Here is a 70,418-nt window from a genome sequence, read left to right as displayed (position 1 = left end):
AGCATTACTACTTTCTAACAGGATGACCTCGAGTGTAATTTAACCTCACAAATAATTTAACATCATGCTTCTAAGTAAAATGAGTATAGTCAAAGACTTCACTCCATTGGCAAGTAAGTAAAGGCACTAACACTTATAAAGCATGTGGTACAGTTGGCACTGGGTAAACACACAATAAAAATGAACTATTGATTAAGAGATATAAGTCCTTTTTTAAAAGACCATGGCATAAGGCTTTATTAGTTGTTTATAAGACGCATATTAATTTCAGAGATGTTTAAAAACACATGCATTTTTTTTTAAAGAGAGATTTAAGGGGCGCCTGGATGGCTCAGTGGGTTAAAGTCTCTGCCTTCGGCTCAGGTCATGATCCCAGGGTCCTGGGATTGAGCCCCGCATCATGGTCTCTGCTCAGCAGGGAGCCTGCTTTCTCCTCTCTCTTTGCCTGCCTCTCTGCCCACTTGTGATCTCTGTCTGTCAAATGAATAAATAAAATCTTTCAAAAAAAAGAGATTTAAGTTCTTTAATATACCATTTGATTAAGTTCTCTGACATTCCAGTTTTTTGTCATATGTACATGGAAATACTCGTATCTTCTTTGCTGTTTTTTTAAAATATTTTATTTTCAGATAATCTCTACATTCAATGTGGGTCTTGAACTTACAACCCCAAGATCAAGAATCACATGCTCTACTGACTGAGCCAGCCAGGTGTCCCTGTTTTCCTTTTTTTTTAAAAAATTATTAAATGAGCAAAAGCCTTTAAAACCCCTAGTAAAGTGCTTAGCATGTGGTAAATGGGAGGAAGGAACCAGAGAGATTGCTTTTTAAGAAACACCAAACCAAAGTCATAATTTTTTCCTTCAAAAAATTAGATGCTGGGTAGATGCCCAGGAAATGTTTGTTGACTGAGAAATGAGCAGATGCCAACATCACTGCAATGCACAGCATAATAAATAAATTTCATTTTTCTTTTTTTTAATTTCATTTTTCTAAAACATGCTTTTTAGGCACTTAAAACACTTGCCTGTCCCTACTCAGGCTTTCTAGTTTCTTGGTTGGAGATAGGTAAATCATTTTCTTTTTGCATAGTGTCCCTAGGGATTAGTCAAGGGAACGAAGGTGGCCCTATAGGGCTATGGTCATAGGAACAGTCAGCGACTTCTGGATCTCCCATTCTTTTTTTTTTTTTTTTTTTTTAAGATTTTATTTATTTATTTGACAGAGAGAGATGACAAGCAGGCAGAGAGAGAGAGAGGAGGAAGCAGGCTCCCCGCTGAGCAGAGAGCCGGATGCGGGACTCGATCCCAGGACCCTGAGATCATGACCTGAGCTGAAGGCAGCAGCTTAACCCACTGAGCCATCCAGGCACCCCTGGATCTTCCATTCTTAGGACACATGCTTAGGGCACAGCTGGGCTCTGAAAACCACACACACAATTCTTTTTACTTAGGAGTGTATGGTTTTTCTTTCTTTCTTTCACTCTTTCTTTTTTTCCTAGATTCATGGCTTCATTTTAGAAAGTCTGTAAACAAAGTATAGTCAAAGACTGTAAAGTATTCAAAAGTCTGTAAAGTATTAAAAAAACCCAAAGCGGACTTCCTGCTTGGCAGGGTGTCTGCTTGTCCCTCTCCCTCTTCTCCCCCACCGCTTGAGCTCTGTCTCTCTCTTAAATAAATAAATAAAATCTTTTTTAAAAATTAAAAATACAAGGAAAAATCATTGTTAATAGTTTGTTTACCATTTGGGGTTTTTTCTATACATAAAAAATTAAAAAATAAATTCATCTTTACTATATTACACTTGCTTCTTTTTTTTTAAGATTTATTTATATGACAGAGAGAGAGAGAGAAAGCGCGCATAGGAACACAAGCAGGGGCAGTGGCAGGTAAAGGGAGAGAGAGAAGCAGGCTTCCTGCTGAGCAGGGAGCCTGATGCGGGACTCCATCCCAGGACCCCAGGACCATGACCTGAGCCCAAGGTCAATGCTTAACCAACTGAGCCACCCAGATGCCCCTACAGTTGCTTCTTAAGAAATTATATTAAAAACAAAGACACTTTATCATAAATATTTCCCTACATTTTCAATAGTTTTACCAAACAAAATTTTATTGTCTGTATAAAATACCATCATACAGCTATACTGTAATGCATTTTTTGCCTCACTGCTGTATAGTTCAACCAATTTCCTACCAATAAAATAAAACTGTGGGATACACTTATATGTAATTTCTTATATTTATTCCTAATTTTTTCTTTAACATAAATTCAGTATTCTGGAACTTACTTGTACTGGCTCCTGAGACCCAACTGTGGACATCTCTTTCCAGCAACACATGTATGTTGGTAGCTTGAAAATGGCCATTGTGGGAACATTTATATCACAAAATCAGTAAAGACTACAAATCAAGGGTTGTTCTCCTTGCCCCTGTTGGTTGCTAAATATTTTCCAGTATACCCCTATGTAAGTTCCTCAAAGTAGTATTTCAAAAGCAAAGAGTATGTGCATTTTACACACATTTTAAACATTTTGTTATTGCCTTGTTGTCTTTCAGAAAGGTCAGGCACTTCTACCAGCAACTTATGAGAATGAGGCAACATTGGCATTTTAGTAAGCTTCCAGTGGAGGAAGCAGGATGAACTTTGCAGATTTTATTTTTTTATTTTTTTAAATATTTTAATTTATTTATTTGACAGAGAGATAGAGAGCACAAGTAGGCAGAGCGGCAGGCAGAGGGAGAGGGAGAAGCAGGCTCTCCGCTGAGCAGGGAGCCCGATGTGGGGCTTGATCCCAGGACCCTGCAGTCACGACCCGAACCGAAGGCAGCTGCTCAATAGAATGAGCCACCCAGGCGCCCTGAACTTTGCAGATTTTAAAAGAAACTCAATGCAATAGACAACAGAAAGGCAATGTAAAAAGTTGGTTAAGCCGAAAGTTACTTCTTTGAGAGTATCAGTAAAATTGATAAATCTCTAGTCAATTGATCAGGAAAAAAAGAGAAAAGATATTAATTACCAACATCTGGAATGAGACATTCTAGGGACATTACTGTACATATCACAGAAATTAAAATACTAAGGAAATATTAGGAACAACTTTATGCCAGTAAATTAGAAGCCAACAACCTAGATGAAATGGATAAATTCCTTGAAAGACACAAATGACCAAAATTCATTCAAGAAGAAATAGATAACCAAAATCGCTGTGTAGCTCAGTAATGCAAAATTAAACCTCTGAAATCAATCCATATAATCATTATAGTAATCGATTAAAACAACAAAAACAACAAAAAATATATGATCATCTCAATAGGTACAGAAAAACATTTGACAAAATCTGAAATTCATTCATGATAAAAAAAAAAAACTCTCAGCAAACTAGAAAGAGAAGGGACTTCTTTAGCTTGATAAAGGACATCCAGGAAAAACCCACTGATAAATCATACATAAGGTGAAAGAGTGAGAGATCCCCCCCCCCAAGATTGAGAACAAGACAAAATGTTTTTAAATTTAATATTGTACCAAAGATTGTAGTCAATGCAATAAGCAAGAAAAAGAAATGTATACAAATTAGAAAGGAATAGATAAAGCTATCTTTATTTGCAGAGGACCAGTTGTCTATGTGGAAAAGTCTAAGGAATCTACAAAAGCAGCTATTAGAACTAATAAATAATCAATGAAATCCTTTTTTTTATTTTTTAAAAATTGTACTTATTTATTTGATAGACAGAGATTATAAGTAAGCAGAGAGGCAGGCAGAGAGACAGGAGGAGGAAGTAGCCTCCCTGCTGAGCAGAGAGCCTGATGCAGGGCTCCATCCCAGGACCCTGAGACCATGACCTGAGCCAAAGGCAGAAACTTTAACCCACTGAGCCACCCAGGCGCCCCAAACAATGAAAATCTTTAAAAAGTCTATTGCATTCTTATATACTAACAACACATGATTGGAAATTAAAATTAAAGAAACAATGCCATTGACAACATTATTCAAAACATCAAATTCTTAAGGATAAAGTCAATAAAAGATATGCAAGACCCGAACACTGACGTCTACAAAATTAAATAAAACCTCAACAGTCGGTGGAGTGTGTGACTCTTGATCTCGGGGATATAAGTTCAAGTTCCCATTGAGTGTAGAGTATTTAAAGTTAAAATCTTAAAATAGATAAAAATAAAACCTCAAGAGAGGAAGATATACCATGTTCATGAAATGGAAGACTCAGTATTGTTAAGATATCAATTCTCGGGGCGCCTGGATGGCTCAGTGGGTTAAAGCCTCTGCCTTCGGCTCAGGTCGTGATCCCAGAGAGTCCTGGGATGGAGCCCCACATCGGGCTCTCTGCTCAGCAGGGAGCCTGCTTCCCTCCCTCTCTCTCTGCCTACTTAAGATCTCTGTCTGTCAAGTAAATATATAAAATATATTTTAAAAAGATATTAATTCTCCTCAAATTAAGTTACAGACCTAATGCAATTCCAATAAAAACCTTATAGCTCTTTAAAATTCCCAGATTATCCATCATTTAGGTTTAAAATTATGGAGGTAGGAAAGCAGTAAAGGTTAGGAGCATAGAATTCCAGCTTAGACAGACCTGAATTTAATCTCAACTCTGTCCCCTCTAAGCTCTGGGTCCTTGAGTAAATTATTTAATTTCCCATTGCTTAAGTTTTCTCATCTTTTTAGTGGAGATGATACTTTTGCCTCATGGTGGTCACTCTGATGATTTGGCACAGTGCTTGGTGCCAACGGGTCAGTAGTTGTTAGTATAATTTCCATTACAATTATGGGTTTCCCTTAAAAGAAAATATTTGTGACCATTAGGTAGGAAAAACAAAACAAAACAAAACCTCCTTGGATAGGAAAATATCAAAGTTAGAGTTTGAGAAATAAATTGTATTTTATCAAAATTTAAAAACTTCTGCTCTTTGGGGCACCTGGGTGGCTCAGTGGGTTAAAGCCTCTGCCTTCAGCTCAGGTCATGGTCTCAGGGTCCTGGGATCAAGCTCCACATCGGGCTCTCTGCTCAGCAGGGAGCCTGCTTCCTCCTCTCTCTGCTTGTGATCTCTGCTTCCTCCTCTCTCTCCACCTGCCTCTCTGCCTACTTATGATTTTTCTCTCTGTGTCAAATAAATAAAAGTCTTTAAAAACTGCTGCTCTTCAAAAGAATGTCACATCTCAGATTGAAATATTCACAGTACATATATCTGACAAAGGTGTACCAGAATACATAACAAATCTTTTACAATCTATAAGATAAGGTAATTTTTTTAAAGATTGTATTTATTTATTTATTTACTTATTTGACAGACTGAAATCACAAGTAGGACTCCCAGGACTCTGCGATCATGACCTGAGCCGAAGGCAGAGGCTTAACCCACTGAGCCACCCAGGTGCCCCTAAGATAACTTAATTTTTAAAACAGGGCAAAAGGTTTCAACAGAGTAAAGAATATATAGGAATAACTAGGAAGCACATGAAAAGATACTCAGCATCATCAGTCATGAGAGAAATGCAAATTAAAATCACAAAAGGAAACCTCTTCCCCCTTACTAGAATGACTAAAGCTAAAAAGGCCAATAATACCAAAGATTGGCAAGGGTATGAAGCAACTGGAACTTCTTTGTCTTTTGTTTTGTTTTGTTTTTTAGATTTTATTTATTTATTTGACTGAGAGCAAGTACAAGCAGGCAGAGAGGCAGGCAGAAGAAGGAGTGTTTCTCCCTGTTGAGCAAAGAGCCCGAAGCAAGACTTGATGCTAGCACCTTGAGCTTCGGACCTGAGCCGAAGGCAGAGGCTTAACTGACTGACCCATCCAAGCGCCCCGCAACTGGAACTTTCATACATTGCTGGTCAGAGTGCAAAAAAATTTTTTTAAAGATTTTATTTATTTTTTTATTTGACAGAGACACAGCGAGAGAGGGAACACAAGCAGGGGTAGTGCGAGAGGGAGAAGCAGGTTTCTCACCTGGCAGGGAGCCCAAGCGCCCCTGTAAAATGTATTTTAGAAAACAGTAATTTTTTTATACAGTTAAACGTACATCTAACCTGTAAGGTAGCAATGCCACTTCTATATGTTTACCCAAGACAAATAAAAACATATGCCCAGACAAAGATCCTACATGAATATTTCTATTAGCCAAAAGCTGGGGGAAAAAGAAATGACTATCAGCAGATGAATGGATTCAACAAATTGTGATATATTCACTCAGTGAAATACAACTTGGCAGCAAAAAGGCACAAACCACTGATATAGGCCACCATACAGATGAATCTTCACAGACATCACATTGAACAAAAGAAATCAGACACAGGGGGCACCTGGGTGGCTCAGTGGGTTAAAGCCTCTGCCTTCGGTTCAGGTCATGATCCCAGGGTCCTGGGATCGAGCCCCGTATCAGGCTCTCTGCTCAGCAGGGAGCCTGCTTCCTCCTCTCTCTCTGCCTGCCTCTCTGCCTACATGTGATCTCTGTCTGTTAAATAAATAAAATCTTAAAAAAAAAAAAAAGAAATCACACAGAAGAGCACATACTGTTACGATTCCATTTATACCAGGTCTAGAACAGGCAACAATAATTTGTGGTGACAAAAATCAGAATTGTGGCTGTCTAACACTGGGGGATATTGAGAAAGGAACACAAGGGAACTCTGGGTTATAATCCATTCTCTCTCGAGAGTGTTATGGGTTTCACCAGTGTGTGCGTTTGTTAGAAGTCATTCAACTGTACAAAGTGCATGCATTTTTACTGTACATAAATCCAACCCCAATATGGTTGATATAAATACACACGTGGCATTCCCTCTTGGTCAGCCAGCCCGAGCTGGAGCTTAGGAAGGGAAACCATCCTCCCTGAATCAGCTCACAAAAGGGCTCCTGGCAGTCAGTGACCTGCCACCTACAGGAAGCTCGGAGAGGTATGCCCATCGCCTAAATCTGGCTCCTTCATGTTGACTCCGGGGCCTTTCTTATGGAATGCTGACCCTGCTTGTCTTGGGGACCACAGGGAACTCTGGCATGCCACAGACCTGAGGGGGCCCCTCTGCTGAGACACACAGGGGCTGGCTTCACAGTCAGAGATGTGGGGTTCCAAACTGAACAGTAGGCTTCCTTCAGAAGTGGGTGACCTTAGCTAAGTGACTTAACCTCTCTGATGCACGGTACTGCAGAAAAGCAAGGAGGATTTCTCTTTGTATCTTCAGTGCCTGGAACATGTATGTCTTCTGAATGAACTAATGCCCAGTGCTGGGACAGAAAGTCTGTCCTGCACTTATAAAGTAAAAGCGCGAGTTATCTGCTCTCCTGGAGACAATAGTTCTTAACATTTTAGGGGATCACAAACCCCTTTCAAAAATCTAAAGAAAACCCTATACCCTCTCCTCCAGGAAAATATATGTATATATATATATACACGCTGTTTTACATTTGCATATAATTTCCATTTTCCTGGTAAGCCTATGGACCCCAAGTTAAGCTCCTCTGATTCTGAAAGGTCTCACGTAGCTCTGAAGGTTCTATCAAGCATCTTGCAATTTAGCTACCCTTTGATCTGCACCTAATCACTGCCAGAGCTTTTGTTCTTTTAGCCCTTTCAAAAAAAAAAAAAAAGATTTTATCTGAGAGAGAGAGAGCACAAAGAAGGGGAAGTGGCAGAGGGAGAGGGAGAAGCCTTTCCCCATGGAGCAGGGAGCCCAACGCAGGGCTCTATCCTGGGACCCTGGGATCATGACCAGAGCTGAAGGCAGATGCTTAACTGACTGAGCCACCCACGTGTCCTTGTTCTTATAACCCTTGAGGATGGTTTGCAGATGAAGAAAATGAAGGTCAGAGGCCAATCTACTTGCCCAAGATCACAGAGCAAGTCATGGCTGGTGCTGAGTTTTGATTTCAATCTCCTGCCTTCTGATTCCAACCCCTACTCATTCTTCCAGGCGAGAATTTAGCCCCTTCAGGCGCTCTATGAAGTCCATGCAAAGGGTCTGATAACTAAAGTTCTGTCATGACGGCAGGAATGACTTTGACCAAATCCAGCCCTGGTCAGACGGGTTTGAGATGGCTGAGTGACTCCAGGCCCACCGCAAGTACAGTCCTCACATCCAGTTCAAATACGTGTCATTGGCCCCTCAGTTTCTCAATCTGGCTCACGGCCTGGGCAGTGGGTGTGGAGCAAAAGAAGGGAAGAGGAACAGAGGAAATTATTTATAATAAGAAGTTTCAGACTGAGTCATAAACATGAAGTGTAACTCAGAGTGTGGCTCTGGGGGTAGGAGGGGGAAAGGCAGAGAAGGTCCTTAAGGGAGGGCTCCATCCTCTCCCTGTGGGCCAGAGATGCTCAGATAGATGGGCCTCTCTCCAGGCTTTGGATGTGACACCCTCTACTTCAAAGGGGCTTGGGGAGAGGGAGAGGGAGGGGACTGTGCTCTAGGAGGAGGGAGTGGGTTAAGTTCTTCATATGTGTCAGGCCCTGGGCCATATACTTCTGAAAGTATTACCCCTTTCACCTTCACCAAGGAGCAGACACGACTATTAACAGCCATTTTAAAGAAAGAAAATTAAGGCAGAGAGGTTAAAGGACTTGCCCAACTCTGTGCTGGGCCTGGAGGCTGCTTAGGATTCTCTCTCTCCCCTCCCCCTCCCCCCACCCTCCAACACCGCCCCCCTCTGCTTGAGTGTGCATGCACACGTGCGCGCTCTCTCTCAATGAAAAAAAAAAAAAAGTTTTAAATGTCTTGCCCAAAGTCACACAGACAAGTGGTCAAAATTGGATTCTAACCCAGGACTGCTTATATGTGAAGAAAACAGTTAAACAACAAAACCTGGGGAGCCTAACCTCAGAGTCTGCCCTTAACCACAGGTCTACACAGCTTCCTACATCCTGGTTACTGTTTGCTTGTAACTGAAAAGCTCTGTAGACACTTCACACACCCTCTCTTTTAATGTTCGCAATAGCCCTGTTTGACGGTTGAGGGAACATCAGAGCAGTATGATGACTCGCCCAAGGTCACACAGCAGGTCTGGGGGGAGCTGGGGTTGGAGTGTGATCACAGGTCTGACTCAACGTCCAGTAACTGTTCCCACTACTAACCCACTGTTGCCTTCACAGATGAATTGGGCAGGAGTCAAGACAGAAGGGGACGGATGGGGGCCCCTTGCGTGGGCCTGGGGGCAGGGCCTGGGGGCATGACCACAGGGCCTCCTGCTTGCTTCACAGGGTCTTCCTCTCTTGGCAACATGGGCTTAGCACCAAGCCTCCGCCTGCTGCGGCAGCTGCCTTCCTGGGGTGGGGGCGAGGGGAGAGCTCGTTCAGATATCTCCCTACTACTGTTGACTCACTTCTCTGCTGAGTCCCTTGGAGTTAGTGGGAATCCCCCCAAGAGAGAGAAGCCACTCAGAAGATCTCAGTCAAAGTGGAGGAACTTTCCAACCAGGCGGGGACCACCTTGTGATGTGGCGGAGTCTCCGTCATTGACGGTCTTTGAGCAGAACCAGATAACCTTCTACGGGAGATTCCTGTAGTGGGTAGAGACAGGGGTGAAGACTTTCAGAGCCCTTTTGACTGTGAGATTTTTGTGAGTCACTGCGGGATGAAGCCCCACCTGTGTGTCAGGGTGGTACACCGTGAGCTCTGGGGCCAAACAGACCTGGGCTTAAAACACGGCTCAGTCACCAACTCACTGGGGACTGTGGGCAGGTTTTCTCTCTGAGCCTCCGAAGATGGAAATTATAATATCCACCTCATGAGACTGTTTCGAGTACAGGTTTCCTCCACTGTCTGAAAGCATAGTGTTCCTATGAAGACTTCCAGAAGCCGAAATGACATAAAGTGAAGAAGCAATTAATATTAAAAAATGGGAAATTTTTTTAGCTTTCCTGAGACCCCAAAAATAACTCTCTTAGGCTTTTCTGATACCTTAGAACCCATCTTGCTAGCAGATGCACAGAACGAACTGAGATAAAGCACAGATGCTACCAGACACGGTTCAGAGATGTAGTAGCTGGCTTGGTTGGTAGAATATGTGACTCTTGATCTCAGGGTCCTGAGTTCAAGTCCTGATTGGGTATTGAGCTTACTTAAAAAAAAAAAAAAATGAGGGCACCTAGGTGGCTCAGTGGGTTAAGCCTCTGCCTTCGGCTCAGGTCACGATCTCAGGGTCCTGGGATCGAGCCCCGCATCGGGCTCTCTGCTCAGCAGGGAGCCTGCTTCCTCCCCACCCCCTCTCTGCCTGCCTCTCTGCCTACTTACTTGTGATCTCTGTCTGTCAAATAAATAAATAAAATCTTTTTTAAAAAGTCAAAAAAAAAAAAAAAAGAAAGAAAGAAAGAAAGAAGAGCCATGGAGGCTTGACGATGAGTGGGGCTCCTCAGGGAGGAGCTTGGCCGGGTTGCTTGAGGGGAGCTCTGCCTCTGTGAGAGCCGTGGAATGCTCTTTATTTTCACTTTTTGCCTTTTTCACATCAGTGAAAATCCTCTTTGGGTGTCTTTTGCTTAGCAGAAACAGATAGTTAAGTAGGTCCTTTTTTTTTTTTTTTTTTAAGATTTTATTTATTTATTTGAGAGAGAGAAAGCATGAGTGGGGGAAGGTCAGAGGGAGAAGCAGACTCCCCGCTGAGCAGGGAGCCCAATGTGAGACTCGATCCCAGGACTCCAGGATCATGACCTGAGCTGAAGGCAGTCGCCCAACCAACTGAGCCACCCAGGCACTCCATAAGTTGGTCTTTCATAAATGCGAAATGGCCTATTGTGAACTTGTGAAAATCATAACTGCATTAGGGATGATGTGTCCATATGCTTGGTGTCAAGAAGGAACTCAATAAATCATACCTGCTATTACAGCCATTAAACAAATGGCCCGATCACAGATTGGCAAGTCCTTTGGTGGCCTTTTCTTATAAGATTGGATGAGACAAATCCAAGTGTTAACCAAAGTACCAAATGTTGGGATATCTAACATATGTAGGAAACCAGCCTTCTTTCTGAGGTTGCCTATCTTAGAAATAATCATGGAGAACATGGTACGTAGTGGGTAAAATGTAAGAAATGCTCGGGGACCTTGATCTCTGTGCCAACAGTTAAGAAACTGAGCCTCTGACTCGGAGGGGACATGTAAAACCATTTAAACAGCCCCCAGCTGGGAACTAGAATCTCTTCGAAGATCCTGACAAGGCTCATTAGTTCTGTGTGTGTGCAGCCCAGGTGATGGGGAACTCACTACCTTCTGAGACTGTGCATAGGAAACTCCCCGCATTTCCCAGTGTATTCTCTGTTGTTTGCCAGCTGGGAAATGTAACTGTGGAAAACCACATCCTCTAATTGAGACCAGACCCCAGTATTATAGAAGTGTTTATGACCACACCAGACAGATCTCTGGGACATTTAAGTAGATTTGGGGCATTCTCGGAGGGAGAGAGATGGGACAGCACACTTGTTGAGGGAGTTTCAGAATCACACAGACTTCGTTTCGAGTTCTGCTCTGCCACTCACCCGTGTCCTTGGGCAAATCAACCTCCAAGCCTCGATTTTCTCATGTATGAAGTGGAATTAATCATCCCTCCTTCACATGAGGGTCAAGTGAAGTAAAACATGAATACACTTGGTGTCCAGCACTCCACATAGTTTTTATTTATTTATTTTAGAGAGGGATGGGGTAGGAGGGGCAGAGAGACGGAATCTGAGCTCAGAGCCCAATGTGGGGCTCAATACTATGACTCTTGAGATCACGACCCGAGTCAAAACCAAGGGTTGGATGCCCAACCAAGTGAGCCACACAGGCACCCGGAGAAAGAGAGACTCTTACGCAGGCTTCATACTCACACAACCCTGAGATCATGACCTGAGCCAAAATCAAGAGCTGGACCCTTGGGGTGCTGGGTGGCTCAGTCATTAGTCATCAGCCTTTGGCTCAGGTCATGATCCCAGGGTCCTGGGATTGAGGTCCATGTCAGGCTCCCTGTAGCCTGCTTCTCCCTCTCCTGCTCCCCCTGCTTGTGCTCCCTCTTCACCTGTCTCTCTCTCTGTCAAATAAATAAATAAAATCTTAAAAGAAAAAAAAGAGTTGGACCTTTAACTGACTGAGCCACCCAGATGCCCCTAGTATTCGTTTAATAGACAGGATCACGTATCTTATGGGAAGGGGTGTCCTATAAGGCGGAAGCTTGAGGATTGTCATTGAGCATTACAGGGAAGAGTGACTCTAGAATTTAGGGACATATGTATCAATAATTTGTCCCTCAAGCCAGGATATTTCTATTAGTGGGTTTTACCCAGGGAGTCAGCACTCAGAGAAGGAAGTTCCTAGCGGAGATGCTGGCAGCTGGGCACTTTTCCTGGAGTCCACTTAGCTCCAGGGGAGTTGTCTTGACTTCGTGAAAATTAGAACAAGCTTAATGGTAAAGCTGCTCTTTTGACTTCCTAAACATATTCATATTCACTTGCCCATTGATCTTCAGGTGATGCTGTGAGATGGACATGAATTATTATTATTTTTTAAAGATTTTATTTATTATTTGACAGAGAAAGACACAGTGAGAGAGGGAACACGGGCAGGGGGAGTGGGAGAGGGAGAAGCAGGCTTCCCGCTGAGCTGGAAGCCAGATATGGGGCTCGATCCGAGTACCCTGGGATCATGACCTGAGCTGAAGGCAGATGCTTAACAACTGAGCCACCCAGGGGCCCTGGACATGAATTATGATCCCGCTGAGCAAGTGAGGAAACTGAGGCGCAGAGAGGTGAACTAGTTCATGCTTTAGAGTTTAGTTGCTGAGAAAACACCTGTGGGCTCCCACCCCACCCATCAACAATTCCTGGTTCTTGAATCTTCCCTTTGGTGCCTGGGACAAGACACTAACTGTTCTGGGCCTCAGAGCACTAGCTTCTCTTCCTCCTCCCTAGATGCCTTTCCAGGGCCCTGCAGCTTTAAGGACGTAGTTTCTATGCTTCCTCTAGTACCACCCACCATCAAGTTCACTGTTCCTGCTTTCTCTTGTGCTGACCCCTTCAACATACGCTAGCTAAGGACCAAAATATTGTGTGCCAGGCCTGGTGCTAGGTGTTGGGGTACAACATGAATACATACCCTCAAGTTCACAGTCTGGTGTGGGGGAAGAGGGGCATCATTAGCTGTTTGGAAACAGTGTGATGTACAAAGAAATGGATCATGAGGATATCTGGGGATCCCAAAGGAGGACTGCTTTCAACTTTTTCTAAAAAATGAGTAGGAGCTAATCAGAGCACATAGCAGCAGAATCCAGGGGAGGTAGGAGAATGGCAAGTACAGGTTTCAGGAATAATACGAGGATACGTTACGAGAGCCGTTGCCCAGAAAGGATCTGCATCACACAGGACACTGTCAGCCTGAGCTCTGTCTGTGAACTACAAGGAGCCATTCCAGGGCAGATGCTGGGTCTGATCTGTAATTCTAAATGGAAGGTGCTGGGGACATAAAAGACTGGAGGGCATTAGTAGGCTGTGGCAAAGGACAAAAATATGACAGGGAGGATGGAGAGGAGGGGATAAATCCCCCTAATATTTAGGAGACAGAATTGATGGGGCCAGGATGCAGATGGATGTGGGAAGGAGTCAGGGATGGTGCTCAGGAGTCCAGCTGGGGTGAAGAGGTCCAGGGTAGACAACCCTGGGTGGTGGGCAGGATATGTTGGTTTCACTGCACAGGTGGGGAAACTGAGTCTCAAGGGAGTGGAACATACCCAGGTCAGGCGCTCAGTGCTGTGTTTCTCAGTGGGTGTTCAGGAGGGTTGCTTAGCCCTTGGGACTCCAACACTGCCTTCCTGCCTCTTGTGGGGAGGCTGCTAGTTCACAACCCACATGCTTAGGCCAATTCTAGCTCAGCTGCTAGTGCCGGAAACTCCTTCCATCCTAACAGGATCTGTTCACCTCTAAGGCTCTGGCTTTCTAACTTATAAAGCGGGGAGGCTGAGAATAACAGGAGCAGAGGCCCTGGTTCATAGAGTTCATTTCCAACCTTGCCAGACTGGCAGGCCCTGCTCACTGGCTGTCCTGCTAGCATATTCCAGGGCTCAAGGGCAGTCCCCTCTCTTCTCTACTCTCTGTCCCTACAGCAGCACTTCTCCAACTTCAGTGTGAACACAAACCGTATGCAGATTGTGTTCACATGTAGAATCTGACTGAGTTGGTCTAGGGAGGGGCCTGAGTTTCTGTACTTCTAACCAGTTCCCAGATGCTGCTGCTGCCGGTCTGTGGACCACACTTGGAAAAGCCCAGCCTCTTGGTTGTCGGTTCTATAAACTTCCTCCAAGCTAATGACTCCCAGATTGATACTTCTAATCCAGACCTCTTTCTGGAGCTCCAACTTCTAGTTACAACTCTTAGCTGACATCTCTAATTGGGTATTTAAAAGGTCTCTCCTGGGGTGCCTGGGTGGCTCAGTGGGTGAAGCTTCTGGCTTCAGCTTGGGTCATGGTCTCAGGGTCCTGGGATCGAGCCCTGCATCGGGCTCTCTGCTTGGCAGGGAGCCCGCTTCCCCTTCTCTCTGCCTGCCTCTCTGTCTACTTGTGATCTCTCTCTCTCTGTCAAATAAACAAAATCTTAAAAAAAAAAAAAAAAATTCTCTCCCACAGAATTCTCAAACCTGTTCCTCCACATTTCCCTCAGTGTTCTACTGTTCAAGTCAAAAATATGGAAGATACTGTAAGACTCTTCTTCCTCTCTTAGCCTCTTTATCCAAATTGCCAACAAATGCTGTTTTACCTATAAAGCATATACCTGCTCCCTTCGTCCCCATCTCTCCTCCCGTCTTAGTCTAGGCCATTTCATCTCATATCTGAGCCACTGGCACGTTAGTCAGAGCCATCTTTTAAAAATGTAAATCAAGGGGCGCCTGGGTGGCTCAGTGGTTTAAAGCCTCTGCCTTTGGCTCAGGTCATGATCCCGGGATCCTGGGATCGAGCCCCACATCGGGCTCTCTGCTCAGCAGGGAGCCTGCTTCCTCCTCTCTCTCTGCCTGCCTTTCTGCCTACTTGTGATATCCGTCTGTCAAATAAATAAATAAAATCTTTTAAAAAAATGTAAATCAAATCACGTCACTCTTCTGCTTAAATTCTACTAGGAGCTTACATTTTCCTCTGAATCAAATGCAAACCCCTTACCCTGGGCCACAAAGCCTGGCATGAGCAGCCCCACCTTCCTTTCCAGCCTCACCTCATGCAAACCCCTGGCCCTGTCACAGCCCCGTCGGCTTCCCTTTGGTCCCACCCTGAGCATGCCCAGGCTGCTTTCCTCCTGAGTCTGCCCTGCCTCCCAGTCTTAGAGAGCCCCTTATCATTTAGTCTCAGCTTCTGGGTCACCTCCCCACACTGGTCTTCCTGATTATGCCATCTTGTACCCCAATTTAATTCTGCATGTGTCTTCCCATAGCTGACCTCAGTTTGTTAATTGTCCATTGCCCCTATTAGGAGGAAAAGCCCGTGAAAACAATGACCTTGTTTTCTCCTTGTTTCCCCAGTATCTGGAGCAGGGCCATGGTGGGTGCTCAGAAAATACTTATTGGGGACAAATGTCATTCTCCTCTCTGAGCCTGTGTTTCCCCATCTATAAACACAGTTAATCATAGACTAGCATTTCTCTCACTGTGTTAAGATTAAATGAGATACACACGTAAGGCCCAGGCACAGTGCCTGGTACTTGGTCACTGGTGGCTAATAATATTATTACTCTTATTAATCTTATTAATACCGTAACGGAATCCCCTGGCAGAGATGTGTAAGAAGGGGCTGGTGGGACTCCCACGTGCTCCCCAAACGACCTGAGCTCCAAGCAGCTGAGCTCATTGGCTCTGGTCCATTTCTTGTTGCTGCCAAAGTCCTCGACACCCAGTAGCAGAGAGGGGAAGTTCAGGGATGAAAAGTGGAGGCAAGTGTGCTTCAACTCAACTGCAAGTTTATTAGAAAGGCCATGGACAGATGAACCCTGAGTAACCAGCTGAGGAAGAAATGAAAAAGAGCCCCTGCACCTTTCGGCCCGCCCCACAGGCCTCTCGTGAACTCTGTCCGGAGCAGACTCCAACACGAGTCAGCCCAAAAGTGCTTTCTGGGTCCTCCTCCTGGGGCTTCCCAATCTCCCTGCAGGGAACCACCTGGCGGGGCCGGTGTAGATGCTGGTGCCTGAGCTGCGGGTCACAGGGTCCTGGTCCTCTCTTCTAGCAGGAAGAGGTTTAGACCAACCCCGCCGCCCCCCAGCAGAACAGAACGGAAAAGGAGCTGACCGTGAGTAGAGCAAGTTCCACTAAACAGCCGAGGGCTCTAGAAGGTGGTGCTGGACTGCCTTGGAGGTATGTGCAGATGGCTTACGGATGGCCCTTCGTGGGGGGCCCCGGGGTAGATGCCAAAGCTCTAAGGATTCTCTGCCGCAGAGAGCCCTGGTGTGATGCAGTGCCCCTCCTGGGGCCGCACTGACTATTTCCATTCCCGGAAAGGCAAATGGATCTTGTAAAAAAATCCATGGCGTTTGATGCCATTTTTTCCTTAAAAAAAGATGAGTTTGTACAGTGAACTGATTTCAACCAGCAGAGCATGAGCCGAGAAGAGTCCATCCCGGGAAAGGAGAAGGCACTTCTCACACCCTCAGTGGGGGTGACCTGGGCTGGCTGCTTCCTGGGCCCCTCAGGGCTCTGCTCCCTCTGGCCCTGGGACTCAGGCCTGCTCCATCTGGGAAGTATGCCGCCTCCATCAAGCTAGCACCGCCCTGTGGCCGGAACGACGTGGCTTCTCACAGGGTGGTGGATGGCAGCTTCCTCACCCGCCGCTGGGCCAGGATTGATGATTCGATGGGCTTCAGCTGAGGGGTGGGCTTGGAGCTGTTGAGTGCAGAGTAGGTGGCTGCCATGGCTCCCTGGGAGAGAAGGTGGGAGGTCAGATCACAACAGTTGGGGGTACAGGTGGGAGCGGGAACATGTGCTTCCCAGCTGCTTTGTGTTCCACACCCGCCCAGTCCCCTGCCAAGCCAGCCTTGGTGGTCTGTCATGGTTGACCTCCTGCCTCCTCCATTAGACTGGAGGCTTCAGAGGTCAGAGCCTATGTCCCCCAGAGGACCAACGACACCCTTGCATATTAGACTGGGGCTCCCTAAGGGCAAATAGATATGGCATGTATAGGCTATGCCACCCGGGTTCTGGCCCACAGAACCCTGGCCTGGGCCACCAGAGGCCCAGCAGCCCGGAGTGGCCATACCTTCACAAGCTGTAGGTCCTGGTGGGACAGTTGGCTCTGCGGGAGCTTGTCTTTCTGGGTGATCCACGGGTGCTGCAGCACCTGCTTAGCTGTGAGGCGCTGGTGGGGGTCCACATGCAGCATCTTGGACACCAGGTCCTGGGGGCACGGCAAACAAGAGGGTTGCTGGGAGGAACACACACCTGGGTTCCTCTGATGAGAAATGGGCAAGTGGCCAACTTCCATCATCTCCCACCATCTTCAGCCTGAACCCTTCCAGCAGCCCCTGTAACCCACTTTCCACATCACTTCAAGGCCTCCCCAAGCACAGGCCCTTCTTTGGGACTTCTTTCTGGAATGTTCTTTCCCTTCTCTTTCACCTTCTAGAAGCCATGCAGGAAGGTGAGGAGAACCTAAAGTTGAGATCAGATAGACTCGGGTTCAAAACTTGAACTCCTCTGCTGATCGACTGAGTATCCTGGGCAAATTGCTTCCATGTTTTGAGCCTTAGTTTCTCCTCTGAGAAAGAGGGAGAATGACACTATCTGCCTCATAAGGCTGATATGAGGTACTATTCATTAATGGCTCAACCTTTTGTCTGGCACAGAGGCTCCCATAGCTGGAAGCTTGGTAATACAGAGAGCTCAAAAGTTGCCTCCTATGAGGCCTCTCTGCTTGACGTGGTCAGTAGCACTGCTCCATGCCTCCAATGCCTGCAGCCCTGGAGAAGAATTTGCCTTTCTCTGTGGCCTGGCATTTCTGTTCCTTGTATGCAGGCCTGTATCTCTGGGGAGATACACCAAGTTCCCACAAGGCAAGGGCTGTGATTACGCAGCCTTCTGTCCCCCCTGCACAGGGCTTAGAACATGGGAGGGGCCGTGAATGGTCACCAGGTTGTCCAAACAAGGCAGGAAGGCAGTCTGCCTGGGTAGCTTCCACTTGGAGAAGTACAGCAACAGGGATTTGTGGAACGTTCCGCTTGCGGAAACAAGATTGCAGATTACCTATTCACCAACTGCTGAAAAGCCCCAGGATGGGAAGCTGCCTCCCCACTGCAAATAAGCTGGGCCTCACGGACTCACCTTGGCCGTCTCTGACACGGTGTTCCAATTTCCCCCACTCAGGGTAAACTTCCCACTGCCGATCCGGGTCAGGATTTCCTCTGGTGTGTCACTGGGTCCGTTGGCAAATGGAGTGTATCTGGAGAGAAGTCCAGAAAAGTTTGGCCAGAGCCTCTGGCCCCCATCCTGGGCTCAGGGTGGGGGTAGGGAGCTGTGTTTCTCCCTTCAGACTGGGTATTCCCCAGGGCAGGGCCACATCCCTATCTTCAGACCTTCCTGAGGTGGGGCTTCATCTCTCCCATCAGCCAAGCACCAGCCCCGCCTGTGCACTGGGGTTGGAGGTAGGGTCAGGGGAGAGGGGACGCTCACCCAGCCAGCATGGTGTACAGCAGAATGCCCAGGCTCCAGATGTCGCAGCCTTCATCGTAGCCCTGGCGTTTCAGCACCTGGCAGCAAGGAAGGCAGGGGAGGGTGGTTAGTCTGGGGTGGTGGCAAGTGGCCCCAGATGCTTGCAGGTTGCTCCCCAGGGTAGGACAAGGATCCCAACCTCCCTGGGCACCGAAGCCAAAACCATACAGACTGGAATCCTGGACCACGTGGGGCCTCCGTAAAAGGGGCACAAGGCCTCCTATGCCAGGCCCCCTTCCTCTCGCAGGTAAGGAGGCTGGCACGACTCACCTCAGGTGCCACAAAGTTGGCAGTGTAGCAAGGTGTCATGAGGAGCCCATTCTCAGCCCGCAGCTGCTTGGCAAAGCCAAAGTCACAGATGCGCAGGCATTCGGGATTCCCAGACTCGTCCACGTACAGGATGTTGCTGGGCTTGAGGTCCCTATGAACAACCTAGGGGCAGAGGGTCTGGTCAGTTCTCAGTGTGGGCAGGCTGCTAGTGACCCAGGTCAACTGCCAGGGATGAGGGAGTGAGGAAGACGGGCTCAGAGAGGAACAGAAGGACCCAGAATCTGAGAGGAAGGGAAGGGGCTGAAATGGGGCCCTTGGTGCTAAGGGTACTGCTGATCTGAATTTCATGGGGATGCCTGTGAGGCAGTCCTAATTTCACCCGTGTCCACACCAGACTCTGCTTTTTCTGCCCTTTTCTCCCCTCAGATGTGCTTATCACAGTTTTTCCCAACGATAACTCCGCCGATGTTTCCCATGGCTTGAGTCAAAATCCTGAGTCCTCCTCAATTCCTCTTTTTTTACTCTGTTATTTTTTTTTTTTAATTTTTGAAGATTTTATATATTTCTTTGACAGAGAAAGGGCACAAGCAGGGAGAGCAGCAGGCAGAAGGAGAAGGAGAAGCAGGCCTCCCGCAGAGCAGGGAGCCTGACTTGGGGCTCGATCCCAGGAACCTGGGATCATGACATGAGCCGAAGGCAGATAGTTAACCGACTGAGCCACTCAGGTACCCCTTCAATTCCTTTTTTTCCCCTTACATTCCTCAATCAAGGCATCAGCAAGCTCTGCTGTCTCTACCACTGAAATATATCCAGAGCCCAAACCCTTTTCAACCCCTACACCACGTGGGGGGCACGTGTAGGAGGCTGAAAAGTCCCCCACGTGGTGTAGGAGGTGTAGGGGGCAGCACACTGATCCCTACCAGGAACACTATCATTCCTCCCCAGTATTACAGCAACCGCCTTCTAACTGTTCTCCCTGCTTCTCCCCTGCCCCCTACAGTCTGTTCTAAATACAGCAGTCAGGGGCACCTGGGTGGCTCAGTCCATTAAGCATCCGCCTTCTGCTTCGGTCATGATCCCAGGGTTCTAGAATTGAGCCACATGTGGGGCTCCCTGCACGGTGGGGAACCTGCTTCTCCCTCTCCCTCTGCAGCTCCCCTGCTTTTTTGCAAGCTCTCTCTTTCTCTCAAAGAAATAATCAAATAAATAATCATTTAAATACATACATACATACATACATACATACATACATCAGCCAGAGTGACCCTGTTAAATATAAGTCAGATCATGTCATCCTGGCTGGAACCCCTCCAAGGCTTCCCCTTTTAAGAGTCCTTACGAATGCTACATGGCCCCACCTGATCTTTCCCCTGCCACTCATCCACATCTCTTGCACTCTGTTGTCCTGTAGCACCCTCCTCCTTGCTCACAGCTTCAGCTACACCAGCCTCTTTGCATTTCCTTCAACATGCCAAGCACACTCCTGCCTTAGGACCTTTGAACTCACTGTTCCCACTTTTGGGAACATTCCTGCCTCAGGCATCTGCCTGGCCCATTCTCTTGTTTCTTTCAGGTCCCTGCTCAAATGTTACCTTATCAGTGAGGAATTCTCTGGATCATTCCATATAAAATAGCAAATACCAACCAGTACCCCTTAGTCTCCTCACTCTGCTTTATGTTTACCCATAGCATTTACCTCCATTTGACACAGTATGTACTTAATTGTTTTTCTGAATCCAGCCACTGGAATGTAAGTTTCATGAGTGTTTCATTCACTGCTGTATCTCAACATTTACAATAGTTGATAGCATGCAGCAGGTATTCGAGGAACCTGTTGCCTGAATGACACTTACCACTGAGGCCAAAGCAAATGATTCCTCTGGCGCCCCCCTGCTCCCCTGAAGTCTGAGGGCTGACCCACTCCTCTTTCTATCCTCCCTGCTCCCTCTGCAGGGTTCTGTGTAGAGCCACTCCTCCGTTACCTAATTATCAACAACCTCAGATCACAGACCCTAGCCCAGAACTTTTCTGAGTCCAGAATCATATAGCTGCTTACCAGATAGCAACCACTGAATGTTCCATAGACCCCCGAACCCAACATATCTCACAACAAACTCGGTCTCACCCTCTTGCTCCTTCTCCCATGAGCTAAAAAGGTGTTCTCAAAAACCTTTGGCGGCTCCCTACTACCTGCAGGATAAAGCCCGAAGTCCCCCACCCGGTGTAGGAGGCTCAGTTATCCACTGTAGCCTCACTGTCTGCGATAACCTCTCACTAGTCCTAAGCTCAGGCCAATGAAAGTTCATCTGACCATAAATAACCATGTCTGTGGAACAGCTGCTCACCCCCAGCACTGAGCAAGGGCGAAGTGAACTGTGTACAATGAATGAACAAACCCGCCTCTGAAACACATGGAGATCTTGCAGGTGAGGTTAGCTCTCACAGATTAGCTGGCTTTATGAGATGGCCCCTTCATAATCCCAGTTGAGCCCCAAGCCCACTAGCAGGTGCCTGTGGGGTGGGTAGGCTGGAGGGTAGCCTTGGCCCAGGACAGTCCACGTCCAGAGGGAACAGCGAGATAAGGAGGAGAGGTCTACACCGGCAGGGGTGTCGGGATGACACCCATGAGTTGTAGCCAAGCTCTTGGGCAGCCCCTGATTGGGCCGTGCCTGACCAGCTCCTAGGGCTCTGTCCTTCCTAATCCAATCACATGGCCCCAAAGACAGAGCCAGACCCCACAAACGTAGACTCTTCCCTGAGGAAGGCCCAGCCTAGCTTCCCAGGAGTCAGGGACGCTCAGCCGGGCTGAGGACACTGACTACCCAGTATGAGTGATCTTCCTGGTTTCCAAAGAACTCCCCTGCCCAAAAGCTCACGGGGGCGCTGCCGGTTATACCTAGGTCAGCAGACAGGGCAGGGACTGCTGGCCCTGTTCCCCAGAGAAGGAAACCAGGGCTATGAGAAGAGAATGGACTTGGTCATGCAAGTAAAAAACAGAGGTGGAACTTGAACCCGTCTCTGACCTTAATTCCAGTCTTTGCAGTTGGTGTGACACAGATGACACTTTTGGAAAACTGGGATATGAAAGTTTTTGATCATTATCCTGCCCCCAAACTCCTCCAGGTGATGGTGGCTCACTACGGCAGGAAGCCCCCCATTCCCGCTGATTCTGATGTCATCCCTCCTGTCACTAGGTGTGTGTGTGGGGGGAGGGGGAGCCAGGCCAACCAGTCAAAAGGGACAGCTGCGACCTGACCCATTCCAGCCCACAATCCCCGCGCAGCACCTCAGGCCCACGTTTCAAAAGGAGCCAAATTACCCAACTCAACCAAACCCAAAGCAAAAAAAAACACCCCACGGCCTGCAGGCCAAATAAAATATGGACACAGTCAAATGTAGCCACAGAGGAGCAGTAGGCTGTGGCCTCTAGCAGAGCTGGGATTTCAGTCAGGCAGAGTGCAAATCCTGACTTTAACAGCCTGTGTGATCTTGGGCATGTCACTTACCCTTTCTAGGTCTCGGTTTTCTCACCTGGAAAATGGGGCTGGTGATAGTGCTGAGGGAGGAAGGAGCATATGAGTTATGTACCAGGAATATTTAGCACCGGGCTTGGGAAATGGCCCTGTAACTCCAGCACTCTCGGGGCCGAAGCCACCACCGTGCTGGACATTCAGATACAGTGCGTGCTTGTTAAGAAGCACTTAAAGGGTCGCCTGGGCAGCTCAGGTTAAGTGTCTGCCTTCGGCCCAGGTCATCATCCTGGGGTCCTGGGATCGAGTTCTGCATCATGCTCCTTGCTCAGCATGGAGCCTGCTTCTCCCTCTGCCTGCCATTTCCCCTGCTTGTGTGCTCATACTCTGTGAAACAAATAAAAATTTTTTTAAAAGATTTTATTTATTTATTTGGCAGAGAGAGATCACAAGTAGGCAGAGAGAAAGGGGGAAACAGGCTCCCTGCTGAGCAGAGAGCCCAATGCGGGACTTGATCCCAGGACCCTGAGATCATGACCTGAGCCAAAGGCAGCTGCTTAACCCACTGAGCCACCCAGGCGCCCTGAAACAAATAAAATCTTAAAAAAAAAAAAAAATGAAAGAAAGAAAGAAAGAAAAAAGAAGCACTTAAAGATTAAATAAAGGACAATAAGGAGAGACTAGAGGACCGGGAAGCCAGATTAGCGAGGAGACTTTTACTTACTCCCAGAGCCTCAGCTCCCTCACTTATAAAATGGGCATAATGACAGTACCGAACTCCCAACTGTCTGTCGGAACAATTAAGTGAGTTGATAAGTAACGTGCTTAGAACTCAGGGGGCGCCTGGATGGCTCAGTAGTTAAGCGTCTGCCTTCGGCTCAGGTCATGATCCCAGGGTCCTGGGATCGAGCCCCGAATCGGGCTCCCTGCTCAGCAGGAAGCCTGCTTTTCCCTCTCCCACTCCCCCTGCTTGTGTTCCCTCTCTTGCTATCTCTCTTTCTCTCTGTCAAATAAATAAATAAATAAATATATCCTTAAAAATAAAAATAAAAAGAACTTTGTCTAGCCTGTGGGAACTGCTGTGTGGCGCCAGCTACCGTTAGCAGCCACACGTCTGTCACGGTCCCCATCACTAGAGGATGCGCGTTTAGGCGCCTGGGACCAGCCACACACACACACACACACACACACACACACACACAGAAGTGAAGTTCTTCTATGTAAATCATCCGTCAAACAGAGAAGCCAAAGTGTCACTCTCTACTGACTTTTCAAACAGGCTCCCCCGGGCACAGTGAACCCTTCTGGAGGCAGCACAAGGGAAGCTGGGCTTAAAAGGGTTCCATGTGTTCCACAAAGAACTCTCGCAAATAAGATGAAAAAGACAGACAACCCAATTTTTAAAAATAAACATAGGACTTGAACAGGCATTTCATGAAAGAGGCTGTCCAAAGTGGCAATAAACACACAAAGAGGGGCTCAACTTCACTGGTCACCAGGGAAATGCAAATGAAAACCACCACGAGAAAGCCCTCCCCGTCTAGTCTACCGGAAGGGCTGGGATTACAGCCCTGCATAAGCCTGAGCATCACCAAGGACCCAAACTCCCACATGCTCTGGAAGGGCTGTAAGCGGGCAAAAGAGCTTTGACGAACTGTCTGGCATCACCTACTAGACATGAACACACACACACACACACACACTGCAACCCAGAGGGTCTGCTGCTGGTGTGCACACAGTGTCACAACGCACATGAGTGGTCACCGAAAGACAAGCGCTAGAATGTCACAGCAGCATTATTTACTTGTCATAGTCAAACACTGATAACAACCCAAGGTCCATTAACAGCAGAAGAGACCGTGAAGGCATTGTCTGTTCACACAGTGGAAGCTACACCGCAATGAGGATCAGGGAGCTTCGGCCTCACAACCACGTGCAGGCCAGTGTGTGATGTGGTGGGAGCCGGATACGACAGAAGGTGTGCACGTGAAATTCAAAGGCAGGCAAAATGAATCGAAGCTGTCAGCAGTCAGCTTAGAATGGTCATCCCTGGGAAGGGGGCAGGGACTGGCAGGGATATTAACACATTTGGGGAAACTGGAAACGCTTTGATTCTTGATCTGGGTGCTGATTATGTAGGTGCGTTCACTTTCGGAAAATTTACTGACTTGTACGTTAGGATTTGTGTTTTTATGTCCTACTTCAATAAAAAGATAACATTAAAACAGATAGAAAATCCCAGGGGACCCTGTTGCTGGTTATCCCCTTTCCATCCCCCTTAGGAGAGTCCCAGCCTCTAGACCACAGATACTGCCAGTTCACAATCAGCTCAAAGAATCTCCCTCCAAATACCTCAGTTTCCCATTTCCTCCCCATCTCCCCTGGTATTTGGAAAGCGCCAGAAACTTCAGAGACCCAGAGACTCACGGCAGTGGGAAAGAGACAATGTCCTCCCATGCCACACCCCCCACGCAGCTGTCTGTACTTGGGAGTTTATATACCCCTGGTAGAGAAGGCAGCTCTTGCTCTAGAAAGTTCTTCCTTGCTTTGAGCTTGACCCACTGGAAACTCCCTGCTTTGGCTCTATCTTCTAAACCTTCTTGGGGGTGACTTTAACTAGTACTCACTTGAGAACAAAACAGGAAAAGGAAACATTTACTATCTGACCTGACATATTTAAATATTAGTCTATTTGCACTGGCCATTTCAAAAGCCTAAACCACTTCAAACATGACCATTAAAACGGTTGGTACATGTGGTAACCAAAGTGAAGCTCAGATTTTTTTTTTCTTTTACAAAAGAACCCCCTCCCATAAACTAGACATAATCAGACACTGCCATTTCTGCAAACCCCAGCGAAATGACTGATGCAGGCCGAAGATCCTGAGAGGATGAAAACACTGCACGGAAGGTTGGTGGGGGTCTTTACAACACCCCGCCAGGCTCACTCACTGACGCTGGGCTCGGAGTGACATGCCATATCAAGTACACACCGCACCTCCCATGAAGTGTTTTCTAACTCCTTGCTTCGGAAAAGAAGTTAAAGCAGGATATGATTAAGACTTTAGAAATAGGGGGTGCCTGCGTGCGGGAATGGCGGATCCAGCCTACCAGTGGCCGGGAGAGGAGTGGGGCATTAATTACAATTAATTACAGCCTGGCAGAAAAAAAAAAAAGACTTTAGAAATAGAAGAATAGAAGCAATAAAAAAAAAACAATGAAAATGATGCCATAGGGAGCCTGGGTGGCTCAGTTGGTTAAGCGTCTGCCTTTGGCTCAAGTCATGATCCCAGGGTCCTAGGATAGAGTCCTGAGTTGGGCTCCCCATTCAGGGGGGATCCTGCTTCTCCCTTTGCCCCTCCCACTGCTCACACTCTCTTTCTCTCAAAAATAAATAAAATCTTAAAACAAAACAATATTTTTAAAAAATGATGTCATAAGGTAGCAAACAAACACATTCAGAATGTGGGACATTTCCCAGAATTGATCTCTTCAACTAGTCTGTGGCATAAAAAAGGGAGGTTTCGGGGCATCTGGGTGGCTCAGTGGGTTAAAGCCTCTGCTTTCAGCTCAGGTCATGATCCCAGGGTCCTGGGATCGAGCCCCGCATCGGGCTCTCTGCTCCGCAGGGAGCCTGCTTCCCCCTCTCTCTCTGCCTGCCTCTCTGCCTACTTGTGATCTCTGTCTGTCAAATAAATAAATAAAATCTTTTTTTTTTTTTAAAAAAAGGAGGTTTCACTACAGAGGTATATGGATGTATACATTCAACAAGGTCATCAGGTTTGGGGTGCCTGGGTGGCTCAGTCGTTAAGCATCTGCCTTCGGCTCCAGTCATGATCCCAGGGTCCTGGGATGGAGCCCCACATCGGGCTCTCTGCTGGGCAGGAAGCCTGCTTCTCCCTTTCCCACTGCCCCTGCTTATATTCCCTCTCTGGCTGTGTCTCTCTATCAAATAAATAAATAAAATCTTAAAAAAAAAAAAAAGTCATCAGGTTTACACTTAAGACCTACTGTATGCAAATTTTATCTCTGTTTTTGAAAAGAGATTTAAGGGGTTTAAAAAGTGAATGAAAAGTGTAAATCTCTCAGAGATTATGATTCCAGTATAATAATGGCAAAAATATTTTTTTGAAAGGACAATAGAGAAATGTACCTATTGACTAGGTAGCATGTGAACATGAGTAATTGTTAATTTTGAGAGCTGTTATGAAAGAAAATATCTTTTTTAGAGATAAGATAATATGAGTTCTGAGATATGCTTTAAAATACTTTAATTATAGGGATTTATGGGTCAAATGTCATGATGTCTGTAACTTCCTTTCAAAGGCACCTGTAAAAATACACATTTACATCCAGACAAAAGGATATAGAGCTAGAGACAAAGGCAGAAACAGAGAGTCAAAAAATGTGGCAGACTGTTAGGATTTGATGACACTAGAAGGGAAATGGTTTTCACTATAAGATTCTTTTAACTTTTCTACAGATTGGAACGTTTTCCTCAATAAAAGGGTGGGAGAAATTCTTCAGTAACGACAAAAAAAGAGAGGGAAGGAAGAAGGAAGGAAGGAAAAGAGAAGAAAGAAAGAGAAGAAAGAAAAAAGAGAAGAAAGAAAAAAGAAGAAAGAAGAAAGAAAAAAGAAAAAGAGAGATAAAAATCTCAACAATTCTTTAATCTGGGTGATGGGTATATGGAGGTTCATTATACTTTTCTCATAGCTTTGTATATGTTTAAAATTTTTGATAATACATTAATAATTTATCATAAAAAAAAAGAAAGCCATAGCCACGATCTGGCCCTCTTCCTCCCAGTGCAGCATTTCCTGCAGGGCTGCCTGGCCTATGGTGCCTTCCCAGCACAACGAAGTGGCTGCTCTGGCTATCCTGAGCTCGCAGAGGAGGAAACAGCTCAGAGGTGAGAGGCCTTCCCAGCTGTATACACAGTACTTGGACACAGCCAATCCTCGGATTCCAGAACCTGCCTTCTTAACCCCCAAGCTGTCTGGAAGCACCCCAAAACCTTGTCTCATCCAGACAGAAACTCATGCTAACTCTGTTCTCAGCTTCAATTCACACCACAGGAAATTTTCTACCTCCACCCCATGCGATGATGAAGGCCACATCGTATGGTTTGGACAAACACTTCTCGAGCACCTGCTATCTTTCCAGCAGCATCTCTTCCTACATCCAGTTCCTCTGTCCTAGCAGCTGAACCCACAACCAGATTCAGCTTCCGGCTGACCCGGCTGCTTCCTCACAGAAAAACCCATACCCTACCTGCAGTTCCCCAACCTCACTCCTCAGTTGGACACTCCGGCTCTATTCTTCCCTGGCTGTGTGACCTTGGGCAAGTGACCTCACATCTCTGAGCCTTGCTCTTCTTCCCTGCAAAGTGGGGCCAATAACAGCACCCACCTCATAGGGTTGTTGTGGAAAGCAATTGAGATAATGTAAGGAAAGAACTCAGCATGGTGCCTGGCACACAGCAAGTACTGTGTAAACATTCCTTTTCACCATCTGGCCTCATGTCTTCCTCCTTCCATTCCTTACATCCGTCTACTTACCCACCCACCATCCCTCGTCTCCCCTCTGGCTGGCTGCCTGAAGATGGCTACAGCCTGGGCCAGCCCGTGGCTCATGCACTCTACTGACAGTGAGACCCTTGGCAGCCCGCCACCCCCACTGGCTGCCCCCTACCCCAGACTTACCCCCTGGGAGTGCAGATACTCCACAGTTTTGCTAATAGTGTGCAGGACAAAGCTGGCCTCCCGCTCGGAGAAGAATTTCTGCCGCAGGATCTTGTCTAGCAGCTCCCCACCCCGCATCAGCTCTGTCACCAGATACACGTGCTTGCCGTCATCGTACACCTGCCAGAGAGCTCAGTGTCAGGGCCCTCCCGTCCATGCCCAGCCTGGGCCCCCTGGTTACCCGTTCACCAGGCCGGGGAAGAAGGACAGGAGCCTTCACACGTATTCTACTCTGTGCTCTGGGCCCCTGTCCTCCCCAGACAGGAGGATATTGGCACTGGTCCCCCAAGGGGCAGGAAAGCAGTCAGAGAATGCCCGAGTCTGAAGTGGAGGGCCTTGGGGCACAGCCAGACTGGAGGGACAAAGATCCTTCCCTCCCATGAGCAGAGGAAAATCAGAAGTCAAAGGAATGGCAGTCCTGAGACAAATCCCAGAGCTGAGTGCCCCAGCCTCCATCCCGGTCTCAAGGCCCCTCCCCCACTCACGTCTTTCAGAGTGATGATATTGGGGTGCTGTCCGTACCGCAGAAGAATCTCAATCTCTTCCGAGGGATCCCGCTTGCTCTTGTCGATGACCTGAGGAAAGGGGGCACGTGGGCAAAATCAGGGGGACATTCCCCGGAGTCCCTCCCTGCCACGGAGCCCACACTGCAGGGCCTGGGGGGAATCTCAGCCACATACCTTTCACCCACCTGCAGAGCCCAAGGCACCCACCCTCCGCCACCAAAGGGCCACGGCTACACTGGCCTCCCCCAGCCCAGCAGCCTTGGCTAAGACACAATCAAGAGGCCCACCTTGACAGCGTACTCCATATTGGTGGCCTTATGGACACAGCGCTTGCATACGGAGTAGGAGCCCACACCGATCGTCTCCTTTACGATGTAGCCATCGCTAAAAACCAGGTTTTTCCCATGGAGTTGCTGCAGGAAACCAACAGGTTGGGTTGACTCTCCGCTCTAGAATGCAGGGCTCGTCCCCCAGCTCCCACGGCCTTGGCTCGGTGGAGGTGGCACCAGGCAAGAGCCAGAGGCCTGGAGCCACATCCTGTAACCTCAAGCAAGAATCTGCCACGCTCAGGGGTGCCTGGGTGGCTCAGTGGGTTAAAGCCTCTGTCTTCGTCTCAGGTCGTGATCCCAGTGTCCTGGGATCGAGCCCTGCATCAGGCTCTCTGCTCAGCAGGGAGCCTGCTTCCTCCTTTCTCTCTCTGCCTGCCTCTCTGCCTACCTGTGATCTCTGTCTGTCAAATAAATAAAATCTTTAAAAAAAAGAAAAAGAATCTGCCCTGCACTGGGCCTCCGTTTTCTACTCTATATGGGCACATGCCGTGGCTCTGGGCGTGGTCAGGCCTGGGTGACGGGGATAGGCAACACAGCCGCCCCACACAGGTCAAGAGGCCTGTGGCTCTGAGAAAGCTGGGCAGGTCTGAGGGACATAGGAGCCCTGAGCTAGGTCCCTGGCTCTGCCACTTCCTGTGAACTTGGGTGAGCTGCCTCCCCCTTCTGGGGTGTCAGAGCCCACGTCATGAGGCATCCTAAGGTTCTGAACCACTAACAATAGCAAATGCCTCTATAGCACTTGGTCACGGGGCTGGCACTATTCTCAGCACCCTCCAGCAGGGACCACAAGCCCCGACAGTCCTGGTTCACGCCTGTCGTCCTTGTATCCTGTCTAGTTTAGTGTTTGTCTTGGACAAAGATGTCCCAGCTGTATAATAAATTAGAGTCACCTTAACTCTACACACACAACAACCTATGGAGAAAGGTTCTCTCATCAGCCCCATTTATAGCTGAGGAAACGGAGGCCCTGGGAAGGTAAAAGTCTCCCTCAAAGTCCCTTACCTTGGAAGCTTTGAACCCAGGCCATGAGCTCTAGCGTCTACACTCGGGATTCCCAATTCTAAATTTCCCACAGAGCTGGGAAAGTGCACTCATGTAGGACAAACGTGAGAAAACATGAGGCCTCTGCCCCCCTTTCCTGCCAGGCACCCCACAGCGCCACCACCCTAGGCACCCTCTTACATTAATTTTTCTAGGCTCTACAACGTTCCGGGCCTGTGCTGGGAAATTTCAATCCATGTTGCCATCCAAGCAGAGAAACTGGGGCCCAAGGAGGTTGGGGGGCCCAACGGACTCGTGGTGACAGTCAGGGTTTGAACTCCAGGGCCCGTGCTCTTAGCCATTCTGCCCCGGTGGCTTCCAGGTAGAAAAGACAATAGAGCAGCAATCTCCTGCTCCCTCACCTGTACCACTGAGTGCAGAGGTGCCTGCGTGGCCCGAGGCTTGCCATCGTCTTCCATCAGGCCAGTGGCCACGAAGCTGAAGCCACGGAATAGCTGATGGGCACCAGCGCTTGGGGGGATGCCCGGGGAGTCTGTGGGGGTGAGAGGTGGTGTGTAACCCTGAAAAGGCACCCTTGACCCGGAAGCAGCTCAGCAGAGGGAGACCACGGGGCTTCCAGGCCTGCCTCAATAGCTGGCTATGAGGGGGCTTGGGCAGGCCACTCATGCCAGGCCTCAGTTCATGTGTGTTCAGACCAGCCCAGCCCTGAAACACAAGAAACAGAAAAAAAAAAACCCTCTACACTGGGCGTGTGGCCCAAGCCAAGATACTCCATCCCTTTCTGGAGGCCTCCTCCCTCGGGCCCTCTTCCTTCAGGTCCATCTTCTGTGCAGCACCAGGACGGACAGTCCCAACTACAAATCCGCCCCTCGCCTGAACCCTTCAAATGCTCCCCTCTGCCCTCGGAAGAAAGCCCAACTCCTCGGCCTTGTGATCCGTCCCTGCTCTGCAGCTCAGCCTCACCGGACTCCCCAGGTCCTCAAAGGAGACCCTGAGACCCCGCACGTGCTATTCCCTCAAACCGGGTACTCCAAGGCTTCTGAGTCCTTCAACGCTCGGCTGTCACGCTCCCCTCTGAGAAACTCTGCCTGAGGCTGCTCCTCCAGCTCCCCACCCCCGTGCAGCTGTAGTTGTCACACTGCCCCGCAGTCTTCATATCCCCCCCCCCCAACTACAGTCGGACCCATGGGAAGGCAGGGCCAGCCCCCCGTGGCTGACCACTGGCACACACAGCAGGAACCAGGTACAGATGGGTCAGACACGTCGTGCAATCGAGATGGCACAAACTGTTGGAGAAGTGCTGAGCTCCCTGACATCAGAGATGTGCAAGCCACAGTGAAAAGACCACCCCTTCTGCTAAAACTCATCCATCTGCGAATCCTTCCAGAACGAACACTCCCCCCTCAGGATCTGGCCAATATATTGGGATTTATCTAACTCCATCTCAGAAGCCCCCTCTTTGGCTTCTCGCAGTAACCCCAGGAACCGAGTGGGTCTGTGGTTGAGCCCATGTTGAAGTTGAGTATACTGAGGTCCAGCGATCAGAACAGCCAAAGGCAATTCCCACACTTGCTCTGACCTGTGGGTGCTGTCACCTCTGCTCTGCCAGACTCTCTCCACCTCATGTTTTTGCTGGGTCAGATTCTTTAGCCCTGACGTGAATGTGAGCCTCCTGTGTTCGGTCTTCCCAGTGGGCTGGAGGACGCCCGGGGCAGGGAGCCTGACTTTTCCACTGTGGCCTTAACCACCCACCCCTCTACCCCCTCACCCAGATACAAAGAGCCTACAGAGCCCTGGGGTGGGAGAGTCAGACCGAATAAGATAGGGACAAAGAGCCAGAGACCTACTCTCTGGTCTGCCTACATGCCTAGGCCTGCCTGAGTCTCTGGCCACCCCTCCATCCCAAGGGGCCCCCGACTCCCTCTTCCCTCCTGCACCAGCCCAAGACAAACCGGACCACAGACGCACCCTTGGGTGTGCGGGACGTGAACTCAGTGTCAAAGTAGAAGGTATCATCAGGTTGTGCCACAGCTGGCTTGAAGGGCGGCTTGATCTCACGACGGTATAGCTTCTACAAGGGGAGGCGGGCACCCCAGTCAGCATGGCACCCCCAACATCCCACCAAGAGCCTCAGGTGGGAGAAGTAACTGGCTTGGAGCACAGGCTATCCAGACAAGGAAGGGCACAACTGCTGGCCCCTGGGAGGGCAGCCCTGCCTCCGAGGCCATGCTGTCACCCTCTGCTCCATCTCTGGGGCCCTGATTGGTAGAAGCCCCCCCCCTCCCGGCCAACCACAGGCGAAGCCCTGATTGGGGCTCTGGGGTGAACAGACACACTCACATTCCAGTCAATGGTAGAGTAGAAGGCATGCCGCTTGATTTCCTCTGCCCCGTCAGGGCCGGAGCCTGAAAGAACCCAGGTGAAGGGTCTGCCCCTGGACCATCCAAGCCCCCAGATACCCATCCTGTTTGCTGTGTGACCCAGACCTGCGTGGTCTGGGACCAGTGGCTGCAGCTGCCTACTGGGAGCATGGGGGACAATGGGCTCCCCCTGCCCCAAATCCACCCAGCCATCACCCCAAAGGCCTACTGCCCACTTGGCATTTTCCACTTTCTGGAGACCCTTATGATCAAGCTGCAGGGTACTAACACAAGAAGAAAGAACCAGCAAGTCAGACAACTTGCCCTAGGCCATACAGAACAGAAACTGGCCTTGTTCTGAGATCTGCAAAAGCCCCCCATCTCCCTTCCAGCCAGGCCTCCTCTCTGTTGCTCTTATCCTATGTCCTTGAATGCCACTGGGCAAACTCTCAGTCCATCCAACCCCAGGGACCCAGACTGGACCTTACAAAGCTGGTCATGGTCCAGAGGAACCCAGGAGCCAAGGAGCCGAGACATACCGAACATCTACTACGCACCAGGCATGTTCATGCAACCTCACTTAGTCAGCAGGGCTCGTGAGCATCATCTCCAGTGGAGATGAGGACCCGGAACTCTGGGAGGTGAAGCCAACTTCCTTGGGTCACTTAGCTCATTCAACAAATATTTATGGAGGGACTGCTGTGTGCGGGGCGGTGAGGACCTGACACGGGGCCAGGATTGGGACCTGAGCCTTCTGCCTCTTGAGCTCACACTTTCTCTTGTGCCAGCAGCCTTGGCGAAGGAGCTGGGCGGGGTGGGGGGTGCGGGGGGGGGGGCGGCTCTGTCCTTGTCCCCAGGGAGAGTGGGGATGACTCAGTTCCTGCCTTCCCCCTACACACAGGTCACCCCCCGCAACAAACACCACACATGGAGCCCGAAAGCAGGGTGGCCCGCGGCATTGTCTGCCCACACAAAGGACAACAGCCCCTTTCAGCCCAGATGTGGCTCTGTGGCCTAGGCTGCAGCTGTGGCCCGCTCCCCTCCCGAGCTGGGGCTGCTTACCAAGCCGGTTGGCAGGATTCCGCTTGAACAGGGCCCGCAGGAGGCTCTGGGCTTCCGTGCTCAGAAACTGGGGCATGCCTAGCTTCGCCCTAAAATAGCCCCCAGGTCTCATCAGGGCTGAGTCCGTGCCCAGAGGCCCTGTCTCCCCTCCCCGTTCTGACTAGGTTGAATTTCCAGCTCAATCCAGACAAACCATCAACTAACTCAGGGATTCCCCTCCCAAGCCCGGGAAAGCATAAGGCTTATCCCAGGGGAGGGTCTCAATGGGGAAACCTGGGGCAGGCACAGGGTATTGTTCTGGCCCCCAGGCTAGGGCCGGCATCAGGGGAGCCCTGGAAGTGTCAGGGCATGGCTGGTGCTTACTTCAGAATCAACGTCATGGTCTCCTTCCGGTCCTTCCCCTGGAAGGGCAGGGAGCCGGTCAGCATCTCAAACTGCAAAGGACAAGGGTCTGTGAGGCTCTGGTCTCCATCTCCCATGTCCCCCACCTCCTCCCACCTGGGCCACTCAGCTCCTTTCCCCGGGTTCTTGCTGGACTGTGGCAGGGCCCCCCGGATCAGGAATTGTGACCAGTTCTCTTTCTCCTTCCAATCAGAACACCGAAAGCAGTGCTAGGGGGCTGAGGCTGGGGGATTCCTTCCTCCCAAGGAAGGAACCTGTGCCTGCGGGAAGGGTGAGGCAGCTTGGCGGGGAGAAGACAGAAGGAAGTCGTAGACACTATGAACCCCCTCACTGTACAGATGGGAAAACTGAGGCCTGCAACATGGGCTGAACGCTTCAGCCCTGCCTGGGCACTCACCATCAACACCCCATAGGACCACCAGTCCGCGCTGTGGGTGTGGCCCTGGCGGTTGACAACCTCGGGGGCCATGTACTCCACCGTCCCGCAGAAGGAATAGGCTTTTTTCTCATGGTCAATGGCCTCCTTGCTCAGGCCAAAGTCTGTGGCAAGGAGGGCAAGAGGACACATCTTTAGGAACCTCCTGCCTTCCTTGCTGCCAACCCCTGCACACCCAACCCCCCTGCCCACAGGCCTGAGGCATCACCCCCGTGACACTCGGGAGGAGGCTAATGCCCTGAGACGTTAGGTGACTTGCTCAAGGCTACCTAGTGGGGAGCCAGGGTTCACACCCAGGCCATCCAAGTCCAGGGCCTCGGCTTCTAACCACTTCCAAGGGCGTGGCACAGCCTCTGAGGAAGGATCTCCTGGTTCTCAGCCCAGGCCTCTCAAGAGCCCATCCCGCCCTCCCCTGGGACCTGAGGAGGGGGAGCAGGGGCCCTCCACTCACCAGTGAGTTTGATGTGGCCCTCCTCGTCCAAAAGGATGCTGTAATGGAGAGATACGGGGTCAGGCCCTTCAGCTGTGGCCCTTGGGATCTGTGACACCAGGGGGGCTATGGAGGGTGGGCCTAGCCCAGAGAAGGTGACCCACCCAGATCGATCTGAGGAGAGGCAGATGGCGCAGATGGAGCAGAGGTGTTGCCTGCCTTCTTTGCTAATCCTTGGAACAACGGGCTGATGTAGGTACTATTAGGGCCCTACTGCAACAATTGGGGAAACTAAAGCTCAGGGAAGTTAAGTAACCCTACACAGTCACAGAGCTAACAGGTGGTAGAGATAAGACTCGAATTCAGGTCTGCCTAATGCTAAAACCAGGTGTCATTCCAGCCGAGCACCTGTCCCTGGCTCCTCCAAGTTTACCATTTGAGGACTAATATTAAGGAAAATTCTAGAGAGGATCATAACAAGGAATGATCTTCCGTGATGGCATCTCAGACATCACACTGGATTAGCAAAAAATGTAGGCAATCACCAGCACAGAAGAGCCCCGGCCTTGTCAACGGCAGCCCCCCGAGGTGGGCCTGCTGCCACCACCAGCCCACTCAACCCATCTGTTCACGGGGCACCCAGAGAGAGAGACTTTGTTGGGGAGAGCCCCGCCCACCCATCGGGCAACACCCCAGGGCTGGCCTCTGCACTCCCTAGGGCAGCTGGTGTGGAGGCCAGGCTTTACTCACTTTTCAGGCTTGAGGTCCCTGTAAATGATGCCCAGGCTGTGCAGGTGGTCCAGGCCCAAAGCCAGCTCAGCCAGGTAAAACTTCACGTCCTCCTCCGTGAACATCACCTACAACGGGCGGGCAGGGGCGTCAGCTGGGGGCGTCTCTCCCTCAGGAGCTAGGGCGCTGGGCACTCAGCAGCCTTCTGGTCCTCAGGGCCGCCCCTGGGGAGGACCTTCAGACACCCCAGGGCCACACTCTCTTCTCTTTATAAAGGGAGTTGAGTGTGAAATGACTCAAATACAAGTCACTCGTTGTGGCATTGTTCTGAAACAGCAGATGGGTTGCAAAGGGCCCAGGGATGGAGCAGGAGACTGGACTGAACTGTCTGTCCCACGCATGCGGCCATAACCGCACGGGGAGTCTCTCTAGGTTCTGATATGGATCGATCTCTAAGATACGCTGTCTCGAGCAAGGCAAGATTCAGAACGGTGTATACAGGGCAGTACTTTTTGTGTAAGAAACTGGGGGTTGGAATTCAGAACGTGTAGCAGAATGGTTGGTATTACTAAAGAAACATGGGGTGCTTAAACAAGAAATCAATAAAAACATTTACCTATGGGGGGGTAGAGGGACTGGGGTGGGAGGAAGACTTCTCAATGATATTTTTCTTTTCAATCATGTAAACGTTTTACCTATTCAAACATTAAAATAACATTTAAAAAAATCTTTTAGAGTTTGCTTCTCTTCTAAAGTCTGACTCGTGTTAATGGTCCTGCTTTTATATCTGCCTCAAGTTATTTTAGGTCCGCTAAAATCCTTTCGGTTAGGGGTGCCTGGGTGGCTCAGTTGGTTGGGTGTATGCCCTTGGCTCGGGTTATAGTCTTGGGGTCCTGGGACGGAGCCCCACGTCGGGCTCCCTGCTTGGTGAAAAATCTGCTTCTCCCTCTTTCCTCCACCTCTGTCCCTCCCACTGATACTTGCTCACTTGCTCGCTCTCTCAAATAAATAAAATCTTAAAAAAAAAAAAATACCCACATAGGACATAATGTTAAAATATCTAGATTTCGGGGAGAATTTGGGCTTTTTCCCATCCTCACAGCCCTGCCTGGGGCAGACTCAGAAGAACGGAGGTGGCGGACTGAAAGACCCCTTAGCTCTCGGGAACCAAGGATGGCATCAGACACAGGGCCTGAGCCTCCTCACCCACCCTGGGAGAAATTCCGTGGCTTGGCCAGGGTGTACGCTCTGTCCCAGGGTAGGTTCCTAGGTCAGGGTCTGCTGGGCAGGCCTAGATGGTCCCAAGTCCAAGCCACACTGGCCACGTTCTTCACAGAGCTCTGGGATGAGAGGTCTCGTCCCTCCAGCTCCATCCCGGGGCCCTATGGTGGTGGGGTGTCAGCTCACCTCCTTAGAGAGCCGCGTGAAGAGGTCCCCGCCACGCAGGAAGTCCAGAATAAGATAGAGCTTTCCCTCAGTCTGGAAGGCTGGGGAGAGGGGAAAAGGCAATGGCGCAGCCAGTCCGGCCTTGGGCCCTGCCCCTCTGCCCTAAGCTCCCTTGGCCTGCTGGGGATGGGGACAACATCCAGGAAAGGCAGCAGCCCACAGGCAGGGCAAGGGCTGGCAGGCAGGCTGGGAACTCAGGTAGGGTCTGCGGTCTCACCATAGTGCAGCTTCACCACAAACGGGTGATTTACATCGGCTAAGATGTCTCTCTCCATCTTGGTCCGAACGCGGTCACGCACTGGCCAGAAGAGAAAGGCAGTCATGGAGAATCTGGCCCCCCGAAACAATCATCCCTAAGCTCTGGCTAAGCAGGGATCTCTTTTCCACGAGTTCCTCACACCTTATGGGAGTGCCCCAACCCTGTCCCATTCAATCCAGCCAGTCTGAGCAATCTGTTCTGTCCTCTGTGTGCTCTTAACCTTTGCCCCCAAGGCTCCCCATAGCAGGATGCTTTTACCAGCCCCTTCCCCACCTGGCACAAAAAAATCCCTAATGTTGCTCTGGGGCGGATGGGGATATAGTCACCTGGGAGCTAATTAGGCAGATTCCTTTCCTTGGGCCTAAAATTCAGATTCATGGGGCGCCTGGGTGGCTCAGTGGGTTAAGCCGCTGCCTTCGGCTCGGGTCATGATCTCAGGGTCCTGGGATCGAGTCCCGCATCGGGCTCTCTGCTCAGCAGGGAGCCTGCTTCCTTCTCTCTCTCTCTGCCTGCCTCTCAGTGTACTTGTAATTTCTCTCTGTCAAATAAATAAATAAAATCTTTAAAAAAAAAATAAAATAAAATTCAGATTCATGGGCCTAAGCAGGCACCCTCACATATTTTTTCTTTTTCTTTTTCTTTCTTTCTTTTTTTTTTTTTTTTTTTAAGAATTAAAGTCCTGAGGCACCTGGGTGGCTCAGTGGGTTGAGCCTCTGCCTTTGGCTCAGGTCCTGATCTCAGGGTCCTGGGATCGAGCCCCACATTGGGCTCTCTGCTCAGCAGGGAGCCTGCTTACCCCCTCTTTCTGCCTGCCTCTCTCCCTACTTGTGATCTCTCTCTCTGTCAAATAAATAAATGAAATATTTAATAAAAAGAAAAAAGAATGAAAGTCCTTAGGGTGCCTGGGTGGCTCAGATGGTTAACCGTCTGCCTTCGGCTCAGGTCATGATCCCAGCAAGTTCCCTCCACAAGCTCCCTGCTCAGTGGGGAGCCTGCTTCTCCCTCTCCCATTCCCCCTGCTCATGCTCTCTCTCTCTCTCTGTCAACTAAATAAAATCCTTTATTACAAAAAAAAAAAAAAAAAAAAAAACCAAGAATAAAAGTCCCTAGGCATTCTGATCACCAGCAGCTTCTTCTTTGACTCAGCTCAGGCCTCACCTCCTCCAGGAAGTCTTCCTTCAACTGCGAAACTGAATGAGCGCCCTCTCTCCTGCAGTGCTTGTGCTTGCCCCTTCAGAGCACTTTTCACCCTCTCCTTTAATTTCCTCGTTTCCTTCACCAGACGTGGCACGGGCCATGCTGGAGCCGGACTATTCCAACCACTGTTTCCCAAATACGCCTTATGTTTTTACACTTTTGCTCAGGCAAACACCTTCTCCTTTCTGGAGTACATTTTCTCTATCATTTTTAGTCTGGAGAAATCCTAACTCATCCTTCAAGGCACAGCTCAGGTGGCCCCTCCTTATGTGAGCCTACCCTTTGTGAGGCCAAAACCCTCCAGCCCCTGGGCTCCCCACTCACAGCCCCAACTGCCCCACACTGTAGGCTTGACTTGGCTACTCACACCCTGGCCTGGGAGGCCTTCAGAGCAGTGACCAAGTCCTCCGCCCTCCCTGCCATGGCTCCCATCATCCCTCCTGGGGAATGACTTCTACCCCTACCAAGCTGGCATGAGGGTATCAAAGCTACAGCACCCCACAAACAACCCTTCACGGTCCACAGGACCCCTAAAGTCTACAAGGTCAACACTTCTGATCCTCCCCCACCTCACCCCAGCCAGGGCCCACTGCCCCTACCACCCGCTGGTCAGTGTGGCTGCCCTGGTTCCCAGACTGCTCTAAGGGTCACTGCCCAGCCCAAAATCCACCACCACCCACCATCATGCCCTTTCTGAGCCTTGGAATTCCAGATCTGGCCTTGGGCTCCCCTCTGAACCTCCCTGCTCTCCGTCTCTGTGGCTCTGCCTCAACTTCCCCTCTCCTACCCTCCCCCACTGTCTCCCAGACTCCCTGCCTCTTCCTTCATACCCTTCTCCACCCTGAGAGGTTTCCCTCAGCCTTCCAAGCATGGAATAGCTCTCCCAATTCATGTCAATGCCAGGCACGTGAGGACCCCTGCCACAAACACACATACTCACCCCCTGCCTCCTTTCCAGATCCTTATCTTCGGCTATGGCAATGGGTGCTTGGCTCGGGGGAATAACGGAGGGATGAGGCTAATCCCCCAGAAGTCTTTTCTTTGAAACAGATGCTGTCTTTGCCATGAGGTGTGAGGGGGGTAAGGGGAGGCTGAGGACAGACCTGTTTCTCTACCTTCAGACCAGGTGCTCCTGGAAATAGAGCCATCTCCTCCATCAGACCCAACACTCTGGAGAACAGGACTGTCTCCCTCAATCCTGTGCCCAGCCTGGGCTCTGCATGGGGAGGTGACCTTCACTCACCTTTCAGTGTTGCCTTCTTTAGTACCTTCATGGCATACAGGTGCCCACTGTCAGGTCGGGTGACCTTCCGCACCAGGAAGACCTGAGAATGCAATGGGGAAAAGGCAGAGGAGAAGCTGGAGAGACCTGTGAGCTCCCATCCCCCAGGCCCCAGGCTGACCTCTAACTTCCCTGAGCCCCAGGTTGACCTTTTGCCCTCCCTGGGTACCAAGGTGACCTCCTGTCCTCCCCTGAGACCCATCAACACTTACCCTCTGATCCTGAACCCCAAGGGGACCCCTCGCCCCCACCTCTGACACGACCAGTGCGGCCCCCCCCAGTTGCGGGCCCAGGACTCACTTTGCCAAAGGATCCCTGGCCCAGAACCTTGAGCAGCTCAAAATGGGACGGGTCGGCCTTCTCAGAGCCAGCCTTGACGTGGTGCGTGATGGAGATCTCCTTGAGGACGCCCTCATCCTAATGGGAGGGATAGAGCTGGTGAGCACAGGGGGGCCCATCCAAGCCCCCTCCCCCTGGAGACAGGGCTCTGCTGGCCACACCAGACAGCTGTACCGACAGGGCCGGCCTCCTCTTGGTCAATGCCCCAAGGGTCTCAAGGGCCAGGGAGGGTCAAACCACCAAGTGCTGGTCAGGTGAGGCCCAGCTCCCACCGCTCCTGCTGCCCTGGCCCGGGGAGGCCCAGGGAGATGCCTGTGCATGGCACGGGTTGTACCTGTGGGACTCCCTTCCCCCTGCTGCAAAGGTTTTGCTTTTGCTACAGTAGGAAGTAGAGCTTGTTCTCATACCGGGGAGGCAGAGCTGGGCTTTTATTCCTGTCAGAGTGGATGATAGGATCCTTCTGGCCAAAAGGATAACCCAGAGTCACAGGGACTCAAAGTCCACCAGAGACTACCCACACTAACCCAGTTAGTGCCAGTCTGGGGTGGCTAGGAGCTGAGGCCAAAGACTCGATGAGCTCCTCCGCCCACCCTTTGAGACTTCCATCACAGGAGTCTACTAAAAACCCCTTGCCAGGTCCTAGCTCTTCCGGGACCCTCCTGCCCTCCCTCCAATAAGCCACTGGTACCCTGGAGCCTGAAGCACCTCCTCACGTCCCCAGGAAGCAAGTCTGGGCAGGGGCCAGTTGTCCAGCCAGGCCAGGCCGGGGCCAGGAAAGCCGGAAGCCAACTGAAGCCAAACTCGCTGTCCAGGCACCTGCTCCAAGGGCCGCAGCCAGGCCGGGACCAGACATCTGGGCACACTCACCGAGTCCCGCCTGGGGCCAGAGCCAGGGCCAGGGGCAGGCAGAGAGGTCTGGCTGGTCTGGGGCCGCTGCTTCCTGGGCAGCCAGGGGAGCAGGGCCCAGAGCCGCAGGCGGGGCGGCTTGGGAGCCTGCTCCATCCGCCCGGCAGGGCCGAGGCACCATGGCAGGAGCAGGCAGTGTCGGGGGCCGCCTCGGAGGTGGCCAGGCCCAAGGCGGATGTGCAGGGTGAGGGCGGGGGCTGGGCCCAGCTCAGGGCCGCCAATCACCAGGGGCCTGTGGTTTCCCAGCTCCAGGCCTACAATCTTACCACGGTCCCTTCCTCTCTTGCCCCCCCTCCCCACCGCCTGCGGGCCGCCCTCTGGCCCTGTCCCCCTCATCATGCCCGTGGGCCTGCAAAGGGAAAGCCCCATGCCAACACAGCTGCTGGGGGCTAGATGGGTACCTGACAGGCAGAGACAGGCGTCTAACATGTAAAGGCGGATGAGGGGGGACGCCCAACAGGCAGAGGCGGGCATCCACAGGTAAAGACGGGTGAAGGTGGGCAGCTGTCAGGCAGCAGTGGGTGGGGACACGGGCCCACAAGGCACGGACGGAGGGGGACACACACCCAGCCAGCAGAGGTAGGAAGAGCACACACACAACAAGCAGAGACAGATGGGGACACGTACCCAACAAAGCTGAGGCAGGAGGAGACCCATACTTAACAGGCAGAGGGGCCCAGGGCATACATCCAACAGGCAGAGACAGAAGGGGACGTGAACTCAACAGGCAGAGACAGATGGGGACCCAACAGGCAGAGACAGATGGGGGCTGGCATCCAACAGGTGGAGACAGATGGGGACACGTACTCAACAGGCAGAGACAGAAGGGGACACAACCCAACAGGCACCCAACACATGACATGTACCCAACAGGTGAAGACAGGCACTCATCAGGTGGAGACAGAGATGGGGACCTGGTAAGAGAGGCGGGTGGGCCACAGAAAGAGAAAGCCAGTCAGCGAGGCCCAGGGAGACCAACAGACATGCAGGCCAGACACACAGAAAGCCAGCTCCGGGACTCAAGGGCAGATCTCCGGGTTCTTGCTGGTCTGCCAGGGGGCCAGTGGGGGGAGGTGAGAGGACATCACCCCGCATCTGGGGCAGCAGTCCCGGCTTTGTGGCAGACACCCCTCTGAGTTTCATCCCTGCAGGGCCTGCGGAGGGCCCAGGACCGATACAGTGGGTGAGAGGGCCACCTCCTGAGTGCAAGCTGATAGCTTTGTCTCTGATCCAAATTCCCCAAATCTGTTATCCCCACTGCAGATACAGGCAGCTGAGGCCCAGAGGCCAGTGACTCACGCAGGCTGAAAGCAGACCAGCGGCACAGCCGGCTGACACTCAAATCCTTCCCCTAGTTACTGCCTGGCTTGGGGTCAGCGGGCCTTCAGTGTCAGGACGGGGTGAGCAGGGAAGTCAGCCAGAGCCCTGCCCTGCCCATCCGATCCCACCCCCTCCCTCAACACCGGGGTCAGTCCAGGGACGTCCCATTCTAGGTCTGGGACCTGACAGACGCAGCCCCATCTTTAGGCGACCTTGAACAGCCACAAAAGCTGCAGCCACAAGAAGCTGCAGGCTCTGCAGGCGCCTGAGGAGAAGCCTGGGCAGGACAGGCAGAAAGCCTGACTCAGAGAGGGGCTGAGGTGAGCCGAGACCACACAGCAGCCCCTGCCCACCCCGCCCTGAGGTTTGGGCCTCCGCTCGCCTGCCTCTGAGGACACTCCCTGGGGACAGAAGCAGTCACCCGGAAACCCCAGGGGACAGAGCCACTCCCAAACCCATTCCTTGCCCAGGGTCATGGGGACAGAGACTAGGCAGACCAACCCTCTGCTCACCTTTCTGGGACAGGGGAGTGAGTCTCTCTCACCCCTGGGGAAATCTGCCGGGGTCTGCATGGTGGGACTCAAGCGGTGGCCAAAGGGCCCCGGTACTCCTCTACTTCTGCTTTTTCAGCCTTCCCGGCCCAGAAGGCAGGGTCCCTGACCCCCTCCTTCTCACTTCCCCCTCTGTAAGGAGGAGGGACAGAAGACGGGTCAGGCTCCCCAGCTGAGAAGGGGACACTGGAGACCCCAAGCCCATGACTCCGGGGTGGGGGCGGTCCAGGGATACAGCCCTCATCATCTCCTCTGATCCTAAGGAGGGGAGACTAGAACACAGACAAAAGTCACAAGATAATGAGGTGGTGACACACTGGACATCCCAGCACCTGCAAACAGCCCCTTGAGAGAATGTGGGGCAGAACTCAGCAAAGCCAAGGTCTCTGAGTGCCCCAGGCCAGAGTGCAGAAGCTCCTTCCCCAGCAGTGACCTTCCTACGGCTGGGCCCACCCAAAATGGCAGCCCCCAGAGCAGGCACCGCCACACCCAGCCCCGCCTGGCAGAAGCCTGCCAGGCCAGGGCGCTGGGATGGGCAAGGGGGCCAGAGGGCCTCACTGAAGTCTGAGAGGAGGAGAAGGTAGCAGTGAGGCAGGGGCTGACCAGGCCCAGCCCCCTTCCGCATGGCCTGGCCGCATCAGTCCCACCAGTACCCCCACAGGAACTGGCACACCCACAAATACACACAGGCCGATGATCGGAAACCATTTCCACAGACATGTGGAAACACACGCCCCCACGTACACACGGACTTCCCCTTCCAGTCCTCAAAGGGCCTCCAACGACAGTTTGCTGCTGATGGCCTGCTGGCGGTTGGGAAACAGGCCTCCTCAGACAGGCTGCTCACTGCACCCAGCTCCGACAGGGCTGTAGAGACCGGGACAGCCCCGGAAGCCCCAAAGCTCTCTGGGCTGGAGCCAGCTGGGCCCCCACCCCCCAACCAATCCTCAAATCCCTGAGAAGCAAAGGAAGACTTTGTGGCTAGCAGAGTACAGGAAGGGGCTACAGGAAGGAAACAGTCTCAGAACTGCCTTCGCTGGAGGGTCTGTGCTGGGACTGTGAGGCCTCTGGTGGCAGGAGTGGGGGAGGACAGGCACCAGACCACATCCCTTGGTCCCTGCCCCATTCTCCCCTACAGACACTTCCTCTTACTTACTTCCTCCTACAAGGCAGCTGGGAGAGAAGCCCAGAGCCCCTCGGCCTGATCCCTGGTCCCTAGGGTCCCAGCCACGGGCCTCCCTCCACCACCAGCTGCAGCCTAAACCCAGCTGCCAATCCCAGCAGTAACGGACACCCACAGTGCCTTCCCCAGGTGGCAGTGAACACAGGGCCTCCCAGGCCTACCCCCTCCGGTGGGTGGGACAGATGGCTCCTGTTCTGTCTCCTGGTTCCTTGGGGCAGGGGAGGAGAGGCGGACAGTTCCCAGGCATGCCTGCTGCACTCGGCCAGGACCGGCATGAGTGACAACAAGAACTTGCCCCTTCTCAACGAAGCATGTACTGCACGAGGCCTTTCTTTCCTTCAGCCTCTACCGGTGTGGCTTCTGCCAGGCCCTGTGTTTTAGCTTTGACAGAGATCCTGTCATCCCATTTCAGAGCCACGAAAACCAGACTTGGAGAGAAAATGACTTGTCCGAGACCACATGGCTAGAAAGGGGGACAGCTAAGGGCAAAATCAAAGAGTGTTTGCTTCTGAAGTCTACATTCAAGACCTCAGTGCGAGCCTGGTTCCCCTCTGGACAACCTCAAAGCTACGCCACCCTGACCCACCCCCTCCGGCCCCGTCCCCAAGCTACGAGCCTGACGCTAGGAGGCGCACATGTTAAGACTCGGGCCTTGTTCTCCGGCAACTCCTGAAAATCCATGGTAACAAAACACAAGTGGCTACAATCCTACAATCCAGTATTACGGGTGCCCAGGGGCAGTAACAATCTGCCAGGGGTGAGGTCCCAAAAGACTTTCCAGAGAGGGTGCAGCCCAGCTAAACCCCGAGGACGAACAGGAGCTGTCCAGGCAGAAAGGAGGGGAGAAAAGACCCTCTTTGCCGAGAGAGAGACCCGCATGAAGAGGCTGAGGCCGGGAGTGCAGGGTACGAAGGTAAGACCTGCGCACTCACTAGCTGAGCGCTCCCAGGCAAATTTCCCTCCCTGTGTGAGCCTCAGTTTCCCCTTCTGTAGAACAGAGGTTAAAACTAAAGACTCCAGCCCGGGAAGGTTGTTGCTACAAGTACAGTGGGCCAGAGACGAACGGATGCTGCAAGCAGGACTTCTCCCTGGATTGGGCGGGCAATCTCACTGCTGCGGTCTCCTCCCGGCAGGCTGCGGGGACACAGCCCAGCCACACGGTCCCAGGGTCCACGGGAGGGTGGGTGGCCTACCCCAGCCAGTCTGAGGGAAGTTCCCCCCAACACCTGAGGCCCCCAAGGCTCCCCAAAGTCCACAGTCACATCCTGCTTGTGCTCCGGCCAGAGGAGCAGGAGGGATCCGGGATGGATCAGGGTTTCATAAACAGGAAGAGAGGATGGGAGGGGGGAGACGCTCAGCTCTCAAAATAGACCTGCCGGTGCTTCAAAGGGGTCCAGCTCCGGAGATGGGGGGGCTGGGGGGCTGGGGGTGCCTGGTCCACCGTCATGGAGAGAGAGAGGGTGAGTGGAGCCCCAGTCTGCCTGAGGACCCCAGGAGTGCTGGGGGTGCCGAAGGGATCCGGGGAGCTCTTGCCCTGGACTGCTGTCCATACCATGGCAGCTAAAACCCAAATCCCCCTTTCGGCCTAAAATGAATAAAACAATCAAGCATTAAACACCAAGCTTTGAAGAGGCCTGGCTAGCTCAGTCAGTGGAGCAGGCGACTCTCGGTCTCAGGTTATGAGTTCAAGCTCCACACTGGATGTAGAAATTACTTAAAAACACAAACTTTTAAAAAAGAACAAAACAAACCCAACACACCAAACTTTGTGGGACTGTTTAATTTATACATATCACACCCCCTCCCCCAGGGGGGCCTGAGGACAGACCCTGTTCGTCCTCCGATTCTGGAAAAGCATCAGAACCTCAGAGGAGCACGGCACCTGCCCAGGGTTCCACAGCAAATGAGAAAGGGGCAGGATTCTGAACTCAGAATGCTGGACTCCCAAGGGCCCCTCCCTGCCTCATCTCCACCTGGAAGGCCCAATGCTCTCTGGGCCTGCCGAATCTGGCCGCTGGAGGCCCAGCCAAATGCCAGTTCTGCAGGGAAGGGGGCCGGGAGCCCTAGAGCCCACCATGACACTTCCTCCCCTGCCACTCGGAACAGCAACCATCCATCTGGTCCATGCTGGCCCTGAGCACAGGTGCCCCTCGCTGGTTCCCCAGGACTGCTCCTCTTACCATGTCACTGGGAGAAACATGGGCACATGGAAAGGGGTATATTTCTTGGCCTGATATGGGGCCTGGCACAGAATGGAGATTCTCTGTGCCCACGGTCATGTTCTCTACCAACCCAGCATCCACTACCACACGGCTTGTCTGTCTCCACCCTCTCCTCAAGCCTGAGAGCTACCTGAGGCTGGGCTGCTGACTCATTTTAGAGCCCTCCGGTGTCACAGCACAGTGTCCCTAAAGTCTGATGAAGCAAAGGAGAAAATGGCCTGCTCCCAGCTCATTGCACTGCACAGTGATGAGGTCCCGACCACAGGCTGAGCGCCCCCTGGTGTGCCGAGCCCAGAAGCAGGCACCGGGGATAATGTGAGGTTCTGGGGGCAACAGAAGAGATAAGCAGGTGTTTAAAAATGGTGAAACTGGGGGTCACAGGGACCCAATACTCCCCCCCACTTCAGCACGCAATGTTCTCTGGGCTGGGAAAAGTATGGGCTCTGTAGGCAAGCAAGACCTGACTCCATTGTGCACCAGCTATGTGACCTCAGGCCTTGATTTTCTCATCTGTAAAGTGGGGATAGTAACAATCTCTACATCAGGGGTGTTGTGAAAACTACACGCAAAGCTCCTGGAGTGGTATGGGTTAAGCTCTTTCTCTTCTTTAACGTGGCCTTCAAGGCTCTCTGTGCCCATCCATCCCCAGCCTTAACTACCTTCCTATCCCAGGGTCTTCTGCTTGAAAACAGGCATCATAGGCTTGAGACCCAATGTAGGTTACCTGCCTGCGTAAGTTCCTGCCCTCTCCCAACAGGCCTCTCTAGCTCCTGGGGTAGCTTACCACCTATCCCCCCAAAGCTGCGAGCTTCTCTGCAACCCCCAAAACTTGAACCCTAAGATCTGAACATCCTGGTTCTTCCTTGAATCCTTTGGTTTTGTTACGAAGCAACTAGAAGCAGGTACTCCGGAAGGAGATTCTCCAGACCAGGGGCCCAGGCAAACCGAGGGACCCAGTCTCTACCACTTGGTCTGGCTGCTGCTGGCTAAGGTGGCCAAAGTGACCATCAGAAGAGAGGTACAGCCTGCTTATCTCACCTTGCCATACCTCGGGCAGCTCAGCTCCCTTATCTCAGGAGGCTGAGACAAGGCAAACCTCGGGACCAGCTCTAGGTCTATTTCAAAGGTCAAGCTCATGGCAAGTCTGGTGCCCAGGCCGATCCAGGTCTAGAGGGTGTGGCCCCTGGAAGGGGGCAATACTGTCATACCCATGCTCCTGGTGCTGAAGTCACCGTGCGTGCACGTGGGGCAGTTACAATCTAATCTGTCCCTCCCCCTACTCCCTTAAGCCCGGCGCCATCATCCCCAATTTACAGATGAGGAAACTGAGACTTGGAAGGGAGCACACCTCTGGCCAAATAGTGAGCGTGGAGCCAGGAATTAAACGCAGGTCTGCCCTAATGTCAAAACCCAGGCTCCATCCTCTCTAGGCAGCTTCCCAAGCACACGCACCGCCTGCCGCTCTCCCCCAGCCCCCCAATGGCTGGCAGCTCTGTGGCCTCACAGCTCCTGAAAACCGGCTGTGCTCTTTCCCAACAGAGAAATGAGAAAGCCCAGGCCCAGAAGGAATAAAGGACCCACCCAAGGTCACACAACTGTGGACACACAAAACCAGCAACAGGGACTGAAGGGCTAAAGGGAGGCGCCCAAGGGAAGCAAAGACAGTATGGGAGGGAACCAGCCCTGGGCTGGGAAATGGGAACCCAGAGAAACGGCCAGGTGCCATGTGCCAGGCACTGGGCCCTGGTTAGACCTGGGGGGCCACCCTGTGCCCTCCCTTCATGTACCAGCACCGCATACCCAGAAGATTCTAGGCCCTCATCATGCCCAGCTGACCTCAACCTCTCCCATCACCCCTTCAGCTCTTTCCTTATAGCCAGCCCAGCTGCCATGAGGAAATAAACCAAGGAAGTGGCCTGGGTGAGGAGGAGCCAGAGTTCTAGCCGAATTCTGCTCCTAACCCAGGCTCAGCCGTGGTCCCCTTGCCTAAGAAATAGGAAGGTTGAGGGGCTCCTGGCTGGCTCAGTGGGTAGAGTGGGCGACTCTTGATTTCAGGGATGTAAATTCAAGCTTCACACTGGGTGTGAGATTACTTAATAAAATCTCTAGGGATGGCTGGGTGGCTCAGTTGGTTAGGTGACTGACTCTGGCTCTGGTTGTGATCTCAGGGTCCTGCGATCGAGCCCCACATGGGTGTGCACATCTCTCTTTCTTTCTCAATGAAGAAATAAAATATTTTAAAAATAAATAAATAAAACAAAATCTTAAAAATAAAGGAAGGAAGGAAAAGAAAGGAAAGAAAGAAAAGAAAGGAGGAAAGAAAGAGAGAGAGGAAAGTTGGAGCAAGCTATCTCTGTGCACAGGGTCACCTCGAGGACTCAGTGGGCCCAGACAGGAAGGCTGAGCTGGGTGGGCCTCCCTCCTCCTTTACAACCATGCAAACGGTCCCTTGCTCAGGGTGCTTGCCGTGGTCCTCACCTTGGATGGCTGCAGTCCAGCTTCTTCCCCTGAGGCCTGTCCATTCTAGAAAAGAGAAGGGAAGGAAGAATGGGGAATATTACCAGAACTTCCCAGGGTGGGAGGGAGCAAAAACAGACTCGGCCAGAACCCCTCCTCCCCCACCCCGGTGGGCTGCCCCGGCTAGCCAGGGAGGCCATGTAGGTGAGGGCCATCTGCCCCCACCTTCAACGCAGGGGGACAGGTATCAGGCTCTCCTGCAGCAGCCCCTCACCCGCATTTCTCCCCTCCCTCCTTCATGCTCTCTGCCTGGCAAAGCCCTCATCTCTGAAGACTGAGCTCAAATGTCATCTCCTCCCAGGGAGAAGGAAAGGGCACGTGTGGCTCCCAGCTCCGCTGGAGACAAACTGAGTCTGTGCTAACGAATCAACTGCCAAGAGGCCTCAGTCTCCGGATCTGTAAGCTGGGGAGAGTTACCCCCACCTCCCAGAACTGCTGCAGGGACGTAAGGAGACCAAGTCTGCACCAGTGACCAGCCTGGAGCTGCTGGCTGCCCTGTCCTTGCCCCATTCTCAGACTCCTCCCCTGCCCCTGCCGGGCAGAATCACGGCCGCCACACAGTGCCCCTGCATTCCTCCCCTGTGCCACTGGCGACGCGGCAGGGACTATATACACAGAGGCTTGCCCTTCCTCATAGAGGGGAGGACGGAGATTAGGCCTTGGTGCTAACAGCTGCGCTCTTCCGTGCCCCCGCTGCATGCCAGGCACTGGGCTTGGTGCCTCCTGCTTGTGGCATCATTAAATCCTCCTGACCTGGGAGGGAGGCCCTGTCCCCACTTGGCGGACGAAGAAACTGAGGCTCAGAGAAGCATGGCGATGGCACCTAAGGTCACAGGACTGGGAAGCGGAGATGCAAAATCCAGACTCTGACACCCAGGAGGTGATCAAGGAAAGGTCTGTTGAAGAGGAGCCCAGCCTCAGCAGGGCGAACCACCTGCAAAGAGGCGGCCACTGGGGCCCATTTCTAGGCAGTCCTGCTTCTTCCAGCCCCTAGACTTTGCCCTCAGGGGTATACCAAACCCAGCCCATCCTTTTCCTGTGTGATAGGAGGTGAGTAACCAGGCCTTTGGAAGTAAGGAAGGAGCAGTCCCCACCCCACCTGGCACAGCCAGTGTGTGGGGAGGCAGACGGCGGCTCCTCCTGTTAGCAAGACCCAGCCTCGGGCAGGTCAGGACTTTGGAGCCAGGGGCTGGGTCCACAGGGCAGCTGTGGCTTTGCCTGGCAGAAGCAGGCACAGCTGTGCTCTGCCCATTACATAATCTCCGGGCCCCTGGAGCGGCTCCTCCCTGCAGCTCGCAGAACATCCTGCCCCCTGAGCCCCTTTAATGCCCCAACCCACCCCAGGGCCCGCTGCTCTGCAGGTCCCTCCACACATCCATACACATACATGCTGTCATCTCTCAGCAGCCTGAGGGGAGGGCTGGGTGGCTAAGGGCCAGGGAGTAGGGAGTAGGGGCCATGATGTCTTTATATGTTGAGTTTACCTGGCATTCTAGACTCCTGCAATAATTCCCACAGTAGGTCACAACAGCCTACCTGCAGACCAGCTCCCCCTGCCCTGCCCCTGCACTCCTCATTCCAAACCCCTGTCCTTCCTCAAACTCAACTGTGAGCCTCGCATTGAGCAATCAACTCTCGCTCACACACTCTCCTTACTGAGAACCTTCTATGGACCCAGCCCAAAATCCTTCCATGGCTTCCCACTGCCCACAGAATAAAGTCCCAGCTCCTTGGCATGGCATTCAAGACCATCATCCCCAACTGCCCAATACAGGCAATTAAGCATGTGGGTTCTAGAACCTGGCCTTTTGGGTTCACATCCTGGCTTCTACCACTGCACGACCCTGAGGTTACTTCATTTCTCAGGGCTTCGGTTTCCTCATCTGTGAAACGGACATGAAAGCAATGTATCTCATTGGGAGGCAACAAGAAGCAAACAAAATCTACCCAGTCCACAAACAACAGCCATCATCATTACTGGGTCCTGTTCTTGAGCGTAACCGAATGACCTGGGACCCTGGGCAGACCAGCTTGTTTCATATCCCTAGCATCTGCACTGTGGCTCCTTCTACCAAGAAAACCCTTCCTGCCTTGTCACTTTGGCAAACACCTGGCCTTCTTCCCTTCTTCCAGCAATGTCCTCTCCTCTGTTCACAAGGTTTCAAGTCCCTTCCTCCCTCTTCTGGACCCCAGTGGCACTGAGCAAACCCCAGGTGAACTCAGGAAGAAGCCAAGGCTTGTCCATCATCATTTCCCAGCACCCAGCTCAGGGCCTGGCACGCCGTCGATCACAGCAAAGCGCTGCTCAGCAGAGAGAGCAAGAAGCCCAGACCAACTTCAAGTACTCCTCTTTTTCAGATGAGGCTCAGAGTTAAGGGACTTACCTGAGGTCTCTCACCTAGCAGGTGATGGACATGGCGCCGTAACCTGAAGTCACAAGGCTGCAAGCCTAAATCCCCAGTGAGGGAGGGGAGGAGGCCTCGGATGCCCCCAGAGGTGTGGGCTTACTGAGCAATATCTGGGTGGTTCAGGGGACCCCAGACAGAGGCCCTGCCTGGCTGTCTCCGGTCCCGGGGTCTCTGGCCTGGGTGCCACCCTCATGAAACCCCATGCCTGTAAGAGCTGATGCACGATGTTTCTAGAAAGGGATGGGCAGCCCTGGAGAAAGGACTGAGAGTGAAGAAACCATAGGAGAGCCTCCTCCTCAAAGCCAAGGTCCTGGGAAGACAGGGTCCATGTGCCCCTCTGGCCTGACTGTTGCACAGGCAGGTGGGAAGAACACAGCTCCCCAGCCACAAAGACAGCTGCTAATCCGGCTCTGCCGGCCGCTTGCTCTGACCTTGGGTCTGTCACGTCACTTCTCTGACCCTCGGTTTTCTCATCTGTGTCAAGGCCAGGTCTGTCTTGTTCATAACTGCACTGTTGCTTGGCACAGTACTTGTCACATGATGAGTACTCAATAAATATTTGCTGAATGAATGAATAAATGAATGAATGAAAGGGGACAATGACGCTGACCTTGCAGTATCCCGAGTCAAAGACCTTGTCTAAAGAGTCTGGCAAAAGAAGGGCCCTTGGGCCTCACCCACTCTTCTTGCTGTTCCTCAGGGAGCACTGTTCCTAGGGCAGCTGCCCTAGACCACTGTGCCCCCTCCCCAGAGGTCAGAGATGGATTCCAAAAGGCATTCGTCCTTCTCGCCCAGGCAGCTCTGTCTTGAGAAGTGGGGCTCAGGGAAGCATCTGGAGAAGCCAGGCAGCAGATGGACAAAGACAGCACGTGCCCCACGGGCAGGAAGCAGCCCCAGGAGCTGGGTTCAGAGCCCAGCCCTGGCAGCCCTGCACGCTGCTGGAGGCTGGGGGCCAGGTGCCAGGATTGGCTGGCACCACCAGCCCTCTGAAAAGGCTGGACAGAGGCCCTGTGGAACAAAGAGAGTCTGCCAACATCCGGAGCCTCTCCTGTAGTCCCTTCCACCTGGGCCAGTTTGATCCCAGCCCTTCCCCATCCTTGAGCCCTGACCCCACAACTTGTTAGAAGACAGTGAGAGCTCTGGACTCTGATCCTGTCTCAAACATGAATTCATAGGCCAGTTCTCCCAAGTTCAGCTGTCCCATCCAAAAATGGGGGTAATCCCCTTTTTTTAAAAAAAAGAAAAGAGGTTCCCCCCTAACATGGGGCTTGAACTTACAACATTGAGATCAAGAGCCACACGCTTTACTGAGTCAGCCAGGCACCCCAATGATCCCTACTTTGAGATGATGTTTAGAGAATTATTTTAACAAGGTAACAGAGGCAAAGCAGGGACGGTGGCACACAGTGAAGCTCTGTACAGGGCAGGGCTGGGCCCCTGGAGAACGTTCCTGCTTTCAGCAGGGCCAGGGAAGGCCCAGGGCGGAATCCGCACCCACATGGCCACCTGGGCCAGGCCCTGCCTCCCAGCAGCCCATTTTCGGCAGCGTCATGAGGAGGGCAGGGCCGTCCAGACCTCAGGCCTCTGCCAAATGCCCCCAGCAGCCCCTTGCCCGCCTCTTTCCCAGCCAGGAGGCGGTGGCAGCGCCTGTACCTGTGGGTCAGGCTGCTGTATCACTTACATGTCACCTGGGCTAAGAACAGCAAGGCCCTGTTCTCCAGTGAGAGCGGCCCAACCAGCGCCCCGGCTGCCCCGTGGCTCCTGTTACCCAAACAATAACACCCAGATGCCTGGCACTTCCATGCAGTGGGGGAGGGGGAGAACAGGCAGCAGCGCCCAGGGCTCTGCACCTCTCAGTCCCAGGAAGCATGAAGCTACGACCCAGCACTGGCCGCTGGAGGAACAGAGGGGCAGAGAGGCTAAGGACCGGCTGAGGGTCACACAGTGTTTCCAAGGTGAAGCTCAGAAATCACGATGCCCCCAGTCCTAGGAAATACACTAGTCTTCTCCTCTCACAGAACTCAGATGCAGTTGTACTCAAAACTGAGTCGAGTTTCCTGTTTAAACCTGGTCCCCTGCCCCAGGATTCCCCAAAGGGAAGCAGGAAGTAGTGCCCTGCACTGGGAATTGAGCTCCTGGGTGTCTGCCCTTCCTGTGAGCATAACCCAAGGTAAGTCCCTAGGTTAAGTACTTCCCCGCCTCCCTTCCTCTAGGGAGGCCCAAGTCACAGGGGCATGCCAGGGCAAAGGCATCCATCTCTGAGCGCCCCCCCAACCAAGCCCTGATGCCCCAGGCCTTGTGGGGGGGGGGGGGGTACTGCAGAGGGCAGTGTTCCTCACCTCAGAGGGTGAGTCAGCGAGAGAACCTCCTAGAGCCGTGCAGGGCCTGTAAAAACCCCATGGCAGGGATCCCAGAGCAATTTACTCCAAATTGCACCTTCAGGTTGGTTACCTAATCCTGCCGCGCCCACCATCCAATAGCCAGTGTCAGCTACGACCATCCCTTTAAAGGGGTAGCACACCCTGGGTCCTGGGGACCTGGGGTCTTCACTCTAAGCACAACCTGTGGCCCTGGGAGGCAGGGTACTTGGTGGTTGCCCCAGGTAAGAGGAGGCAGAGGAGGGGAGCTAGGCTAGGGACCAAAGCCAAGAGAAAATCACCTTGGCTCCCCTGCTCACTGAGGTCTTCACACCCTCCCAGTATACCCCCACATCCCCTCTGGAAATGGAGTTTCATCTGCTTCCTTCCCAGCATGAGGCTGAGAGGAAAGTTTTCTTAATCTGCTGGTTCAGGGCCTTGACCTTGACCCTGGGGGTCAAAGGGCACAGGAAGAGCTGCCCTTCTGCATCCTAGGGCTTGGCACCACAGAATCCTCAGAGGAGAGCAGAAGCTGCTTCTGGGAGAGGCTAGGTGACAGAGGCCAAAAACCCCAGGGGCCCAGCCCTTCCTATGGGAGGGCTCACAAGGAAAAAGGCAGGCACCAAGGTCCTCCATGTCTCCAGGAATAATCCTCACAAGGTCTAAGGGTTTTTCCCCACTGTCTTCTCCACAGCTTGGGGTAGGGGACACATGTGTCCTCTGGCCCTAACCCAGGGGCAAAAAAACCCGAGAGTTTCAGCCCTAGACAGGTGGTGTCACCCCATATCCCACAACTGCCAAGGGTCAAGAGGGGAAACCCTGCTAGGGTAGCAGCAGAGAAGCGGGGCGCTCTCGGGGTAGGGCGCTGTGAGACATGAAAGAGACGTGGGGTTCTCATGACCCTCATCTCTTGTAGAATCCTAGACATCTGGCACCTTAGCCCTGCCCTTCTGCGCTGATAGAGGAAGCTCCGACAGCTCCCGTACAGGTCCTAGGTGTGTGGGGTGACGGAGGGCCAGATCTCAGGGCCTCGCGGGATCCCCTCCCCGTGCTAAGGGGGTTCTGGACGCTTGGCGGAACTGTCCCCCCCCCCGCGCGCGCGCGCACACACACACACACACACACCCGGGGCATAGGGGTGTGGAGCCGAAGAAGGGCACAAGAGATCGGAGTGCACTCACGCCCTCGAGAGCGCCAGCCAGCCTGCAAGCGGCGCCGCGAGCCGCCCCGCCCCCGTGGGGACCCAGGCTCGCCTGCCGCCGGCGCCCGTCCCCCGCCCCGCTCACTCACCTCCGGGTCCAGCGGCACCAGCTCCATGAGCGGCCAGGGCTCCTTGAGCTGGGCGAGCGGCATCGCGCCGCCGCCAGGCCGCCCGCGCTCCTCTGGCGGCCCGGGCCGCGCCGCCTCCCGGGTCCCGGGGTCCCCGGCTCTGCTCCCCTGCGCCCCCGCGCCCCACAAGAGACCCCAGCGCTGGGGCTGGGCCGTCCGCCGCCGCTACCGCCGCGGCACTCGCACTTCGGCTCCCTCCGTCACCCGGAGCCGCCGCGCCCATTGGCTACCTGCGCGAGGGGCGGGGCAGCCGAAGCCCCGCCCCAGACCCCGCGGGGCGGCTTTCCCGGAGCGGACCCCAGCCCCCGGCGCGCGGGAGGGCTCCGCCCCGCCTCCGCCGCGAGCTCCTGACCCGTGCTCTCCTCCGCTTATGAGAGGCCTTCCCGGCTCCTCCCTACCAAAACGCTGTCCTCCCCGTGCGGACCACGCCGGGGTCATCGCTTTCCCCTCATCTGCTCGCGCGGAGTCACGCCCCAGATATTCCTTCTCCATCCTGGGGGAGGGATGCCCCTTGTTCCCTCAGCTCCCATTCGCCCGCCTCTCCCCTTCCCGCTCCAGGCAAGCACTCACACCGAAGGACCCAGGCCAGGGCTTGAAAGGAACCTGGGCCCCATGCCCCTCAGGCCTTCAGCTCACGAGGCCCTAGAGATGCCCGGGGATCTTAGCGCCCCAGCTCGGGGTAGGTTCCTATTATGTTGCCACCATCAGCACCCATAGCGCCACCAGATTTTTTGGGTAATCTGTCCTTGAGGGGACCCCTTTCAAGCCAGATCTCCCCAGAATCTCTCCAACTTCAGGCCCAGCCCCGGGGCTGATTTATGTTTGTTGCCCCCTCTGAGGAGGGCTCGGACCAAACTCCCAGGGTTGAGGGACACTTGGGCTGCACGTGGAGTAAAAGGCCAGGGAAAAGGGTTCCTCTTGGAGAGATTCAACCAACATCTAAAGAGGTGTTAGGGGTCCAGGTGCGGAGAGGTTTATTCACAGGTGGGGCAGTGGAGGGATGGGCTTGCAGGTTCATGGGTGGGGAAGAATGGCTAGTTATTTGCAAAGCTTTTGGAAGGCAGGGGAATGGTTGGGGCACCCGGGTGGCGCAGGGAGTTAAGCATGGGACTCTCCTGGTTTTGGCTTAGGTTATGATCTCAGGATTGTGAGACTGAGCCCTGCCTTGAGTAAGACTCTCTCCCCCTCTCCCTCTGCCCCTACCCCCACTCTCTAAATTAAATAAGTAAATTTTAAGGCAGGGTGATGGGGAGGATTGTTTATCAAAAACCTTCTGTGAACCAGCTCCAACAACCTGTGATTTCTTTGAATTCCCACCACCACCTAGTTTACAAATCATAAAACAGCCTCACAAGGATGAGATGATTTACCCAAGGTCACACACCAGGTCAAGAACAGATTAGGAGGGCGCCTGGGTGGCTCAGTGGGTTAAAGCCTCTGCCTTTGGCTCAGGTCATGATCTCAGGGTCCTGGGATCGAGTCCCACATCGGGCTCTCTGCTCGGCAGGGAGCCTGCTTCCTCCTCTCTCTCTACCTGTCTCTCTGCCTACTTGTGATCTCCGTCTGTCAAATAAATAAATAAAATCTTAAAAAAAAAAAAAAAAGAACAGATTAGGACTTTAAGAAATCAAAGTTTATGAATATTTCTCCTAAATCCAGATACTTCCCTTATTCCACGACTTTCCTACGGTAGCAAGTGAATTGGGATTTCAGTGAAAAAGACTGAAACCCAACAAATTTTTTTAAAAGATTTATTTATTTTGGGGTGCCTGGGTGGCTCAGTCCTTGAGTGTCTGCCTTCTGCTAGGGTCATGATCCCAGGGCCCTGGGATTGAGCCCCACATCCAGCTCCCTGCTCAGAGGGAAGCCTGCTTTTTCCTCTCCCACCCCCTCTGCTTGTGTTCCCTCTCTCACTGTCTCTCTCTCTCTCTGTTAAATAAATAAATAAAATCTTAAAAAAAAGATTTATTAATTTTTTATGGGGGGGTGACCAAAGGGAGAGACTCCTCTTAGCTCAGAGCCCTACTTGGGGCTCAATCCCACAACCTTGAGATCATGACCTGAGCCAGATCAAGATTAACCAATTAAGCCAAATTAACCCACTGAGACACCCAGGAACCCCCCCCAACAAATTTCTTTTGAAGCAGGCTCTATGTGCAGCATGGGGCTCAAACTCACAACCCCCAAATCAAGACTTGCATGTTCTATGGACCGAGCCAGCCAGGTGCTCCAGAACCCAACAAATCTTGATTTGAATCCTAACTCTTTTACCTCCTTAACATGGGAAAACTAATTTATATCGCTTAACCACAATTTCCCTATCTGTGAAAGAATTATAACCCAAGTCTTTCAGGTAGGTACTGAGCACAACAGTTATTTTATTTTATTTTTTGTTTTTTCTTAAGATTTTATTTATTTATTTGACAGAGAGAGACACAGGGAGAGAGGAAACACAAGCACGGGGAGTGGAAGAGGGAGAAGCAGGCTTCCCACTGAGCAGGGAGCCCAACGCGGGACTTGATCCCAGGACCCTGGGATCATGACCTAAGCCAAAGGTAGATACTTAACAACTGAGCCACCCACGAGCCCCTATCTTATTTTTTTTAATATTTATTTATTTATTTGACAGAGAGTGTGTGAGCTGGGGGAAGGGGCAGAGGGAGAGGGCGAGAATCCCCAAGCAGACTCCCTGCCAAGCGTGGACCCCAACTCAGTGTTCAATCTCAGGACCTGGAGGACCACGACCAGAGCCGAAATCGAGAATCAGCTGTCTAACCAACTGAGCCACCTGGGTGTGCCTACATTTGTGTTAATCAGTAAACATTTATGCCTACATACGACATGCCAGGCCCTCTTCCAAAGCATGTATAGTATCCCAGGACTGCTTCTAGATGCTGAGGATAGAACGATGACAAAACCAAGCCCCAGCTCTCCCAGAGTTGACGTTCAGTCTGGTGTGATTACAGAAATAATTACAGCCAACACACACCCAGCACTTACTCTGGACCAGGCACTGTTCTAAGCACTTCACCTGTATAAACTCATTTAATCCTCACAGCATTATGAGGTGAGAGCTGTTACTCTCTCCAGTGAACAGAGGAGGAAACTGAGGACAGAGGAATTAGGCATCCCATTCTTTGGGTCTCTCCGAGGTTACACAGCTTGAAAAAAATGGTAGAACTGAGACCACTCTGGCAGTGTGGGCCCAGATTTTGGTGTCTTGTTCACTCACTCTCCACGTCCCTGATGGGAAAGGGTGGGGGCTTGGACCAGAGGCAGTGGCCATTATTAACCTCGGCGTTAGTGTCGGCCAGTTCAGCTGCCTGGAACCATTTGCAATGTCCCAACCCCTGCTGCTCGGGGCTAGCCTTGTAATATGTAGACGGACTTACCCTAAAAAAAACTGTTGCTAGGGGCGCCTGGGTGGCTCAGTGGGTTAAGCCGCTGCCTTCGGCTCAGGTCATGATCTCAGGGTCCTGGGATCGAGTCCCGCATTGGGCTCTCTGCTCAGCAGAGAGCCTGCCTCCCTCTCTCTCTCTCTGCCTGCCTCTCCATCTACTTGTGATTTCTCTCTGTCAAATAAATAAATAAAATATTAAAAAAAAAAAAAAAACTGTTGCTGTCTCTCTGAAATTCAAATTTAACTGGGCATCCTGTATTTTGATTTGCTGAATCTAGTGATCCTACTTGGGGTACAGAAGAGATGGCACACAGGGGCCAAACATCTGATGGCAAGCCGGACGGAAGTGAGACAGGAAGAGGTCCCAGAGCATCAGGGCAAAAGACCGGGAGAGGAAGATGGGATAGACGGGCAGGAGTAGAGGAAGTGAGGGGAAAGCAGGAGCGATTTTGTCTTCAGTCTGCCCCTTTCCTGGGGCCCCTGGCCCTCTTCCTTTCGCTTCTTACAGGAAACGATTCCCTATCAAGTGCATCGTTTCCGCTTAAGGACTGAGTGGTGACTATGCTTTCCCACGAACAAGTTTCACTTCATATGTCCCCTCTCCCAAAGGTACTGGAAAAGCCATGGTGGGTCATGCTGGAAAAAGAAAGCCTAGAGAATAGCCAGGCCTGGTCTGGGCAGTTTGGGCAGGTCAGCTTGCCTACCTATGTTGTAGTGACAGCAGTCACTCCACAGAGAGACATGGAGACCAAACCATCGCCTACAGGGCAGTGATTCTGCTATAGCCTCAGCTCACAATTTCCCCTGTTTCCCTCTAGACTCCAGCCCCAACTCCTTCAGTTGCCCTGCCACAGGGCCTTTGAACACGCTGCTCCTTGTACTTGAAACTATCTTCTCTCTTCCTCAAACCAGCGTATCTCCACAATCACTTCCTCCAGGACATATTCCTTTGCCTCCCTGTTATACACACTCGTAGCAATGGATACTTCTCACAGTTGTCCCTTTCCATGTGTTTATGTGATTATTTGATTAACACCTGGCTCTTCAATTAGACAGTAAGCTCTGAGAGGGCAGGGGTCACATCTTGGTTCTTCATGGTCTTCCTGGCACCTGACACACTGCCTGGCACATAGTAGGTGCTCAAAGAGGCTAAGTGATATTCCAGCATCATCTGTGTATGCAATGGTAGTAAATCCAGGACTCAGACCCAGGCAATCTAACCCCACACTCTGAGTAGTGGATACATGCTAGCTATTATTATTAATAATAATAATAACGGTGTTAGAACAGGCTGTTCTGGGCGGTCACTTGAGGTGTTTGTTAAATGAATGACTCATAAAAGGGCTTTGCTGGACACAAATGAGGTTATTATTTTGTATCCTGTTGGAGTGATTTTTCTGGCATGGAGCAGGGGTACTGAACTGAGAGGGGCCGAAGGCTGGGTTTTGGGTCTCTCTAAAGAGAGCCTGGCCTTGTGCTTGCTATAATAAAGAGCAGAAGGCATTGCCTCAGGGAGACGGTCTGTCATTATACTTTCCTAGCTTTTCCGTAGAGGAGGGTGTTGGCACACGTGTCTCCTGGCAGCAGGTGGAACACAATGAGAAGGATAATCATAAAGGCAGTCACAGTCCTCTTTGACAAATGATTACAAGAGGCCCGAGCTTGGCTAAGTATTTAAATAATAATAACCAACTAGAAGGGCTTATTGGGAGAGTACAATAGGGCCTGCTTGGCGCTGTTTAAAGAAAGAGCTCATCCAATTGTCCCAACACCACTATGAGATTGAAATCATTGTCCCCATTTTTCAGATGAGAAAACTGAGGCACATAAAGGGACAGAATTGTCCATGGTCAGACAGCTGGTAAGTATTGCAGCTGGACTGAGAACCTAATTCTCTCAGACTCAAAGACTCACTTCATTACACGGTCAGCCCAGAACAGGAGCTCAGGGGTACCCAGGGTACAGACAGCGGGTAGCAGTGAACAGGGAAGGGGGTAGAGTCTCTCGTCTGCTCCATCCAGGTCTAGGGGGCTGGAGGTGCCATCACTCCCCTGCTTGAAACCCTCATGTGGCTCCACCATCACATTTCAAACAAAATCCACAGATTTTGCTGGGCCTGCAAAGCCCCACAGGACCCGGCTCCCTGCTGCCTGGGGCATCTCCTCTCCTTCAGCTTGCTCAGTGCCTTCCTGCCACCAGGCTTCCTTCCTGCTCATTGACATGCAAGGCAGCTCCCACCTCAGGCTTTCTCTCCTGCTGTCCCCTTCATGTGGAAGGTTCTCTCCCTTCATTCATACCTCTGCTCAAATGTCACCTCTTCAGAGAGAACTAGCCCCTTCTAAACCAGCTCCCCAGCAACGACATCACCTACGTTATCTTGTTTTCACTGCACGCCTCTCCACCAGCAGCAGTCGCACTGCCCATTTACCTGTTTGCTATTGTTCGTTGCGCCCAGTAGAATAAAGTTCCACGAGGCAGGGCCTATCTGTTTTGTTTACCGTTGTATCCCAGGATACATCTGGCATATGGCAAGCCCTCAAACATACTTATGAATGGAGCCACACCAACCTGGGCTCTCATCCAGGCTCTGCCCCCTCCTAGCTCTGTGACTCGGAACATTTAGTTAAACTTGGTTTCTGCATCTCTAAGCCAGGGGTGTCTGAATTAAGTTAGATCGGGCAATAAAATATCTGTGTGGTGCCTGGCACATGGTAGGTGCTCAAGAGAAACCATACAAACAACCATAGCCTTTCTCCCCTCCTCCCTAATTCTTCCCCCTGGAAAGGAAGGGAACGCAGGAGGCTCGGACTTGGAGAGTTCACTGGATGTGTTCTCCACCGGTGTGAGATGAAGATGTGAGAAGAGGCTTCGGTTTAAAGCACTCCCGTGACCGTGGTCACAAGGCAGGGAAAGAATGAGGCCAGAGACGTAGTCGTCAGAAAGGAAGAGGAGGAACAGGAGTGTGCAGGCGGGACGGTCTCCTGGAGAACTGGCTGGGGGCTCTCCTGCTGCCCTGGAGCCTGGGGATGAGGCAGAAGCTTGCTGCTATTAGTTGGAAAGGATGGAAAAGGAATTAGAGTTCGAGGGACAAAAGAGGAAGCAGTGGGTCATCTGTAGATACTCATCAGAAACCAGCTCTGTGCCCGGCACCGCTGTGGCCACTGGGGATACAGCAGAGGAGGAGAGGGAGAGGGTTCTCTGCCCTCTAGGATAGGATAGGGATGGGTAAAATTACGGCCCACGGGCCAAACCTGACCTACTATTTTTGCACACCTGTGCGCTAAGAATGGTCTTTACCTTTTTAACTGATTGAAAAAAATCAAAAGGGGCGCCTGGGTGGCTCAGCTGGTTAAAGCCTTGCTTTTGGCTCAGATCATGATCCCAGCACCCTGGGATCGAGTCCCGCATCGCATGGCATCGGGATTTCTGCTCAGCAGGGTGCCTGCTTCCTCTTCCTCTCTCTCTCTCTCTGCCTGCCTCTCTGCCTACTTGTGATCTCTGTCTGTCAAATAAATAAAATAAAATCTTTTAAAAAGAAAAAAATCAAAAGAAGACTATTTCCTGACCCGTGAAATTTATATGAAATTCCAATTTCTGAATCCACAAATAAAGTTTTATTGGCACACAGCCAGGCTGCGTTTATGTGTGGTCTAGAGCTGCTTGGCACTACAACAACAGAGTCGAGTAGTTGCAACACAGACCATATGGCCTGGAAAGCCTGAAATGGCTTTTTTGCGTTTTTTGGGGAGGCGGGGGTAGTTTGTCAACCTCTGTTTTGGGACCTTCCATTCTCTCTGGAGAGACAGTTAAGGAAACAGTAAGTGGGTTTCAGGGGGCATCTGGTAAGGGAGCCAGTTCCTGCCTCAGCCACCTACCCCTGGAAGGGAAGTACTCCGTCCAGCTGGACTACATTACAGCTCAGAGGCGCTGGGGTCATTGTCATCAGCTCTCCGCCTCTGGGCCAAGAGGAGTGAGCCTTTTCCTGAAAAAAAAAAAGAAACATACTCAGTGATCTGCAAACTCCAGCACTACTGGATCCCCTTCTTTCCTAGATCCTCAATGCAAGAACAGCACCTCAAAGGAATGTCCCCTTTGTCACCAAGGCCTGCCACCTACGAGTCTCCTCCCACACTACCTCATGGAACCCTGACAAGGATTAGGCATGGGTTGGGATTATTGTTCCCATTTCACAGACAAGGAAACTGAGATTTAAAGAAATTACCAGAGTTACCCAGGGCCACACAGCTTGAAACAGCTTGCAGATCCAGAATTAAAAAGGAGTGGAGTGTCAGCTTTGAAAGGGCCTTCAGGATTGTCTTAGTGAGCCATGGCAAACTGGTGGCCTGGGGCTGAGGTGAATCAGGTAAGGGTGGTGGCAGGTCCTTCATGTGCAAGACATAGGCTTGCATTGTCTGTGGAGAACTTAAAAACATGAATGAAACTGGGTAGGTCTGCTTTTTATTATCACCCTGCCCTGGTACCTCCAGACAATGTCGGGCATAAAAATGCTCCCTCCTGAAGAGATCTTTCTGTTAGTCTAAGTTCTAAATCACTGCTGTGATTATTAAGAGTTTTAAGAATATAATATATATGGAGGCTTCAAATTAGTACATTTATGTTACCTAACCTTTGATAAATAATATATGCTACAATGGGAGCTAATTTGGAAAGCTATCCCCCCTACACAGTTGACCCTCAGCATGTGCCTTCAATTTGAGACTTCCTAGCAGCTCAGAAGTACTGGAGTCGCTTCGAGAATGTTTAGGTCCCCCTGTCTCTGTGTATAAGCAGATTTGAAATCAACAATGATGATACAGTGACTGTAAAAAATGAAGGAACAGAACTTGAGCTACTGCAATTCTTTCATTCTCTGTGCTGCTCATTCTTTGAACCCTGCCCTGTTGCCCCTTTTGGAGGCCCTTTTTCTTGTGTATATGTACATGTCCTTTCTATTAAAAATAATAATAATAATAGTAATGTAACTAAAAAAATATTGGTCCATTACTTTTTTCTCTTTCATTTTGTAATTTTTTTTTTTTAATTTTGGTTGTCTGGGTGTGTATATGAAGTCAATAAAAGGAAATTTTTTTTAAAGATTTTATTTATTTATTTGACAGAGATCACAAGTAGGCAGAGAGGCAGGCAGAGAGGGGGAAGCAGGCTCCCTGCCGAGCAGAGAGCCCAATGAGGGGCTCGATCCCAGGACTCCAAGATCATGACCTGAGCTGAAGGCAAAGGCTTTAACCCACTGAGCCACCCAGGCGCCCAATAAAAGGAAATTTTTACCGTGTTTCTTTTCTGGCCATTATTATTTGTTTTGTTTCACAATTATTATTGGAGAAAATTCTGTCAGGTTGTGGTTAAAAAAATGATCCAATCTGGGAGTCAGATACACACTAGGTTTACCGTCGACCTGAAAACAGAAGAAGACCCACAGACAATGGCGTTGTCTTTTCAATTATGATCATCATTATTATTTTACTGAGTACCTACTTGGTACCAGGCCCTGTTCTAAGGTTTGACATCATCTCTCTCTCTCTTTCTCTTTCTTTTGGGGGGGGATATTCAGCAAATATTTATTAATATCCTACCCTGTGTGAGCACCATTGTAGGTGCTGGAAATATGGCAGTGAACAAGGTGAAGTGCTTTTTCTCTATTACCCTTGAACCACTGGACCCGGAAGTGTTTCCTTGTGTGTCATCTCACTTTAAAAGTGAAGACAGACTCCCACAGGGCTGGGATTAGGGTAAAGTGAGTAAGGCCAAGTCATGCAGTGCAAGTTCAGATCCTGTCTTTATTTAAAATATTGATAGTTTGTTCATCATAAATATTTATTGGATTCTTTTTGACTTTTTTTTAATTAACATATAATGTATTATTAGCCCCAGGGGTACAGGTCTGTGAATCGCCAGGTTTACACACTTCACAGCACTCACCATAGCACATACTCTCCCCAATGTATTTTTGACTTTTTTAAAGCATTTATTTATTTGAGAGAGAGAAAGAGAGTGGGGGGAGGGGCAGAGGGAGAGAATCCCCAAGTAGACTCCCCACTGAATAGAGTCTGACTTAGAGCTGTCCTATGACCCATGAGATCACAACCTGAGCTGAAACCAAGAGTTGGACATCGAATCAACTGAACCACCCAGGCATCCCTACTTTTGACTTTTTTTTTATTTTTTAAATTTTTATTTTTATTTTTTTAAATATTTTATTTGTTTGAGAGAGAGAGAGAGGGAACACAGGTGGGTCAGGGGGAGGGGCAGAGGGAGAGAGACAAGCAGACTCCCCTCTGAGTGTGGAGCCCAACATGGGACTTGATCCCAGGACCCTGCGATTATGACCTGAGCTGAAGTCAGATCCATAACCCACTGATCCACCCAGGTGTCCCTACTTTTTAAAATATTACATTAATACATTAGTTATCTTGACTGTTGAGTTTTCAGGTGCCCCCTTAAATCTTACGCCCAAGATGATTCCTCATTAACCTCACCCTAGTCTCATCTTTGCTCATCTAACCCTTGCAGCAATCTTGTGAAGGAAGTGCAGTAATTATCCCCATTTTACAGAAAAGAAAAGTGAGGCACAGAGTGGCTAAATGATTTGTACAAGGACACACAGTCATTAAGTAGTAGAACTGGCACGTGAACATCTCTTACCTTAGAGCCCACGCTCTTAATACTACTTTACATTTGTTTGGCCCACACAGGTTGCTGAATAACCCAAATAACTTGCCATTGCTTTAATTTAAGATAAAAAATTAAATTAAAAATATAAAAATAGGGGCGCCTGGGTGGCTCAGTGGGTTAAGCCGCTGCCTTCGGCTCAGGTCATGATCTCAGGGTCCTGGGATCGAGTCCCACATCGGGCTCTCTGCTCAGCAGTGAGACTGCTTCCTCCTCTCTCTCTCTGCCTGCCTCTCTGCCTACTTGTGATCTCTCTCTGTCAAATAAATAAATAAAATCTTTAAAAAAAATATATATATATATAAAAATAGTGGCGTCTGGGTGGCTCAGTGGATTAAGCCTCTGCCTTCGGCTCAGGCCTGATTGCTGGGATCAAGCCCCGAATCAGGCTCTCTGCTCGGCGGGGAGCCTGCTTCCCTTCCTCTCTCTCTCTGCCTGCCTCTCTGCCTACTTGTGATCTCTGTCAAATAAATAAATAAAATCTTAAAAAAAAAAAAAAAGAGTAGGATGCCTAACCAATTTAGCCACTCAGGAGCCCCTCCAGCTTCTTTATAAGTCTGTCAACCTGGGCTCACATTCCTGTTTTGGAAGTATCAGCAGGATGAGTAGTAGCCCTTCTTAAATCAGGCAAGGTTGGGGCGGCTGGGTGGTTCAGTGGGTTAAGCCTCTGTCTTTGACTCAGTTCATGATCTCAGGGCCCTGGGATGGAGTCCTGCATATGCGCTCTGCTCAGCAGGGAGCCTGCTTCCTCCTCTCTCTCTGCCTGCCTCTCTGCCTACTTGTGATCTCTCTCTCTGTCAAAAAAGTAAATAAAATCTTAAAAAAAAAAAAAAAACAACCTCAGGCAAGTTCATCAGGCAGCCACACCCCCACCCCCACCCCCACCACCCACTATTGTCTCAACAGTTTCACTGTCTTGTTGCCTGCCTGCTCCTGGGGGCATCTGGATTTGAATCCCTAATCTAATCCCTAATCCCTAATCCCATTTCACAAATGGAGAAATCCAGGCTCCATCCAGAAAAGAAGAGGCTTACCCAATGCACCTAGCACTTCTAAGACAAAGCTGGGCTCCAAGCCAGGTCCCACACAGTCCCTCAGTCACAGGAGACAATTGTGAGTGACTTCACTTTTAAAGGAAGCTTAGAGAGGGAGCTCCTAGACTCGGAACGAGCTAACACTCATTCCATGAGCACCTCCCAATGGCTGGCGCTGAGACCCGCATGCCTATATCCAAACAGCTCCCAGTAACTCTGACAGGTCGATCTTGACAACCTCCATCTTACAGGTGAGAAGATATGGCTTGGGAGGTCAAGTGACATTCCTGGGATCTCACTGCAAGTTTGCGGCCAATCTGCCTAACTTTCTAGTTCACTAGCTCTTGACATAAGACCGGAGGAAGCTACCTCCAGCTTCCTTCCTGCAACTCCCACTCTCACTCTTGCTGGGATTTTCTGGGGCTGAGGCTATAGTCACCCCAGACTGAATTTACTCTCTTCCAGGAGGATATTGCCACCGAGCAGCCTGAGAAGCAAGACTGAGTTGTCAAAAATACCTGCTAGGACACCTGGATAACACAGTCAGTTAAGTGTCCGACTCTTGGTTCCAGCTCACGTGATTCCTGAGACAAAACCTAGGTGGGGCTCCACGCTCAGCAGGGGTCTGCTTGAGATTCTCTCCCTCCGCTCCTGCCACTCAGGCTCATTCTCTCTCTCTCTCATACTCTCAAATAAATAAATAAATATTGGGGCGTCTGGGTGGCTCAGTGGGTTAAGCATCTGCCTTCAGCTCAGGTCGTGATCTCCAGGTCCTGGGATCGGGCCCCCCATTGGGTGTGCTTAGCCAGAGTCTGCTTGTCCCTCTCCTTCCCCCAAAACTCCTCTCCTGCACTCCCACTCTCCCTCTCAAATAAATAAATAAAGTCTTTTTAAAAATAATAAACAAACAAATAAATAAATCTATCTTAAGGAGAAGTAGACCCTGCTTTATGGGGAAGCCTGGCTGGCTCAGTGGGTAGAGCGTGCAACTCTTGATCTAGGGGTCATGGCTTCAAGCCTCACCTTGGGCATAGGATGTACTTAAAAAACATTTAAAAATAAAATCTTTATAAACAAAATACCTTCTTTATGACAGGCGTGTGTTAGATGCTTTTCACAAGGCTTATATTCCCTTCTTTGTGTTTACCTGGATCCTCTACATTTTCCATAATGAATATGTTTTACTTCCAGTACAAGGAATTGCCTGATCACAGCCTGGAAATGAGTCTACTAACGATTTGGGGAAGTTGGGGATCAGTATCCACAACTGGCAATCGAGGAAGCTGAGACTCAGAGGATTGCCCAAGGTCACGCAGATGATAAGTGGCGGAGTCAGGATGCTGCCTGAGTCCAAGGCCTGTGCTCCTTCCACTCCACGCCTCTGCCTGCCTTTTTTTCACATCTTGTTGCACAAAGGAGTTCAGGCAAATTCTAAACATATATAAGAGAAAGCAAGCATTTATCCTACTATATTTCAGGAAGATCAAATAATGAATGAGGAATAGTTCTTTATGTAAGAATTTCAACTAATGAATGCAAGAAAGAATGAAGAATTAGAAAATTACCTTTTGGGCTGCCTGAGTCAGTCGATAGAGCATGTGACTCTAGATCTCTTGGTCATGAGTTCAAGTCCCATGTTGGGTATAGAGATTACTTAAAAATAAATAAAAATTTGGGGTGCCTGGGTGGCTCAGTGGGTTAAGCCTCTGCCTTTGGCTCAGGTCATGATCTCAGGGTCCTGGGATCAAGCCCCACATCCGGCTCTCTGCTCAGCAGGGAGCCTGCTTCCCCTACCCCTCTCTCTGCCTGCCTCTCTGCCTACTTTTGATCTCTCTGTCAAATAAATAAATAAAAATCTTTAAAATAAATAAACAAAATAGATAGCTAGATAAAAACTTGGGGTGCCTGGGTGGTACAGTCAGTTGGGTGTCTCATTCTTTGTTTGGGCTTTGGTTGTGATCTCCAGAAATGAGATTCACCCCACACCCCACATGGGCAGTGGGGAGTCTGCTTAAGATTCTCTCTCCCTCTCCTTTTGCCCCTCTACCCATCTCTCTCAAGTGAATAAATAAATCTTTTAAAATAAATACATAAAATATTTTGTAAAAAGAAAAATTTTTTGTAACATCTTTTTTTTAAAAGATTTTATTTATTTATTTGACAGACAGAGATCACAAGTAGGCAGAGAGTCAGGCAGTGAGAGAGAGAGGAGGAAGCAGGATCCCTGCTGAGCAGAGAGCCCGATGTGGGGCTTGATCCCAGGACCCCAGGATCATGACTGGAGCCAAAGGCAGAGGCTTTAACCCACTGAGCCACCCAGGCACCCTAATTTTTGATAACATCTAATGAAATGATGGTTCATAGGTGGATGTTAAAATGAATAGATAAAACATTGATGGGGATTTCAATGAAGAGAGCAGGCCAAGAGCCCTGACCAGCAGATCCATCAATAAAAATGTTTCAACTAAATATCATGTGCCTCCAGATATGACTTAATAATAAGTATACAGCACCACTGCCAAGAAGTTACTCTTGCCAAAATCGTTAAACCCAAACGAATCAAGCCACTAGATCTAACTTTCAGTTTACTGAAATATAAATAACAGAATAACAAGTTAAACTACACCATTAGGAAGCAATCAGCCAAAACTTCTGCGACTTGGGAAACTTCTCAGGACAATGCTCTGTTTTCTCTTACAAATAAATAGCATGAAAAAAAAGAAAAAAAGAGAAAGGTGAAACTATTACACATTAAAAGTTACTTAAGAGGGGCACCTGGGTAGCTCAGTGGGTTAAGCCTCTGCCTTCAGCTCAGGTCATGATCTCAGGGTCCTGGGATTGAGCCCCATGTCAGGCTCTCTGCTCAGCGGGGAGGCTGCTTCCACGTCCCCCACCTCTGCCTGCCTCTCTGCCTACTTGTGATCTCTGTCTGTCAAAAAAAAGATAAAAAAAAAAGTTACTTAAGAGACATAGCAACAAATGACATGTGTGAACCTTATCTGAATCCTGATTGGAACAAGCCAACTATTAAAGAAATTTGAAATGAACTAGGCATTCAGTGATTTTAGGGAATTTTTAAAAAAGATTTTATTTATTTATTTGACAGGGAGAGAGGAAGCAAGAGAGCACAAGAGGGGAGAACAGCAGAGGGAGAGGGAAAAGCAGGCTCTCCACCAAGCAGGAATCCCTATGTGGGGCTTGAGCCCAGGACCTCAGAATAGTGACTTGAGCTGAAGGCAGATATTTAACTGACTGAGCCAACCAGGCACCCCAGATTTTAAGGAATGTTTATTAATTTTGTTAGGTATGATAGTTATGTTTGAAACAGCCTTATCTGTTAAAGATATATGCTGAAATAATTTGGGTGAAATGATATGATGCCTGGGATTGCATTACAGGACTCCAGCGAGAGGCAAAAGTGGAGAGGTAATTAAAGAAGATTATTATCAAATTATCAAAACATTGATAATTATTAAAAATAGGTGATAGGTACATGATAGGTACAGTTTATTATATTGTCTCTACTTTTATGCATGTTTGAAGTGTTCCATAATAGAGAGATTTTGGATTTTTTTTTTTTAAGATTTTATTTATTTATTTGACAGAGACCACAAGTAGGCAGAGAAGCAGGCAGAGAGAGAGGAGGAAGCAGGCTCCCTGCTGAGCAGAAAGCCCGATGTGGGGCTTGATCCCAGGACCCTGAGACCATGACCTGAGCTGAAGGCAGAGGCTTTAACCCACTGAACCACCCAGGCGCCCTGGTTTTGGGGTTTTTAAAAAAGATCTTATTTATTTATTTGAGAGACGGGGGAGCACAAGTCGGGGAGGGGTAAGAGCAGAGGGAGGGAGAGAAGCAGACTCCCTGATGAGCAGGGAGCCCAATGTGGGGCTTGATCCCAGAACCCTGAGATAATAACCTGAGCCTGAGGCAGATGCTTAACGGACTGAACCACCCAGGTGCCCCAATAGAGAGTTTTTTTTTTAAAGGATTAAAGTAAATAATTAAGAGAATTAGGACAAGGAGAAAATACAGATGAAGAAATAGAAATGTTCTGAGCCTCTTAGCAGCCAAAGCAAAAAGGGAAATAAGAGTCATGGTAGCCAAATGTTATGAAAGACAATCTTACGCTTGTAGTCTTGTGATCCCCACTCAGCTGCATAAGAATGTGTCCCAGGCCTGGGACACTTCCTAACCAAGAGACAAAGAGCCCACACAGCTTGCGCTGGGTTTTCACCTTGTGTGGTATTATCTTCCCTTGTCTCAAGTGCAACGTGTATTCTTTTGTTTCTTCTTAGAGCATGTATATCATATGGCATCTGGCCAACCCCACTGCTCTATCTGTTCTCTGGAAGGGGACGAGGTCCTTCCACCACAGAATGAGAAGAGTGAGCATATAGGCAAATTGCCCCACGTCCACCACTGGGGGAGGTCCACTGGCCATGGGGACCAAGGCCCAAGATTGAAGGTGATCTCACTCCTTCTCTTCTCTATGTGAGTGATGCTTGACTGCATGTGTTTTCTTTGGCGACTCAAATACCAAGACAAGATGGGTTAGAAGGGTTTAGAGTTCTCCCCTGGGGATTTGTAACAGGTGCACAG

At 50.8% G+C, this 70,418-nt stretch overlaps 1 protein-coding gene across 3 annotated transcripts; it reads right to left on the bottom strand.

Annotated features, from left to right (window-relative positions):
- Positions 1–15,884: 15,884 nt before the first annotated feature.
- RPS6KA1 (ribosomal protein S6 kinase A1) lies at positions 15,885–54,891 on the bottom strand. 3 transcript variants are annotated; one of them, XM_059376761.1, is made up of 22 exons: positions 54,659–54,891; positions 48,565–48,609; positions 39,866–39,982; positions 39,527–39,608; positions 37,045–37,125; positions 36,789–36,868; positions 35,403–35,509; positions 34,674–34,711; positions 34,184–34,326; positions 33,748–33,818; positions 33,385–33,473; positions 32,303–32,367; positions 31,931–32,033; positions 30,364–30,494; positions 28,919–29,044; positions 28,611–28,700; positions 28,087–28,245; positions 18,912–19,073; positions 18,603–18,679; positions 18,255–18,372; positions 17,194–17,331; positions 15,885–16,855 (listed from the first exon to the last, which is right to left on the bottom strand). In XM_059376761.1, the coding sequence occupies exons 1-22, from the start codon at positions 54,719–54,721 to the stop codon at positions 16,733–16,735; spliced, it is 2,208 nt and encodes a 735-aa protein (XP_059232744.1). In that variant the 5' UTR covers positions 54,722–54,891; the 3' UTR covers positions 15,885–16,732. The 3 variants fall into 3 exon arrangements, with proteins under 3 accessions (XP_059232744.1, XP_059232745.1, XP_059232743.1); XM_059376762.1 differs by lacking the exons at positions 48,565–48,609; positions 54,659–54,891 and adding an exon at positions 42,643–42,783; XM_059376760.1 differs by lacking the exons at positions 48,565–48,609; positions 54,659–54,891 and adding an exon at positions 40,772–40,972.
- Between the last annotated feature and the right edge of the window lie 15,527 nt (positions 54,892–70,418).

This window comes from Mustela nigripes, chromosome 14 (genome assembly GCF_022355385.1).
Source record: "Mustela nigripes isolate SB6536 chromosome 14, MUSNIG.SB6536, whole genome shotgun sequence".
NCBI classification, from domain to species: Eukaryota; Metazoa; Chordata; class Mammalia; order Carnivora; family Mustelidae; genus Mustela; species Mustela nigripes.
Note: the sequence above shows the minus strand (reverse complement) of the source record. Positions and strands in the feature narration are given on the sequence as shown.

Bases quoted from the DNA above. Each gene is read 5' to 3' on its own strand.
- RPS6KA1 (XM_059376760.1), bottom strand. From the start codon at position 40,906: ATGGAGCAGGCTCCCAAGCCGCCCCGCCTGCGGCTCTGGGCCCTGCTC. The intron at 35,510-36,788 runs GTGAGCTGACAC...CGCCCGTTGTAG, and splicing joins TCACGCGGCTCTCTAAGGAG to GTGATGTTCACGGAGGAGGA. The intron at 29,045-30,363 runs GTGAGGGAGCAG...GGTTTCCTGCAG, and splicing joins CTCTGCACTCAGTGGTACAG to CAACTCCATGGGAAAAACCT.